Source organism: Lissotriton vulgaris, chromosome 8 (assembly GCF_964263255.1).
Source record: "Lissotriton vulgaris chromosome 8, aLisVul1.2, whole genome shotgun sequence".
In the NCBI taxonomy this organism is placed as follows: domain Eukaryota; kingdom Metazoa; phylum Chordata; class Amphibia; order Caudata; family Salamandridae; genus Lissotriton; species Lissotriton vulgaris.
The window spans coordinates 237,338,711-237,410,799 of NC_141696.1; positions in this window are offsets into that span (position 1 = coordinate 237,338,711).

Consider the following 72,089-nt stretch of genomic DNA (forward strand, 5'->3'; position numbering starts at 1 on the left):
GCCCCTGCGCATGCCACCTGTCTGGCCACTGGCTGGCACACCATCTGGTCCCCAGGACTGCCCCAAATCCCAGGCTCCCGGCTGCGTCTGTGTATAGGGATAGCTGATCCGCTGTTACCCAACCCTCTTTCCATATCAGCACGCCATTGAAATCCTGCAGGAATTCGTCCCATACCTGTAGGTCCTGCCTCACACCCGTGCTCAGCCGGATGTGGTGGTGCTTGTGGGTGACGCCCGCCGTTAGCGCAGTGAGGCGCCTTGAAAAGACCCTGGCGGGCGGGATGACCCTCGCCGCAAAGTTCAGCCTGCCTATCACCCCCTGGATATCCCTGAGGGTGGCTTTGCGCCGGCCCCGTAGTTTGGCTATTTCTTCCCTGAAATCCTGCACTTTCTCCGGGGGTAGCCTGGCGGTCCCCGCCGTGGAGTCCAGCTCAATGCCCAAGAACGTCAGTCTAGTCGTTGGGCCTGTCGTCTTCTCCTTCGCTAAGGGGACTCCGAGTGTTTCGGTCAGGTCCTCGAACGCCGCCAATGTACTGGCGCACGTCGGGGCTCCCGCCGGTCCTGTGAACAGGAAATCGTCCAGGTAGTGCAGCTTCCCGCCCCCCTGATGCCTGTCGTGGAGGGCCCATTCCAGAAAGGTAGCGAATTGTTCAAAATAGGCGCAAGATATGGCACATCCCATGGGCATGGCTTTGTCGACGTACACGCCCCCATCCCATTGGAAACCGAGTAGGTGGAAGCTGGTCGGATGTACCGGTAGTAAGCGAAAGGCAGATTCGATGTCCGCCTTGGCCATGAGGGCCCCCTTCCCTGCCGCTTTGACTAGTGCGATCGCGTCGTCCACCGACGCGTAGCCCACAGAGCATGCTTCCTGGTCGATGCCATCATTTACAGACCCCCCCTCAGGGTATGACAAGTGGTGTATCAGCCTGAATTGGCCCTTTTCCTTTTTTGGAACTACTCCTAGTGGGGAGATGACTATTCCTTCGCACAATTCCTGAGGGAGGGGGCCCTCGATTCTACCCAGGCTCTTCTCCTTTTCTACCTTCGCGCTCACCACCCGGGGATGCTGCCTCGCTGATTGTAAGTTATTCGCTCCCGTTAATGGCAGTGGGCCTTGAAACGGGATAATGAAGCCTTTTTCAAAACCCTCTACTAGCGCCCTGGCGTCTGTTTTGTTTGGGTACCTGTTTGCCAAAATGCGCAGCTGTTGTGTATTAATGGGGGACCTAGCCAGCTGGCACTGTTGAACGTTTACTAGTGTCCTGCCCCCACTGGCCTTCGGGCTAGTGCTTCTTGTGTTTCTCTTTCTTTTCGCTCTTTGCTTCCCGCTTGGAGCCTTTGCATGTCGCTGCAGCGTGTTTTCCCCCGCAGCTTGAGCATGCATGTTGGAATTTGCACGAGGAGCCCCATGAACAGTCCCCCGCATCGTATCTCCAGCATATGGCCTTGGTCGCGGGGGGGGAGCTGGACCGCCCAGAGGAATGCTTCTGGTAATTTCTGTTCTTCCCCTTGTGGGACGAACTCCGAAAGGACTGGTCGTATTTCCCCGTCCAGGCTCTCACTTCTTTGGCAGCGAGCATTTTATGAATAAAGCCTGAAACGTCCTCCTCGTTCCACTCCATCTCTGGGTGCCTCTGCATCTTTAACCTGAAACCCTTATCATATTCCAACCATGCATCCCCGGGGAATTGCCTCTGCGCAGAATGTATGTTAGCCTCATACAGCCATAGGTCAGCTGCGCAATGGGGGAACCTCTCTACTATGATGCACGCCATGATCCTAAAAGCGTCTAGCCAATTCTCGAAGTTCCGCTCCTTTCTAGCCCCTCGCCTCTCCCTTTTTTCATCCTCTCTCCTGTCACATGTGGTCAGGTCGAGGCCCTCTAGCTGTATTTCTAGGAGCGAGAATATATCGATGAACTCCTTGCGCCATATCCTCTCTTTTTACTGCGAGAGGAATAAGGCACGCCAGCCCCGTGGCTTTCGTCGTCAAGGAGGCAGGGCCGGGGGATGGTCTGGCGTACAGGTCACTGCCTAGCCCCCCCGACCCCGGGCTCCCGGACCCAGTATTGTACCCCCACCCGGGTAATGGGGAAACTTGATCCCCCTGCGGGGATAGGCCCACCTGCTCCTGCACCCTTGACTGCTGGGCCCACCCCGGATCCATCATGTGCCACGTTAAGCCCCCTGTCTCGTCAGTGCGTTGTTCCCTGGGCCCCGCCGCCCCCTGCCCCGAGCTGTTCAGTAACGTCGGAGCGAGCGATTTCAAACATTCTTTTACAATGGTACTAATATGCTCACCATTAACCGTTCCGCCGTTCGTCTCACCCTTCTTGCTGTCGTCCGACCTCAGCGGCGGGAGCTTCTGGCGCACTTTCCTTGGGGGATTCCTCTTGTACGTCTTCTTCCTCGGCGTGGTCTTAGGCTTCTTGGGTGCTGACGGGCCTGCATCCTCCTCTGCCTGGCCGTCCGGCCTATTCTCCTTCCCTTTGGCCAAATGGGGCTGGAGCCATTCGTCGCCGTGTACTGCCGATATCTCGCGGATTTTCTTCAGCACTTCCGCCATGTCTCCAGGCTGATCTTCCGCCATGTTGTCCCCAAGGCCTAGGTCTGTTTTCTGCGGGCTGGTCTGCGCCGCTGGGTCGGAAGGAATTCCGGACCCGCCTTTGAACTTCCTTACCCGTGTGTGCTGTCCGTCCGATGAAAGCGGCTCACTGCGCGCTCCAAACCGGCCAGTTGCTTACCGAGCTGGAGCTTGGCCAGGCCGCCGAGCTCGTCGTCTTCTTCCGTCGCTTCGGATTCCCGGGGAGCTGGGTGGAGAACTTGACCGGCGCACCGCTCTGTGTGGTCGTCCTTCTGCTTCGGCCGTCCTTCGCCGCCTCCTGCCGCAGTCGGTCTTCTTCAAACGATGTCGTTGTCGCGCCGCTCTCCCAGCTCCTTCGAAGACGTTGTGCTTCTGGTTGGGGAGCGGCGGTGTTTAAATCCCCTTGAGCCCCCTACGGGCTTCAGGTGAACCCCCTTTGATTGGGGGGTTCAAAGGTAGCAAGGTTGGCCATTGGTCGCCCCCCATGGGCGCCAAGGTCACAAGGTCACTTCCTGTCGGGGTGGCTGGTGCGCACCCCGTTTCCGCTGGTCCTGGCCGCTTCGGGGCGCCCAGGACCAGTTCCATCTCCCCCTGTTGGCACCGCGTGGGTTATGGCGCCGGCCCTCGAGCCTGCGGGTGGGTGCGGCGGCCTCTGCAAAATTGCATTCCTGCAACCCATCAACAGAGCACTTGAGTGCGGCGCTGCGGCCAGGGCGACTGTCGTGTATTCTGGGGATCACGTTTCGATCCCCAGCGCCGGCGGCAGATTAGCCCAGCACCATGTGCCTCTGGGCAATAGCTTGCTTAATCTTCCCGACGGCCCCCAGCGCCTAGAGACCCTAGGGTTTGCGCTTTACAAATGTGGATTATTATTATGGTATGAAAAAAATAAAACTAAAAGATCAAATTCAAAGCACACACCAGGATATATCTTCAGAGGTAAAAAGTCCTCAAGAAAAACAATTAGTACTCACCTGTTTTTTCTTTTCCTTTGCATCATGATTAGCAAAGGAGGTTTTCAGAATGATGTTTTTAAAAAAATGACTACATTTTATAAAGTGCTCGTTCACCGGAGAGGTCCCATGACACTGAGCAACAGAGGACAACATACAGTTTAGGATGGCTTAATCATAAGCTTGTCTGAATAGTCGTGTCTTCAGGAGTTTCTGAAAATACATATCATTAAAGGTGGATCTAATCTTTGGAGGGAGGGAGTTCCAGATGCGAGGAGACAGAACGGAAAATCTGGAGCCACCTAACCTCCTCTTCTTGAATGAGGGAATTGCAAGCAAGTTCCTATGAATAGACCTAAGACTAGAAGGACAGATTGTGAGAAATCCTTTAAAAAGGATGTGACCCAGACCAGCTCTGAGTCCTGAAGACCTGCGGCTTTGGCACAGTCGATCGAAAGCTTGAGAAGGACTAATGCTTGAGGTGCCTCTGTCAGACTCCACCCACATATCATCAATAACTGAAAGGATGACTGCTTGCATTGAGTGAGTTGCCCGAAGAGGGTAAAAAAAAGTTGGACACCTCTAAGAAAGAGCAGAGGCACCTGGCAACATGTGCCAACTTAGGTAAAGGTCTATAGACAAGTTATAGCACACTAATGGAAATTAACTGGAGAACCACTTAAAAACCCACATGTAAAGGACTAATCACCACATTAAATCCAAAATATTTATTATATTTTTATTTATTGATCAAAAAATTGTTTTGCAATTATTGCTTGTATTTCATACTATTGTGTTTCCAAAATCTGATTCATTATTTACACAGCAACAACATGAATCTTCATTAAAACCACATGACATTCGCCAAAAAAGGTAAACATTAAATTGGCCAATACATTTTAAATATAAGTCAGTCTTCACCCATTTTCTTTTGGAGTGGCACCACTATATCCTCCTTGAAAGTATTAAGTACTGTGCCTTGAGTAAGGCAGTGATAGAGAAGGGAAGTAGCTATCTCAGGGCAATGTAAAAAGACCATTTTAAAAATATTCTGTGGGCAGGTATTATTGTGGGAGCCCGACTTAACTTTAGATAGTATGTGCAAAGGTCATCCTTAGGGATGTCGGTGAATGTAGTGTTAGTTACCATTTCCCTAATAGGCTCTGCGCATTGGAATAATAGACACTATAGTTTTGGCCTAGGACTGAGGTCAGAATGCCCCTATCGAGTATATTAAACTTAATTACTTTGTGTGCAAGCTAACTCAGAGGCCACTGGAAACTCCTTGTCAAACAAGAAAGGAGTAGTTCTGGCAACCGCATAAACATGACAACTTTGTTTCCCTTTAGAATCGGAACACTCTCAGAATCGTGGAAGCAATAGATAACAGTTTCACTCAGCTAATCGTGCATGCTTAGTTTCTGCAGAGTTACACAGAAAGAGTAGACAGGAGATTCAATAAAAAGGGATTTATTGAACAGTCTTATTTCTCGTGTAGGAGATATGTGCTGTTACAATCATAAGCCAGAATGCAAGATATATAATGTACATCGAAAGCAGTAGAAAGAAATAATACTGTAATAGCATTGTCTTTTAGCTATGATACATATTCCAATACATAAACAACACAGGCTAAAGTGCGAGTACTCATACAATGCATTCTCTAACCAGTTCTACCCCAATGTACCTAACCTAAGTGTAGTACAAGGTAAGAGTAGGTGCTGTATTCTATAGCACAGTATGTTATAGTTTGTTATGCCAAGAGTCCCTCTAGGTTCTAGTCAGCTCCATACCTTGAGAATGAGAGAGGTTGGAATCTCTTTCCGGGTCTCGAACTCTAACACCCCGCGAAGGGAGTCAGAACACTGGAAGAGGGATTCTCAGCGAGCAGGGATGACAGCGTCTTGTTAGTGCGTCAGGCTGGGACACGGGCTCCTCTAATTCGAGGTCACCTCCTTACTTGCCGTGGTGAGTGCAGCCAAATCGAGGCGTCGTTTGTCATGGTAAGAGAAGGTATATTTATACTTGGAAGGTGCTTAGGAATGCTTGCATTGAGGTAAAGTCGGGCAGAGGAAGACGGCTAGGGAAAATCCCAACAGCTTAAGGGACTGGTTTCTAAGAACTCGTTGTGACGTTGGGGTGGACAGATGTAGGGGACCATGCCTGTATTTGGAAAGCATTGCTAATGCCTAAATAAGGACTGGGATCTTATGCCTAAATAAGGGCAATGCGAATTGTGTCTCTGTAAGGACATGTATAAGGAAAACCTATACATGGACATCTAAATCAATACACAACAGGAAGACAGATAGTTTAACATCATGCCTAGCAAAGGAGGTGTTCAGAATGATTTCAGTGTTAAGAACCTCTCTGTTTGCTTACGTGAAACTGCCTCCTTTTAAGATTTTTGTAATGTATTGACCTCTCACTTCCTGCACAGAACTAACACTATTACGAACTCAAAGAAACCTTCGAACCAAAGCATCAAATATCAGGAAGCACCGAAAAGGCCAACTTTCCTTTTCTGGTACAAACCTTTAAATACCTAATATCATCCATGAACTGGAAAGGGAAAATCCTAGCAGCAGCAAACTAAAAAGTAGTAATGTTATGAATTAATCTTATATCCCTCTCCAGTAAGAGGTCCCCCATGGAGGTAAATAAAGCACTGTTATCTATTGGAGTGGTGGCGTTGGTGAGTTGGTGGAAGAGGTGTGGCGCAGCGGCCAGGGTGCCTGACTCCGAACTATGAGGTTCACGGTTCGGGCACCGGCGGCAGATTAGCCCAGCACCATGTAACTCTGGGCAATAGCTCGCCTAATCTTCCCGAGGGCCCCCAGCGCCGGGACACCACTTTGGAGGTAGCTGTGCCCTTTACAAATACTGGTATTTCATTTCATTTAATTTTCATTTCATGCAAGATAATTGTGGAGCACAAAGGAAAGAAGTAAATGTTTATGCAAGTGGATACTGCTTAGGCTTTTCCTGAGAAGTAGGACTTTGTCGATGGATAATACCAATGTTGCCAAGTTTTTGGGAGTGGATGAGTTTTTAGATGAATGGAGAGTTGAGGTGGCCAAGGCGAGTCGTGGCTTCTTCTCCGGGTTAGATAGCTTACTGATGATACCTTACAAGAGGTAATCCTTTAGTTGTTGATTTGCTGACTATCTTTCTTGAATCTGTGTCTCCCTTCTCCTTCCTCCTTTATTCTCCCTGTTAGGCTCCCTTTAGCAATAATTGGTTCGATTTTGTGTTTGTAATGCAAAGGGAAGATTTTTATCACAATAAAGAGTTTCCAAATTATGGGTCATGCTAATAGAATTGCTGGTGATCTATTTAATTTGGTGTATCTTAGAAGGCTTTTCCACATTACCTGTTTGTGCCTAAACCAAAATAGGCAAACAAGCAAAAAGTCTGGATCCACACCTAACCCAGTAGCTTAACCCTTTCGATGCTCATGACGAGCTCAGCTCGTCATGATGCACAGTTGAGCTGTGCTGATGACGAGCTGAGCTCGTCATGACACCAGCAAAATGGCAATTTTCAGCACAGGAGGGGGAAAACGCCTAGCAGCCAAGGTGTTAAGGCACTTTTCAAGGAAATCTGCTTACCAAACTCCTCTCAGAGGCCAAAAGGACAATAACCAGCAACTCACTTACTACTGATACCAAGAACTTAGGATAATATTTTAAGGCGGGCGATATGATATTATCGCTGCTTTAGCTGCCGTTTTCGGCCGTTAAGCTGCAATAATTCCATCGCCCTATTAGCAAGCTGTCGCTAACAGCAGTTAGCGACAGCTTGTAGGCGATAGCGAGCTGTTTGGAGCTCGATTTGCATGTCAGCGATATTTATCGCTAATGACATGCAAAGTGGGCGTACCCAACCTGTTAGCCACTGAAAGCAGTCGCTAACATCGCTATCGCATATTATCAACGTAGGCGTAGCGATGGAAATATTCACACTAAGCGCAAATATCTCCAAAACCTAATGCCTGTTCAGACCAGTTCTTGGCCTGTATATCCAATGGGAGGTGGATATTCAGGCTAAGTCCCTGTTAGCGAAAATGCCTGAATATCACTGGATTTACAGCGATATTCACGCATTTCGCCGCTATCGCCGGAAATGCTATCGCTTCAGAGATAAACTTTGCTAATAGCACGTTCTCTCTGCGATAAAATCCGGCAATGCTCTGCGATAAAAATAATGTTGCTAAGCCTAATATGCGATAAATATTGCTAGTTGTTGATAATATGCCCCCAAATTGCTCATTCCTTAAGCCTGTTCTGTAAATGAGTCGTCAGGGTGCACATGACCATATGAACTGCAGACCAATAGCAAGTGCATCTTTCTTGGCCAAATTCATAGAAAACTTGGCACACACTCAGTTGTTATATTTTTTTTAACATAATAACACGCACTTCAAGGAAGATGCTTGCTTTTGCCCTTAGAAAGGGAAAGAATCTATCATAAGCTCAAAAACTGATAAGTTTGGAAAACAGGCTAACTCCAATGGGACAAATGTATTAGTTCTACTAGATCTAACTGCAGCATTCAACATATTGCATGACCCTACAACGTGGGCATTCAGGACGAAGCTTTGAAATGGACTGAGGCGTTCTCACCAACCACAATACACATTCTATCTGCCAACATACACCTTTGAACCCTGCCAGCTGAACACTAGGGTTCCACTAGTTTTAACCATATCACTGCCTCTCTTCAAAATCTATCTTAACCCTCTGCCTTGGTCTTACCTGTTTATATAAGCACAGCTAACAGAGTGGTTGACTCGGGTGCAACTTAAATTTACTTAATGCGTAGTGGGTTTTTAGATATCACGTAATGGTGGGATATGAAGGGGCAGTAAGCAAACACCAAGTAAAGATTGTTATTTGACTGAGACTGAAATCGTGGTTGGGATGGGTGTATGATTCAAGATGAAAGGTGCCTTTCTAAAGCTGCATGTGACTGTCATCAATGACTAATCTTCATTTTCACCAAACATCTGTGCAATGTATTGAAAATTGCTTTCATACAGGAGAGCTTTGGTAGCAGCTGGTGTATGGTCTCTACAAATTCTGGGAAAATCAAAGTCAGTGAAAATCGGAGGACGGAAGGCAAAATGTTGGGGGAACACCCCACCAAGGATGTCAAATCCAACGAGTTATATAATAAGGGTCCAGAAAAAGTAAGGCAAGCACCAGATTTCTCATCAGGTGGTTAGTGAAGTCACTTCACTGAAATTGTTGCATATCTGGTGCTCACTCTTGACATACGTCATAAAGGAATCCTATTATCTGAAAGTGGTCATCAAACACCATGTTTTCCATTGAAATCAAAAGATGAAGACATCTCTCCCTGCTGATTACATAACTGAATGGTGCACGATCCAGTGCTGCTAATTTGTGAGGAGTGGTGCCAGTCTCAGGGACAAAACTGTTAGTAATGTAACAGATACAGCGACACAGTAATACAGAAATGTGAGGGGCCCACTGTGCATCAGACTTGACTTTCTTTTCCTGCCCAACCACAGGGCTAGTGGACCATGCTCTTTGTTTGCATTAAGGCCCTTTACACCCTTCCTACACTCATGGCCAGTCCTTAGTCAAATGCAAAAAGAACAATTGATGCACAGAATGATGGGCAATGTCAAACATTCACCCAAGTATAGAGATCTGCCCCAACATCCATTGTTTGTTTGCTCCCCCTGCCATTCCAGTTTAAATCCAGCCATATACAAATCAGTCTAGACCCGGTTTCCCCCGGGAATAGTATAGCACGAACTGCCAGGCCCGGTTCTCCCTGGACTGGAAACAAGCATCCTGAACCAGTTTCAGGGTATCACCCCTCATCAGCCAGGCTACTTTGACTCCAGTGGCACGGGGAGCACGTACTCAGTCAAACATTCATACAATGCTCTGTTATGTCCTGGCTAATTCGTACAGTCACATGCTGCGTACAGAAATTGTTACACAACTCTATCTTACTACTAAAAAATCTCTGTACTCTAAGTTGTAACAAGGAACCTGACCATAGGCTTGTGACACCTTGGCATGTTGCTTGCCATGGATGATAAACCTTTTTCTTTCTCTGCCATATACTCATGATCATTGGAAGTGGATTTGTAAAGTGACCCTGGAAATGGGCAGATTTTGAGCATTCCCCTAACGAGGTACCAAACAGAATATACATTTCAAAATAAGATTTGACTGCAGAGCTCAGGCAAAAGCTATACGCCCCATTGGAAAGTGTTGATCGAAGGCATGACAACATGTACACAATATTAAACAATCTGAGTCGTTTTTTCATCATGCAGTCATGGATCAGAGGAAATCTGCTAAATACTGCCAACATGAGGAGAAGCCTTTCAGTTAGAGTTGTTTTTATGTTGGAATACTTCATTATTTATTGCTATAATGAGATGTCTGTTGATTGTTTTTCTCCACTTCCATGGGGCCTGTTGCTGTGATTTCATCATGACACGTGATCACACAGTATCACTTGTAGGCTAAAGCACACATAAAGTCACTTCCGCTATCCCTGGCATTTTGGTGAATCAACGTCTATGGGATAACCGCTAATTATCATAAACTGAACCCAGACAAAACAGATGTTCTCAGTTGCATGAAGTGTCCAACCATAAAAAAAGTCTCTGAAAGGCCTGCAAAATTAGGACATGAGCCTCATCGACAACAGGCCGATCTCCCCTTTACCATTTCTGGCCAAAGTTGTTGAGAAGGAGTCAATCAGAAATTGATGACTTATAAATAACAATCAGATTTTGGACCCAGCATAGTTTGCGTTTCATATTCATCATAGCACGGAGCTTGCATTTAATACTGCCACTGAAGAAATCAGGCAGACCATAGACTGTCGCCACAACGTGGCCTGATTTCATTAGACCGCTCAGCCAAGTTTGACATGTTCAACCATGACTTTCTGGTTGACCGGTTTTCCTAAATAAGAATTGAAGACAGAGCCTTGGCTCTCTTAAAATCTTTTCTAATTGATCGAGGTCAAACAGCGACCTTAGGAGATTTTTCATCATCTTCTTTCTCTTTGCCATGCAGGGTGCCTCAGGGGTCTTCCTTAAGCCCCACTTTCTTCAATCGGTATGTTACTCCGATGGTGGGTCTGATTAAATCTAATGGCTTTGCTCTAATCTCCTATGCTGACAATACTCAGATGGTCGTGTCAGTAGCTGGTAATCAAGATGCCACTGCGGTTACATTTCATGACTTTGTGCTTCTTACAGGCATTTGGATGCGGACAATTGTATAAAGTTAAACTCTTCAAAAACTAAGGTTCTGTTGTTTGGCAACAGTTCTTCCTCCTGGTCTCCCAATTGGTGGCCTTAAGATCTTGGAACCCTTCCAATCCCAATCGTCAAGGTGAAAAACCTGAGGGTTAGTTTTGACACCAAATTTACTTTTGAAGGCCAGATTAACCATATCACTTCTTCATATTTTTCAGCTTGAAACTTCTTAGGAAGGTTCTGCCCTGCATTCCATTGGCCATACAAAAAACAGTATTGGACTATTGTAATGTGCTGTTTACCAACATTCAAAAACGCTTCCTGAACAAGCCACAGACGCTTTAAAACGCAGCAACATGTCTGCGTCTCAAGCCTTGGTTCAGTTACATTGGATCCCTTTTGGAAAGCGCATCCAGTTCAAGGCACTCTGTATAGTTTTCAAGTCCTACATGGCCTGGGCCCAGCCTATCTGGCACAACACTTTCGACGTTACACCCTGAAGAAGATTTCTCTGTTCCTCATCTAGTGGAATCTTATAGTCCCCTAATTCAAAAGAGCCAAATGGGGCGGGAAGAGTTTTGTAACCTGCACAGTGTGGCTCTGGGACTCTCTACCTCTAGAACTCAATAAAAAATCAAACCTGTCTGAATTTAGGAAAAGCTGAATAACTTTGATATTCAACCAATACGTCTTCTTGTTCTTCTTAATGCCCTCACATGCTGCGTTATTCAGTACGCTTAGCGCCTAGACACCTCCGGGTTGTTGTTGTGCTCTAGAAATCTAATTTTCATTTCATTCCATCAATTGACTCAGCAAGAAACCTATGAATCATCATACAAGCATATATTACCCTGCACCTAAATAAATGCTGTGGTGAAACATCCTACGAATTTGCTCAGAATATTAACATGTTTTTTCCTTTACAGAAGTTTCTGTCAAAGAGCCCAACACTTCTGTCACACTGGTAGTTGTTCGTTTGGAAAAACCGAAATATCTTTACCTAGGAGCACTGACACTCCTCTTTAACAAATTCCAGAGGTTGGACAATTCTGTGACTAGGCTACTCTTTTAAACTAGAAAATAACGGTTTTGTCGGGTTCGAACAACAGATGATTTATCCAAACTGTTTTTTTCAATGCTACTAATAGAACCAACAGAACACCTCTGAGATACTGTGACAAATCCTTATAGTAAATAAAGAAGGAGGACCTAACTAAGCAGCAGCCGGTTTGAGACACAAAGCAGATCTTCTATTGCGACTAAATCCCGACTAAAGAAAAATCTTCCCTTCCATGTGACTAATGCACCTGGTTGATAGGACTGTCGAGCTGAGTATATATTATTGTTTTGATAAAGACCCGCTGAGACTGAAAACATTGGCGCTTTAAGGGTCGAAACGTCGACATCTATTCACAGGCCACATAAACTTGGAGCCTCAACAAACTTGAAAGAAGTGATAGGGTTCCTAGATTGTATTAGTTGATGGTCTTATGAAATAATATTTTGTATAGTTTTTCTATATGAAATTTGGATATAATTTGTTTATCCCAATTTCACTATTCACTAATGTCACTTGGTTTTGCACTGTATTTGATATAATGACAGTTAATGTATTTAATGTACAGAAATGACTTTTTTGACTCAGAAAATGATATAAAGATACTATAAAGTAATAGTTAGGTCCTCCTTCTTTATTTACTATAAGGATTTGTCACAGTATCTCAGAGGTGTTCTGTTGGTTCTATTAGTAGCATTGAAAAAAACTGTTTGGATAAACCATCTGTTGTTCGAACCCGACAGAACCGTTATTTTCTAAAATACATATTACCCAGGTTCTGAGGGACACAGGGTCAACCCCGTTGTTTTTTATAAAACTCTTTTAAACTAGGCCTGGTTAAAATGTAAATTACGACGGCATAATTCATGTAACTTTGGAAACTTTGCTTTACGATTGTTATGCGAACTTTCCAAAAGACTGCCATTATGCCACTTAACTTAATTAAGTGCTATTTAAGGTAACATTTACATTGAACGTGCCATTGACAGTAAGCCCAAGCAACTGTCGAACTGTTACTTTTGTTTTCTTCACTTTCTTTTAGCATAAAATAAGCTATTTCATCAAAAATTGAAATAAGGACCCATTTTGACATAAAAGGTAGCACTAAATGATGGATTTATACATGTAATTTTGAATATATTTAGCATAATTACACGAATTTCGCACAATCCTACTTTAAACCCTGGGGTCACATTACCCTACCCCTTTTGTCACTGCACTGTCTTTCATTTCCTCACAGGGCCGCTTTGAAGCCACTGTGCTAAATTCACCGAGCAGTCCAAGTAATAATCCTTCAACAAAGATTGCAGACCCACTGCCCTGACACAGCCTTCGTTCAAAGACAGAACTCATTCCTACATATCACAGTTCCATGCTTCAACAAAACCCAGCTCGGAGGCTATTCTCAGTCGGGGCCAGCAGCAAACTTTGGCACACACTCCTCCTCTTTCAGATAAGGAAACGCCTCCTCTTCCAGAAGGCATTAAAACATGGCGCTACAGCTTTTAGATTCAGAGTTAACCCTCTAATACCATAAATGAGTGCACTGACTTCCTATCGGCCACTGGCCTTTGGCCTGACCTCGCCCAGCTTGGCGCAATGACATGGCTCTACTTCATGATCACCATCTTTAAGTGTGGTGTTGTTGTCCGTCAGAGACATCCTAAGGCTTTTCACTTACTCCTGGTGCATCAACAATTGATGCACAATGAGCTATGTGCAAATGGTAAAGTGCTTGATGGGGCTACATTTCTTTTAAACACCTTTTTATTTGTTTTGGTTGCAAAATCCTCAAACTTGAAATACTATGCAAATCCTTAGTGGCTTGTTTCACCAGTGGAAGTGTATTTGTCATGCTGTTGCATTTTTATGGTTCAGACAGGTCCCTTTTCCTGATGCCTGTCTACCTTTTGTTTTCCTGCTGGTTTCATTATTTCTTCCCTATTCCATTTGGTGTTGCCTTCTCTGCGGAGGCCAGATTCCATTGTGGCCAAACTGCTCAGGAGGCAAAATGGCCATACAACTATGCCATTGCCAGATCTTCCTCCTCTAGCGCACTGCTCCTTTGCCTATAGTCATTTCCTATTTATGCCTGTTAGGGCACAGAAGGACTTACGCCCATGAACCCTGTTTTTCTTGCCCTCATGTCTTTCCCTTCAACCTGGCCCTCACTGCCTCCCTCCCTTGTTCTGTTAACCTAAATGCATTTCTTCCAGAGGTTGCCCTGAATCTCACTTACACACATGGACTCCCTTACCACTTCTGGGTGGAACTCTTAGACCTTGGAAGGAGGGTTGTCTGTAGCTTTTCTTGGGTTGCACCATCACTGCCTCTGGTTGGATCACAACAGCCATCTGTTGATGACGTAGTGTTTGCCTTAGGCTGTGCCTCTTTCCACCTCTGTATCAGCTGCATGGATTATCTACTGAGTTTCGGTGTTTTTGTTGATTCTATGAAACCATCTTCTGATGGTATGTGTGGATTTCCATGAGTTGTGCCTCCTCCCTCTTGGGTTTCATAGTCGTGTGCTGTTGCTGGTTCTTGGTGGACGCCATAGACCCTGTAGTAAAGTTTACCACAGGTTCGCGTGGTGTGTGCCTTCAATACTACTGAATGGACTCTTTAGGTCAGAACTATTGGCTTTGTCAAACCTACAGCCTCTGGCCCTCTAGAAGTCGCTCCGTCTATCCCTTTAGTATCACAAACCTAATGCGACTCATGACACACATTCAGTAGTGCACATTGTGCCTGCATTGGGAGAAGCCTATCTCTCTCCTTCTCCAAGTGCTCTCATTAAACACATGCCTTGCTGTGACTGCAGGTCACAACCCTCATTACCCAAGACTTTGAGAGTCCCCCGCTGTTTTCTTAACTTCCAGTAAAATCCCATAAGTCATTTTGTTTGCTGTTACTATATATGCCTCTTGCAGTTATTAAATCGATGTGACCTCACTCTTTATGGCTACAGTGAGAGACATTTGCTGCCCCCTGATCTGAAAACTCAATCCGGGTCAACTGTTAAATTGATTTTCACAGTGTGTGGCTCTTTGGGGTATTTGTTGCAGGCCTGGCAAGCCAAAGGCAACAGCTTGATCTTAATCTACAGGCGCTTTTGTTGTTCTATTACATCTTTGATTCATGTGTGCCTTTTGAAGTGATTCAGTGTGGCACACGCACATTACTGCGTTTGGAAAAAGCAGCTTAGCAGCTGCATGAAGAACAGCGAGGCTTCTCAATGCCCCAGTGTAGGGCCCACAGACCCAGCTCCAGAACAAATATACACTTTGACAGGTGCAGGGGGGGACCCCCGCAGGTGCTGCAATTACCGTAATAGATTTCACCTTTTACACATGAAGTCATCCAATGAATGAATTATTTTCTGGAATATTTTTAAATTTGTGACAATATATTACATAGCTACATAAAGCTTACACCTGTTATTCGGCCTCACGTGATGGTTCTGTACTCAAAGGTTAACACGGATCTTTCTGTTGACGTGTACATTATACTACACAGACTGTGCAGCTTGTCGAGTATTTATTTACTTTTTGCCGTTTGAAATGTGCTGTGAGCGGCCATTTGTTCTCTCTTTGCAGTTATAAAGGTACTGATATACAGATCTGTGAAAAAAGAGTCCAATTCTTTCACTCACTAACAAATATTAGACCAGTATTAGGGGTTCAGTGAATCATTTTCATGGCTAAATATGCACTGTGAAGTCAACCAAGGGTCGTCGAGGGTAGATTTTAGGTGAGATCTGGATTTATCCCTGTTTTGGGGGATCCACTTCTGATCTGTGCCTCTGAATTTCTCTCCTCGATGTGGACCGCTGAGTAGTTCCTGGTCGGTTTTGTTTCTCTCACCATTCACCAGGCCACGCAGGGGCAGAATCAGCAGCCGGGAGAGTCGCGGGTGGTGATATCTACTCCATTGCACCGACACCTGTGGGCTCCAGGAACCCTTCCAGAGCATGTGCATTATAATAGCAGCATGTATGACCTTCAATCATTTCCAGCATCATGGAGAGTTTTAGGAGTCCAAACCTGACGTCCCTCTGTTTGAGAGCTGGTTGCAATACTAGGAATGTCTTGTGAGTGTTGTTGGTTTCATTGGAGAACATGCTGCAAATGGAATCCTTTGTCTGCCTCACTAGTATGAGCTATGATTCTTGGCTTCTATAACAATTTGTCTCTCCTGGCTGTGATGATGTAAGCTTACCATGATCAGGCTGAGTGAGTTTGTATGTTTTGAATGCAGAGTTGTGCCCTATGGACCTGTTAAAACTCAAGTGGCAGAGAGAATGTCATTACCAGGATATCCGGATTCAGCCTGGCCAGGGATGAACACATATTGGCTGCCTCTTCCTTCTCGGGATACCAAAGATTTCAACACCGGAGCATGTACTGCGGTTTTCTAAGCCCAGCATTCTCCTATCTAGATTCCACATTTCATTGATTGCCAGCAGTTTCCCAAATAGCTTTTTAGTGTTAGCTTTAAATCTAATAAGGTCAGAAGGGATGGATTGACAGCCCATTGAGTTTCCATTGTGGCTTGCTCGACTTTACCCATGTAGAGCTGTATTGCTTGCAGTTTCTGAAAGGAGCAAGTCCAAGGTATCATTTAGGACAGCCATCGTCAATGATTAGTCTTGTTGGATAGGGCGCCAGAGAGAAGAAACTGATGTGTTGCTTTGGAGCCCAGCAATGGTGTAGACTGCAGCAAAATCCAATCAGGGTTAACAGTAGGAAATCGGCCTTGTCATATTCAATCAATCAATCACACCATTTATAAAGCGCGCTACTCACCCGGGAGGGTCTCAAGGCGCTGGGGGGTGTGCTACTGCTCGAACAGCCAGGTCTTGAGCTGTTTCCTGAAGGAGAGGTGGTCCTGGGTTCGCCGAAATGGGTGGGGAGGGAGTTCCAGATCTTGGCTGCCAGGTAGGAGAAGGATCTTCCTCCGGCGGTGGCTCTGCGGATGCGTGGTACAGTGGCGAGGGCGTGGCTGGTTGATCGTAGCTGGCGGGTGGGCGTGTAGAAGGTCATGCCGTCGTTGAGGTACTTGGGGCCCAGGTCGTGGAGAGCCTTGTGTGCGTGGGTCAGGAGTCTGAATGTGATTCTCTTGCTGACGGGGAGCCAGTGCAGGTCTCTCAGGTGTCCGGTGATGTGGCTGTGTCGGGGGATGTCTAGGATGAGTCGTGCGGAGGCGTTCTGGATAAGCTGGAGTCTTTTTTGAAGTTTGGCTGTGGTTCCGGCGAAGAGGGTGTTCCCGTAGTCCAGTCGGCTGGTGACGAGTGCCTGGGTGACGGTCTTCCTGGTTTCGGTGGGGATCCATCTGAAGATCTTGCGGAGCATGCGCAGGGTGTTAAAGCACGAAGATGAGACGGCGTTGACTTGTCTGGTCATCGACAGGGAGGAGTCCAGGATGAAGCCCAGGTTGCGTGCGTGGTCCGTTGGCTTGGGAGCGGTGCCCCGGGCCGGGGGCCACCAGGAGTCGTCCCAGGCGGAGGGTGATGATCTCAGGATGAGGACTTCCATCTTGTCTGAGTTCAGTTTAAGGCGGCTGCTCCTCATCCAGTCGGCGACATCTTTCATCCCTTCGTGTAGGTTGGCTCTGGCGGTGGTGAGTTCGCTGGTGAGGGAGAGGATCAGCTGGGTGTCGTCAGCGTAGGAGATGATGTTGAGGTCATGTTGGCGTGCGATGGCTGAGAGGGGGCTCATGTAGACGTTGAAGAAGGTTGGACTGAGTGAAGATCCTTGTGGTATGCCGCAGATGACTTCGGTGGCCTCGGATCTGAACGGGGGGAGGCGGACTCTCGGGGTTCTTCCGGCGAGGAACGAGATGATCCACTCCAGTGCTTTCTCTCGGATTCCGATGTTGCTGAGGCGCCTCACTAGGGTGCGGTGGCAGACTGTGTCGAACGCCGCAGAGAGGTCCAAGAGGATGAGGGCCGCTGTTTCCCCGGTGTCGATCAGGGTTCTGATGTCGTCGGTGGCTGCGATTAGGGCTGTCTCGGTGCTGTGGTTGGCCCGAAACCCGGACTGCGAGGGGTCGAGGGATCCATTTGTCTCGAGGAAGGCGGCCAGCTGTCTGTTGACGGTCTTCTCGATGACTTTTGCCGGAAAGGGAAGGAGCGAGATGGGACGGTAGTTCTTGAGGTCGGTGGGGTCCGCCGTTGGTTTCTTCAGGAGGGCGGTAAGCTCGGCGTGCTTCCAGCTCTCCGGGAAGGTGGCGGTGTGGAAGGAGGAGTTGATGATGTCCCGGAGATGGGGTGCGATGATGGCGTCGGCTTTGTTGAAGACGTGGTGTGGGCAGGGGTCGGTTGGTGATCCGGAGTGGATGGAGTTCATCGTGCGGGTGGTGTCTTCGGTGTTGGTCGGGGTCCAGTTGCAGAGGGTGGTGGTGGCGGGCGTTGGTTCGGCGGTAGGGTGCGTGGTCTGTGCATCGAAGCTGTTGTGTATGTCTGCGATCTTGCTGTGGAAGAACGAGGCTAGTGAGTCGCAGAGGTCTTGTGAGGGAGTGATGTCGTTGTTTCCGGCGCTGGGGTTGGAGAACTCTTTGACGACGCTGAAGAGTTCCTTGCTGTCATGGGCGTTGTTGTCCAGTCGTTCTTTGAGTGCCGATTTCTTGGTGGCGCGGATCAGCTGGTGGTGTTTGCGGGTGGCGTGCTTGAGGGCGGTCCTATTGTCTGTGGTCTGGTCGAGCCGCCAGGCTTTCTCAAGGGTGCGGCAGTTCTTCTTGGATTCCTTGAGTTCGTTGGTGAACCAGGGGGTTTTCTTGCTGCCGGTTCTGCTGGGAGGGTTCTTTAGTGGTGCCAGGTCGTTGACGCAGGCGGTCAGCCACTTGGCGAGGTTGCTGGCTGCTTCATTTGGGTCCGCTGTGTTGGTGGGTGTGTTCTGGCTGAGGGAGGCGGTGAGCTGCTCGGCGGTGATCTTTCTCCAGCTCCGGCGGGGAACCTGTTGCGGGTGGTGGTGGGTCGCAGTTTTCCTGAAGCTGAAGTGGATGCAGCTGTGGTCGGTCCAGTGGTGCCCGGTGGCGTGGCAGAAGGAGATGCGCTTGCTGGATGAGAAAACGGGGTCAAACGTGTTGGCGGCGTAGTGGGTTGGAGTGTTCACCAGTTGCTTGAGTCCGAGGTTGGCGAGGTTGTCCAGCAGGGCGGTGGTGTTTCTGTCGTTGTTGTTTTCCAGGTGGAAGTTGAGGTCCCCTAGGAGTATGTAGTCGGTGGGGGGCAGGGCGTGCGGGCTGATGAAGTCTGCGATGTCTTCGCTGAATTGTGTGCGTGGTCTTGGTGGTCTGTAGATGAGGGTGCCTCGGAGGGTGGTCTTGGGGTCAGTGTGTATCTGGAAGTGTAGGTGTTCGGCGGCGGTGAAGGTTTCGTCGGCGTTAGTCGAGATGCGGATGGTGTTCTTGTGTACGACGTCGATGCCTCCTCCCGTCTGGTTGACGCGGTCCTTCCGGGTGATCTTGTATCCGTCCGGGATGGCTATGGTGATGTCGGGCGCTGAGGAGGCGTTCATCCAGGTTTCGGTGAGGAAGGCGACGTCCGGTGCTGTTGCGTCGAGCAGGTCCCAGAGTTCTACGGCGTGCCTGTGGACGGACGGGTGTTCAGCAGGATGCACTTGAGGTGGTTGCTGCTGGTGCTGGTGCTCGACTTGGTGGGGCAGGTCCGGAGGCAGGTGAATCGGCAGGCTTGGCAGGCGAAGGGTCCGTGGGTGCGTCTCGGGGTGGCTCAGCAGCAGGCAGGGTTCCGGCCGGTGTTGAGTGCGTAGAGGGTGGCGGCGTCGTAGGTCCGACTCTGCTCTCGTTCATTAATTGACCACATGCTTTTTTTGTGTTATAACAATATAATTAAGAGTCGGTGCTTGGGGAACTTGCAATCATTCACACCCCCCTCGTGTTTGTTGTAACTCACTAGATCTACATATAGAAAATCTATCACAATGACACATTGCCAAAAATAATTTTTTGTCCCACTAGTGTAGGTTCTGTATGGACAAATGGTGTGATTATAAAAAGGGTTTCATTCATAATCCTCTACTCAGTCTCAAATGATACCCTCAAAGGGAGATCCTCACAACAGCCTTCTGCTCGGTGGAATCATGGCATGATGCCATTCATAAAATCAAGGAGAAGGCATAAATGTTTCAGACAAATAACCACTCAGGCACTGTGCTGTGAAAATGTATGAAGTGATCTACCTTTAAATTAGCCCTGCTACATTCTATTGAATCAGTTCAATAGCCTGCAAAATATGTTCCAATAATTGACATAAAGGAATTGCGCTAAGCAAACTTCATAATGCAAAGCACAAATGTAAATAGTAAACATAAAAATCTGCCGAATAGCTTCTAAAAGAACCAAGCACAGATCAGGAATTGTCCTAAAGAAAGTGTTCTAAAAGTTTCAGGTAGATAAACCAGTACGATGACAATAATGCACTTTCAGGGCTGCTGACCCAAGAGCTTTTTATGAAATAGATGTGGATGATGAACTGTATTATACATAACTACAAGCTAGACAACCAAAGCAAGATTAGAAAGAGTAAAAGGGCAATTCCAGCAAGTGTAAGTGATCTGCTGATTAAATGGAATCTGCTTTGATGCAGTCCATGGTCGGCTTTTTCTATTCAAATATACACTTTCTAGTAACATTTGACAAGCCCAGTGACGTGGTACTCTTTAACACACCTCTAATGATAACAAATTGTTTTAAAGTAGTACTTCATATCGACCTTCTGCCCCTTTTAAAATCTTTAAGGAATATATAATTCTTAGGATTTTTATATTGCCATACATAGATATTCTATGTTATATTCATTTTGTAAAGTGCAACAAATCACACTTTAAGGTGTTGCTCGGTGCTCAGCCTCTTCAAATATCACATCTCCTCAAAAAAATAACCACGTTTTTAGAAATTTCTTAAATTTTACAGATAAAGATACAGAACATCTTAAATTTATGGTACAGAGGTAAATTGACAAAAATGGTGTCCCCGCCAAGTGTAGATATGCATGTACATATGCGTGATTATCAAACCGATCTCATTGATCACCTATTTTAACATACCAAATGAATTGATGTCTTCCAAAGAGTGATCCTCACATCACTGTTTCTTTTTTCCTAAAACTCAGTCCGTCATCAGTCCAGTTAGAAAATCAAAAAGCTTATGTATACTTTTTGATCAAATTACTGCCACTCATGAACTAAGTGAATGACTCCTTGAAACCTTTTACTGCACACCTTTAAAAAGTCACTATAGGGAGCGTGGCCAAGATGGCGAGCGGGTAAGACGTGCTTTATATAGTCTCCCTACTCCCGAGCACCCAACTTCGCCCATTCCGGCACTGTGCAGCCCCCGAGGGTCTGAGATTGAACGGGGGACATGTCTCCAGCCCAACAGTGCTAGCTAATGCGGTGAAAGTGGGGCTGGTTTGCTGAAAGAATTGCACCCGGATGGGCCGTGCCGCGTAGCACCAAAAATGGCGGCTGGGCCTGGCTGGTGAAGTACGGACCTCTAACAGGGCAGGGCTGCGGAGATTGAGCACTACCACCTGTCCCAAGAGAGTGAATAAGAAACCGCTGTGAGTGGCAGCCCAAGGTGAAGGGATCGGCGGGGAGCCCCGTGCACCCACAGCTGCAGCAGTGTGGAGCGGCCTGGAGGAGTGCGGCCTAGCCCTACGGAGCATCGACCAGGGACATCGGCTGGTACTCGCGGGGGTGGGATCTCGCAAACAGGCTGCGTAGAGGCCTAGCCAGGTGAATGAAGAGCGCACAGATCTAAGCAGCAAATACGAGGGCAAATACGAGGGCGGAGCAGGTGACGTGCCCGCCGCCAGAGGGAAGTAATCCACACAAGCATCCAAATTTCTACTGTGGGAGACACATGCCTTCCCAAAAGACATCCAACAAAAAGGAAAAGAGAGGCGCATGGGGGGCTGGAGGCTAGATTGCAGCTTCAATCGCACCTGGTGAAGCCGTGAAGTGGAGTGCTGAAAATGGTGGAATGACCTGGCTGGTGAGGCAAGGACCATTAGCAGTGCTGCATGGTAGAGTCTGAGCCATACCGCTAACCCCAGGGGGAGTGAACGAGAGACTACTGCAAACTGCAGCCCAAGGTGAGGAGAGCGGTGGGATCACCTGTGGTAGAGGCGGGTGAGGCCCAGGGACAAGCACAAGGCCCGACACAGCGTGGCAGAGACTGACCTGGGCGGCATGGGAACGCGATAGGCGGCGGGGCAGAGGCATCGGCCAGGCAATCGACTGGCACCCGGAATACTTCACAGTGGCACCACGATCCGTACAGAAGCAGACATTGGTGAACAGCAGGCGAAAGCATCGGCCTAAGGCCTGGTATCTCGCAACATCACTCCTGCTGAAGGGCCAGCGGGCGAGCATTGTAGTGGACCGGCAAAAGTGAGGTTCAAGTGGAGGTGGCTGGAGCAGTGCAGCGGCCAGCTAATGGTTCGGCCTAAGAGACAGTGCGCAGCTCAGGCGGAGGAGGTGGGAGCTGCACTGCGACACAGGAAGGCCCTGGCTGGCTCAGAGTAATTTCAGCCGGGCGGTTCGGCTGGTGCCCCTGGACCTGAGTAGTGGAGGGAAGACCGTGCGGCGCCTTGGTTCGTTACCCCCAGACAGGCCATTTCTGAACCAGGGGGGTGTGGCGAAATAGGGCGCACATCGCAACTTAAGACTTAGCTAACTGGCAGCTAGATGGGGACATGGCAGGCACTGATGGGGGTCTCCCACCCGGGGTAGAGGGGCGTCGGACAGGTCCATCGCTTGGCGCCCACAAACATTGGATGCTCCAGCGAGGTACAATAGCCAGAAGGAAGGGTAGCTAACTTCCTCCTGAGGTGAACTGCCCGCATACCATTGCAAGTGCTCCAGACTACAGGATACAGGGCCCTGGGGAGCCTCAGAACCCCCGCAAGCTCGAGATCCACCACAACAGCCACACAACATTGAACCCCAGTGCCCACAACACCGTGCGGGCCCACCCAGAGATAAGGATAACCACAGGTTTAGTTTTGAGGAGGAGGGCCTACACCGTGGGGCATCTGAGAGAGATACCAGCCTGAACAACGTAGCAGCTCCGGAAAGACCCATAGCACACCACCCACGAGCAGGACACAGTGGCGAGAAGGGTCACATGACAATTTGCACAGACCCCTACGCTGAGCCCTGGGCTGCCCGTCACCGGCTGACCTCACATCGGGCAAAGAAGGACAGATCACTGAAGGACATGTTCACCAAACCCCCACAACAGGGACTCAAGTCGGATGAGGCGGAAGCCCAGATCACCCGATCCTTCCTAGAGACATTGTTTAATACCCTCTGTGATGACTTCCACACTCTGAAGGGCAAAGTGGCTGAGTAGGTGAAAGAGATCCGTCGGGACGTGGACGCGATCGAAGATCAAGAGCAGTCCAGGGTAGACGAGGTAACGCAGCTCCAAGGAAGTGATCAGATTAAAGGAACAACACATAGACCTCCAGGCCCATACAAAGGATCTTGAAAACTGCGCTCGGCGGAACAACATCCGCTTGCGGGAGTCCCTTCGAACGCAGAAGGGTCAGACATGGCCTGCTATTTGCAAGACATGTTTCTGGATATCCTTGGAGCCCCGCTGGACTTGGAGATCCACATTGACAGGGCCACAGAGTGGAACTGAGACGGAGAGTCTTGGCATTGCCACCAGACATCCTAGGGTTTCTGCCAGACTACCCCCTCAAGGAACGCATCCTCTGAGAGGCTGGAACAAAACAACTGATCCAATACCAGGGTCATTCTATAGCTCTTTACCAGGACTTAGCGGCCATCACACTACAGAAAAGGCAGGAATTTCGAGAAGTGACCTCACACCTGAGAGACAAGGGTGTGCCATACTCCTGGGGCTATCCATTTCATTTAATCTTCAAATGGGAAGGCAAGCTACAACAGTTTAGCTCACTGCAAGAGGCCTGCACATTACTGGGCCTATCACTCCACAGCCCCAAAGAGAAGGTCAGTTCGAGTCAACAGCCGTCACAAGAACGATGGCAGAGAGTCAGACGAAGACGTCTCTTTAGCATTTCGCTTGGGACCGACCCTACAACCATGGTTCAGGAACGGCAGGTAGCACTGGAGAGGGTCCTCAAAGACACAGCCTCGCAGGACAGCTCCTGATCACCGGGGGACTGCTGCAAGCAAGCGTAATATGAGGGGCGGGGGTGTTATGGAGCGGGAGACATGAGGATCTTGTTCTTCTCTTAGGCCACAACATGTCCCTGTTTTACTCTTTTGCCAGCTGCACACGATCACGTTCTGCAGGCACTGTATATTATGAGGGGTTGGGGATACTGAGTTGGGGTTAGGGAGGGGGGGGGGGACTGTTGTGCTAAACATAGGGATCCTACTATGCAGGCGAGAGGCAGGGTTACTTAAAGGTGAGGGGATGGAGGGCGCAACCATGCCGGATGGGAGGATCGGTACACAGAAACATCAATCTGCCCTCCACTATACCCCATGACACACTCAGCTCTTCATATTCTCACATTCAATGTGAGAGGCCTGAACAATCCTAATAAACGGAAATCTATACTGTCCTACCTAGAGCACTCTAGGGCAGATGTGTGTCTCCTACAGGGGACTCACCTCCTATCCAAGGATTGGCACCGGATGAAGTCAGGAGCGTTCCCTCAACAGTTTTTCTTGTGCACACAGGATAAGAAAGCAAGGGTGGACATACTGGTGGCTAAGCGCTTTGCGGGGAAAGTGGGGGAGAAAGTGGCAGAAGTCAAGGGGCATCTCTTAGCCTACAAGCTGTGGGTGGGGAGCTCTCCCCTGGTTGTGGGGTCCCTAAACATGCCCAACCAGGGCCAAGAAAAATTTCTGAAAGCAGCCCTATCAAAAAGTCTTGAGTGCGCAGGAGCAGTGGCTGATTGTGAGGGGGGGGTCTGAACTTAGTAATGGACACAGCAGTTGACAGGTCCAGCCATAGATATAACCAGTTAGTGGCACTATCTCTGGAGGGGTGACAATGGTTGCAGAGCAGAGGGCTCATAGATCTATGGCGGGTGACCCATCTCCACACCTCTCAATTTTCTTTCTAATCACACGCTCATCACACATATGCTCGTCTTGATTACTTGTTAGGCACAACGGAACTGAAAACACTGGTGAGGGACGTAGATATCAAGCCAGTGGCATTATCAGACCATAATGCGGTAACGGCGACCCTATGGGTGCATCAGACGAGCAGAAATTTATGGGGGCTAGAGACTGCGAGAGGGTATGTTGCATAAAGCAGCGGTCCAGAAACAGATCCTCAAATGCATCACAGACGATCTCGCCATGAACGACTCCCCCAACATATCCTTGGTCACCTTGTGGGGGGACTCATAAAGCTGTGGAGAGGGGGAATTGATAGCGATATCTGCATCTGAAAATAAGGATCATAAAACCAATAGAGAGCAGATTACTGCACAGATTCTCGAAATGGAAAGGGTACACAGCAGGCCTGGGGTGCCCCGAGTTTTGCGCCAGTTAAAGGTGGCGCGGGCCCAACTAGTGGGGCTTGATCTGGATATAGCAGAGTATGCGGCGCTCAGGCTCATACTGTCCTACTACATTGGGGGGATAAAACAGGGCGCATGGTAGCAAGCAATCTGAGCGCTTGCACCCTACCGTCGAAAGTCCAATCCCTCAAATCGCACTCAGAGTCAATGGTAGAAAGTTATGACGATATAGCGCAGGTCTTTCAAACATTCCATGCCGAGCTTTACCTAACTGAAACCCCTCCACCCTCCCACATCATGGCCTACCCTCAGAGCGCACATGTAACAGCACTAACCCCAGGGCAAGTGGACACACTAGAATCACCTATACGGGTAGAAGAAGTAATAGAGGTGATTTCGCACCTCAAACCACTGAAATCACCGGGACCCGACGGCTTTTTAGCAGGGTTCTACAAAGCATTCTGCCAAGTTCTAGCTCCGCTGTTGACAAGACTTTTTAACTCCTTTTCTGGACAAGGAGTGATCCCTATGGATATGCTAGCGGCCTCTAATGTAGTACTACAGAAACTGGGGAAGGATAAAACCCTATGCGGCTCTTATAGGCCGGTGTCGCTGCTCAGCGTGAATTTGAATTTGTTTAAAGGAGTGCTGGCAGCTCGGTTGAGCCCGCTCATGCCGGGCATCATTGAACCTGACCAGACAGGCTTCATCCACAATAGACAAAGCAAGGACAATACCAAACGCATTTTACATTTAATCAATAAAGCACATCGCACTGACATGGATGCACTTCTCTTATCGGTGGATGCCGAGAAGGCATTCAATTGCGTGGCCTGGGACTTTTTAGATGGGTCTCTGATCCATTTTGGCCTGGGGGAACGGTTCCGGGCTTGGGTATCGAGCTGTTACAGTAGGCCCACGGCTACTATAAGAGTGAATGGGGTAACATCTAGCCCCTTTGATCCAGGGGCATCTAGTTTGGAGGGGAGCGTCATGCAATTAGTCTATATGTGGAAGACATCATTGCCTCACTCGAATAACCAGCACGTTCGGTCCCAGCATTTCTACAGGAGCTAGAATCCTTCGGACAGGTCTCGGGTTTCCAGGTCATTGTTGGGAAATCGATGAGGTAATGCGCCCGTCCCAGGAAGAGCCCCATACACTGGAATACAGACTATGTCTTCCATCCCCTACTTGGTAATTGAGCTGGCATCATCGGTTTCACAAACGGTTACGCTCAACTACACCAAGTTAGCGGCCCAGATTCTTAGAGACCCTCTGGGAAGGGTAGCTGCAATCAAATTGTCCATCCTTCCTAAAGCAGTCTACCTTTTTCAAACAGTTCCAATTTGGCCCCCACCAGGCACCATCCAGAAACTGCAGCGAGCAATACAACAGTTTGTCTGGGCAGGGGCAAGACCCCAGATGCGGAAAGAACTGGGCTGCTTACGACCCGACGAGGGGGGTTTGGGGATTCCGAATATACTGGAATATCTTAGGGCTGCGATATCTTGTACAATGGAGCCGACCAGAGTCTGAAAAGAGATGGCTGTTCCAGGATAGGGCGCTGGCGAAACTCTTGCTGAGGAAATGGTCCCATTCCTCAAAAGCACAGACTGGCCCCTGAATCTCCGGGGCTCACCCATCACACACACACTGCTCAGGGTCTGGGACGGGGTCGCCGTCAAATGGGGATTGTCATCCATTCCCTCTCCTTTGACTCCCATTCTAGACAACAACGAGTTCTCCCCGGCGGCGGATGAAAGGGCATATTCGAGGTGGAGGGAGACAGAGTGTAAATCAGCAGGACACTTCTTTGACTTAGATGGGATCCTTTCCTTCTCTGACTTAAGATCTGAATATAGCCTCCCAGAATCAGAGCGGTTTCACTATCTACAACTCCGCTATTGGCTCCTCCAGGTGGAGGTGCAGCTAAAGGTGTCCCGGAAGCTGACAAAATATGAGCGATGGCTTCTTACAAAATCCACAGACAAGAAAATGATCTCTGATTTGTATGACATGTTACGACCCCAAGCTCCATCGGGGCTCACAGCGGGCCAGAAATGATGGGCAAGGGAACTGGGGAGGGACCTTACAGCAAAGAAATGGAGGGACATATATTATCGAGCTAACCACTCTGCGTGCAACACTGATAGTAGAGAGACTGCAGTCAAGAGAGCTATGTACTGGTACTTGACCCCGGTCCGCCTTAAAAGGGCGAATCCTGACCGTAGCCCAAATTGCTGGCGAAGTTGCGGATAAGACGGCATGCTAGTACACCTGTTGTGGGAGTGCAGAGACCTACCGGGCTACTGGATTGCGATTGTAGATGACGTCAATCGACAATTTGAGACACAAATCCCAAGGTTCCCGGCTTATGTAGTGCCCGGCCTGCCCAACCCCTTTACGTATCCGTTAAGATCTAGGAGGGGGAACAAATGGGTTGGTTTCAGGAGTGGCACTCCAAAACATCTTAGCGCATTGGGGGACACAGGTGAAATTGACATACTTAGGGTGGCTGCACAGTTATGGTACATTCTAGGGATGGTACGGATAAAGGCCTCTCTCACCAACTCGATGACAAGCTTTAACAACATCTGGCACCCGACAGTTTCTTTACTGGTATCGGAAATGAATGAGATTACATGCCCTAGGTACCTGGGCCTCCCCGTCTCATGAGCCCTGGCATATCATCTCAGTCAAACTGAGCTACACCTTTGCTTACACCGCACACAGCGTTCAAACGAGTTAGACTTCAGGCACACCAGTTCGAGGTAGGGAGGGAGTGGGGGATGGGTTTGTTTTCCTCTTTTTACTGTATTTTTCTCTTTCCTTCTTATCTGGCATTACAGAACAAACTGTTGGTATACGACCTCAGAACACACAGAAACTTTATGGACTAAAACGTAGGCTCTATTGGGGCCAAGTGGGTGGCGCCTACACACAGTCCACCAGGGAGGGCACATATGCTAGATAAGGGGCCGAATTGCGGAAGCATTGCACAAGTTTCTGGAAATGAATGTCATTACGATTTTGCAGAATGTCAATAAAAATAAAGTTAAACCTAAAAAGTCACTATAACTGAGATTGCATTAAGTGACATTCTTGTAGAGACTTTCATCAAGTATTCAACTGTCTATACCTTATAATCCTCCAATACCAGCATGTGTGGATCCAAAGTGCTGCAGCATAACAAATCATCACAGTTAAAAATCATAGTATATTTTTCCATGTCACAGCAAGTATCTTCATTAGTTAACAGTTATGGTAAGGTTCAAGTTTAACGTGGATTTCCTAATACCTTGTGTACATGTCTGTACAAAAATACACACCTGCAAGGTATGGTCGTCATTACCATCCTTCTTTAACGCTTTGCTCTGGCCGTTGTGTTCTTCTCGATGTCCTGAGTGTCTGCTGTTTGGTCAAAGTTAGATATCACTTGTGTGTCACCAGCCACTCTCTCATTAAACACTTCAACTCCCTCCGTTAACCACTTGCACTAGTACTGTTTTCTAATATTTGAGTAACAGTTACACTGTTGCTTCTATTCTACATTATAAACCATGTCTCACAGTGTGCTCTCCGGTGGCTTGTTATTTTTTTGTTATGAGAATAACTTGGATCTGTTTCAGTGCTCAGCATTTGATGCACAGAATCTGAAATTATTTAGAAAATAGGCATCATGAGCATCATATTCAGATGCAATTCTATCAAACACATACAGTTCCTTTGATTCACTTTAATCACATTATTTTCCATGATTATATGCAATGGTAGAGTTTACTACCCCAGGACAGTATGAACTTGTGAAATGGATAATGCCACATGTTCAAAGACTATAACAATGCACGTGGTCCCCTAACCCCATTTGACTGCCAACCAGAGTTGTCAACTCAGAAAGGCCCTTAAATCGGGAAAGGCAGGACCTGAGGTTCAAAGAAGAATCACTGTGGCCTTAGTGACTCTAAGGGAACAGTCAGTTGAAGGCTTTGCTTTAGATGCTACCCGTAGGGTCGGTACTTCAAACTCTTCTGCAGCCTGGAGAAGGACTATTTAGTCCATGTGATGTAGTGCATTTTCACATGAAAAGTCTACCAGGATCGCTATATCTGCCCAGGCCTCAGCATTAAAAATTGGTTTGGATTCTAGCCTTTCTTTAATCGCGGACAAGCACAAATCATGAATTCAACTTTTCAGTGTGCCAAGGGATTGTGAAACATGTAGTTCATGTTTCAAAATGACTGCTCTGTTCAGGCAAAAACAGACTGGGAAGGTGTCCCTCTTACAAGAGTTGTTCAACGGAGACATCATGAAATGCAATCCCTTTGCATAGGCAGGATATTGGGAAGAGTAAGTATTATCTCTGACTACAGATGTCATCTCCCCTACTCAACCGTCACACATTTCAAAAGGTTAAAAGCTTCACACCTAAAGAAGCTTAAAATGAGGATAGTGCTACAGATGAAACAACAGTCATCCACATTTGAGGTAGAACTGTGGCTATTACAGTGACTTGTAAAAATAACCAGAGAACCTTTGAACAAACACACAGGATGTCCTCACAATGTACTATCAGTTGAATCTTAACCTCATAGAGAAATACTTGTTTCCAAGTGTTTATATGGCACAAGAATCTATAAAGTTCTATAATGTCAGGATGAGAGAAAAAATGACCCCCGCCTCATCTGTTTTGGTCTGCCACCCTCTCTTGTCCATGTTACTTGCCCCATCCATTGTTGTCCGTGTTGCCACTTACCAAAAAACCCGCCCTCCCTCCTTCTGTTGTTATCTCTGTTGTTTCTTGCCCCCAGTCCCTCTGACCGTCTGTTGTCTTCCGTCTATCCTCTAGTGTCTGTGGGCTTACTTCCAGTCCTTACCTTCCTTCTTGATTGTTCATGTTTCCCCACTTGCTCTCCCTCCCTCTCTACAGCTTACCACCCACTCCTCCTGTGTTGCCTTTTGCCCCCTCCCAGAATGTTGCCTTCCACCGCCCCTCCTTCCACTCCCTGTGTTGCCTCCTGCCTGCCACCCCGCAAAAACAAAAAGTGTTCTACCCTGGCAAGATTGTCCACGTCATAGCACTTTTTCTAACACCCTCTGTTGTTTGTGTTGCCCCCCCCCCCCCCCCCCCCCCCCCGAGACCCTTTCTCCCTCCATGCTGACCCCGTCCATCCACCAATGAAAAAAAAGCACTGTGATGCAGCCAGCACTGACCATGTCATGGTGCTTTTATTTTATTTTTTTACTTTCAGCCATGACACGCAGCTGGTGCGATGCTGTACAACATGGCTAAAAGACATTGACAAAGCCAATAGCTATTTTATATGCAAGACCTTTTGGCTTTGCAAATGCTTGTTGTAATTGAGTGTTGGACCCGTGCTTCTCAGACGGACAATGTAGCAGATGTTTCTTGGTTGTTTCTCCTTAGATGACTGAGATTTTTTTCGTTGTTATTTAGAAGCTCGTGAACTATCTGATTAAATATGTGCACATCTATTCTCAGTGTAAAGTGCCATGACATGTTTTAGTAACATTTATCTGAGAACACTGCCAGTCTTCAAACCTTGCCCTGGCTCCTAATGATATGAGTGTGCTTTTGCTCTTCAAGTAATCTACACACGACGTGATAAAATGGGAAAGATAACATGCCAAGGAGGCAGAGAATGTTGGCCAGTATATAAAAGGATGATTGGTACATTTAATGTCTGCCGAGTTCGTACATGCCACTTTACCTGCGTCAAAGATAGGGGTCTATTTCACTAAATTAGAATCACATGTGCTGCCTGGAATACATTACGGCCTCTTAATGTAGTGAGGGTGAAAATGTAGCAAGGCCGAGGGCCTCCAGGCTCTGGTTACAATGATTTGTGTTATTTTATGGAATGGAAAAGTATGGGATATGTATGTTTAAGGGAACAAGGCCAAATTCTTGCTGGCAACAGGTACAGCACGCGCAATTATTTTCTGCATGATTTAAGAACGCATTATGTGAAAGCAATATAAATGGAGGTGAAATGGTGAAACACTTCCACAAAAGAATGCTTAAATGCATAGTTTCATTGTAAAAAGCAAATCTGTCAAAGGTCAAGCTTCATTGCTGATTCGAAACTTTCAGGGGATACATGAATGGGGTGGAGAGGCAGGCACGTTGAAAAACAATATGTTATGCTTAAAATAAAGACAGGGAATTGCCCAGTGTAGTTAATGCAACAATTCAATTTCACCAGGAATATTAAATATGTCTAGAAATTACATATTGAGTCCTCAGGTGTGGAGGGGCTGGGGATAGTGCACTGACAGCAGGCCACCAAACGTGAAATGGTTATTAAATTTGGTTGGATCTGCAGTAAATGAAAAATATGTTCATACTTTATTTTTTTTAGCCATATTGTAGTTTGATTTATAAGAGTAGTCACAACTGAATTCTCCATGGGCTTGGAAATATGTTCTAGTAATCATCCATGCAACACTCATGCACTCAATCAATCATCCATGCTCCACTCATACACTCATTCAATCAATCATGTACCACTCATGCACTCATTCAATCATTCATCCACCACTTATGACTCATACTAACATCTGTGCACCACTCATGAACTCATTCAGTCACCCATGCACCACTCATGCAGTTATTCAATCATCCATGCACCACTCATGCACTTATTCAATCATCCATGAACAACTCATGCACTCAATCATCCATGCACCACTCATGACTTCAATCAATCATCCATGCTCCACTCATGCACTCATTCAATCATTCATGTACCATTCATGCACTCATTCGATCGACCATGCACCACTAATGCACTCTTTGAATCATTCATCCACCACGTATGACTCATACTAATATCCATACACCACTCATGAACTAATTCAGTCATCCACGCACCACTCATGCACTCATTCAATCATCCATGCACCCCTCATGCACTCATTCAATCATCCACGCACCATTTATGCACTCCTAACATCCATCCAACACCCATGCTCTTATTGTAATATACATGCACCACTCATGCACTCATTTAATCATCCATGCATGCACCAGTCATGCTCTCATTCAGTCATCTACACACCACGTAGTCACTTATTCAGTCACCTATACAGCACACATGGACTCATTGAATCACCCATGCACCCCTCATGCATTCATTCAGTCAAACATGCACCACTCTTGCACTCATTCAATCATGCATACTTCACTCATCCAGTCATTCAATCACCATGAACCACTTAAAATCCATTCTATATTCCAAACACGCCTTCTTTCACTGACACAGCATACTTTATCTTTTCTTAACTGTAATTTGTAGTTCTAAATAGATCCCTTTTTTTACGTCTGCTTGTTTGATATTAAAAAAAAGGGGGGGTTTGCTGAAAAACAAACAGCAGCAAGGGGTGCAAAAAAGAAATTAACAGTTGTGGTGGCTTGCTAAGTTAAGCATAGCTGTAATGGATTGCTTGCCAAAACATATTATCGTCCCACAACCCATGCAGTAGAGTACCATGCATTGAAACTCCACTGCAAGATCTTCTATATTTGTCTGCACCTTTGGTGGCATCTTTTGTCCAGGGACTGTCACTAGAGCAATCGAAAAAGATGTTCCTCCAGCTTCTCTTTCTTTTCTTGCTGGCCTTAGTTGCTGCACATGATAAGTTTTCAAATGATACAGCATTGAAGTTGTTCCACACCTGTTTTTTGCATTTGCACCTCATGACAAGGTTCTTTTTGCAAATAGAGCATTTCACAAGTTTTGCAACAGTTTTGGACTCACTGGATGGAATTGTAAAGAAGTCCCATGCAATACTGGATTTTCTTTCAGCAGGTTCTTCATCCTAAGAGTCTTCCTCTACTGCTTCCTGGACGTCCTCGTCCACCTTATGTGTCACTTAGCCCTCCTCTGGTGCTCCTGTAGCCATTTTGCAGTTCAAAAATAGCAAACAACAAACTCTGTAGCTTGAAAGAACAGCCACCTCCTGCGATTCTCAGTAAAATGAATAGAAGCTGAAGAAAATACATAAGGGTGGGGTCTTCCTTTTAGGATACTTGAAAGATATTTTATTTAATCAAATCGCCTTGTGTCCTGTTCACATGACATTTGCAATGATCAACGTCATCGCGAATACCGGATATCCCAATACCTTTTCTCTCAGGTTACAACCAGCCACAGCACTGATTTTTGTGTGCGGATTCTAATCACTAGATATACATAACTCTTTTTTCTTCTATACTTCAAAACTACTGAACAGATTTATGCTAAATTGAAAAGCACTCTTTCTGGACCAAGATCTAGCTTTCTGCCAAATATGGTGTAATTCTGTTCAGTGGTTCGGGCTGTAGTCATATATAAAACTCTTTCAGTAGGTCTCACACTGCAGGAGTGCTGAGAGGTCTTTGTGACCCCTTCCCTTTCTCTAGATCTCTAGAAACATGCCTTCTGGTGCACTAATAGTTGGAGGAAGAAGTGCCCTTGGCTGCTGAGGGTCCTTGGGGGCAAGCAACCCCTTCTGTTACCTCTTTAAGTCCCACACAGCAGGATTGCTATTATGTCTTCAGAGGCCACCCCCCCCCTTTCTCCACCACTCTGCAAACGTGTCTCCTGGTGAACTACTGGTTGGGGAAAGAAGAGTTCTTGGATGCTGAGGTACCTTGGGGCCGAGAAGCCCTCCTGATACTTTCTGTAAGCCCTACACAGCAGGATTCCTAAGAGCTGATCAGAGGTGCCGCCCCCTTTCTCCACCATTCTGCAAACACCATTACTACTTAAAAAACCACAGAATTTCGCTGAAAAAACACAGGTTACAGGGACCTTATAGTTAGGAAATAGAATCTAAAAAAAACCTTAGAAACTCACTGACAAAAAGAAAGCTTAGAGGGACGATATAGTTAGGCTCAGATTTTACACACACAAAACCATAGAAATTCAGCAGCTATAGTTACCCGAGCTAGCTATAACTTACGCCTCTTAAATGCACTGCTTGTGATCTCACATATTACATCATTCATGACATGGTCAGTGACATCACTGATGATATCACACATGGCATCTCAAATGACATCACTTCGACCAGACCTTCCGGCCAACCATCCTTGTGCGCAGCGTGTGATTGAATGCTTGCGTGGAGGTGGCTGCAGGCCCAGTGGCCAAACCCCTGCTGTGCACAGCCAAAGGCCGTGTCTGTCATGGGGTTGGTTGCATGCACGGGTCTGGCTGCAGGGCCTGACCATGGACCAGGCCCTACTTCGGCTGTGCGCAGCTGCAGTTGGATTAACGTATGGTAATTAAATATTACTTTACATTTAAAAAACACCTCGAAATTCATGGAAAAAAACAAAGGTTGCAGGGACATTATAGTTAGGAAATATGCCTCTTCAAGCTCCTCCTCATGCCTACAAAACCCTCCACAAGTCCAGACCCACCTACATCAACGATCGCCTAACATTCCACCGACCGCCTAGGACTCTCAGATCCAACCATCCTCGCCTTGATCCACATCCCCCACATCTGCTGCAGCCACTTTGGAGGCCGTTCATTCTACCTCGCTGCCAGGTCCGGGAATGACCTCCCCCTCCACCTTCACACCGCCCATTCTCTGAAGGACTTCAAAAAGCAGCTAAAAACCTAGCTCTTCGAGGTTTGCACAGTACTCCAGCACCTGAGAGCACCCGGGATGACAAGCTGCGCTATACAAGATTGATCAATTGATTGAAAAAACGTTAGGAATTCACTAAAAAAACAAAGGTTACAGGGACGTTATGTTTAGGTTCATATTTTACACAGAGAAAACCCTAGAAATTCAGCAGTTATGATTACAACTAACTCAAGTAGTTCATGCCCTAAGGTACCTATAACTCATGCTCCTGCCAGGCACTGCTAATTACCCAACATATTACCTCACTCATGACATATTCAGTGACATCATTGATACTATTACTGCAACATTTGCTATAAAATTATTAATGAGAAAACTGTGCATTGCAGGGGGGGAGTTTCTCAAGCTGAACAGAAGCCAGTTGTATTCTAATTGAGCTCCGTCGATAAGTCTGATTATGTCAATGGAGGTGGGCCTTTTGTTAAGACACAGCAATTGGATTAATCTAGAGTTAAAACATATGAATAGTATGTTTCTCCTGTAGTAACTTAAGATGTGCCTATTTTGGCATAAGTGGTAACCTCTTAGAAAGGTGATGAGGCTTCAGAGACAACTGCATTAATTAAAATACATAAGGTACCCCAATGACAAATAATTTTATATATGAGGTATCTTGTGTTTGGTGAAAGATAACTGTGGGTTAAAGCCAATGATGAGACAAGCTCAGCAAGGGTAATTTCCTCAAATTTTCTGCAAGGTCAAGCTGATTATGGGAACACAATTCACTTCAACATATAGGACGCCCCCAGAGATCTTGCTTGGGATACCAAACGGAATAATTGACTGACGCTCTAGCTTAAGCAGTCAACAGTATATCAGGGGTAAGCTGCTGAGACAGGAAAATGAAAGTAATGAAGACACTGTATAGCGACAGAAGAAGAAGTTCAGAGACAATACTTCTTGATAGAGAAGACATGGCGCTAATCGCCAACCTCAACACAAGACATGAGATCCAAGAACTCAATGTGGTTTTGAACAAAATCACTGTAGGGAATGAGGAACTTGGAATGGGCATAGCATTTATGATAGAGTGCAGGGTAATGCCGTAAAAGTGTCTGCATGGACCATAAGATTGAGAATATGAATACTTTACCTATGCATTAAGCTTCACGGACGCGATTGTCCCCAAAAGCTATCCGTGAAAGGTGAATCGAGTGGGTGCTGTGGCTCACCCCAAAAAAGATTTTTCAATTTGTAAAGTTGTGATGGGAGGTAAACTTTATCTCTCACAGCATTGAACACCCAAATAGATTTCAGTCGCTGGCACCAGCTGGCAAGCATGATCACTCTCAGAAAGGGATGGAGCAGGCTGTGGGTCGTTAGAGTGGGTGTTACAGTGCTGGTCAATGATTCTCTCACAGATTTGAGGGCAATGAATTAAATTTGTTTCGGTACAATTATCAACATGGCGCTATGCGTTTTGCAATCCTTAAAAGGAGTAAGTAGCTGCTCAGTAAATAAAACAAAGGGAAGAACACAGAAAGAGACGAGAGCAGTTATTTCAGTGATATTCCCATTAATAAGACAAAGAGTAGTTTTACTCAAATATTTTTAAACTATTGAAGTTTTAAAATTCCTACTGCTATGGTAACCGACTGGCACTGATGCTTAAAATGCTGGTAGCTAATGACAGCAAGCTGGGCTATGACTTATTGCTTCCTGAAGAACACGCCCCAGCCATCAGCCGGACACAGATCGCCATTTTAAAATGCTCTCAGATGGCCCCTTGCTTTTTGGCCTCATTTATCATTATTTGCCCCTCAAAGGGATGCAGAAGTCGCCATGATACACTCGTGTTGTATACCAAATCTCCATATTTTTATAGGCGTGTTTCCTGCAGCCTGCTTAATACAATCTGATGTCTGAACGTCGACGGCATCGAGGCAAGCATTAAACATCTGTAGTCTTTGAAATAATGCTGCGGTTTTATACCACACATCCATTCTCCCCTTCAGGGTGAATTTGTGTTAATGGGACGCTCGTGAACTGAAAAATAAAAACATATTTTTTTAATGCATTTGTAACAACATTTGCTTACGTATATGTTTTCATAATGTTGACAGTGTCTCCCTTCTGTGCAAAGAAACAAAATTGGCGAAACAATGGGCCTCATTTATGAGGCTGTGTGTCACTTTTACGCCGCCGGTGCGTCACTTTTTGTGACACACCAGTGGCGTAAAATATGCGCCTTATTGCGCCATATTTACAGAGTGACGCATCTAGGTAGATGCGTTACTTTGTAAACCCCTGCGCCACATTATACCTGCGCCAGGTATAATGTATGCAAGGGGGGCGTTTTGACGCAAGAAAGGGTCATGGAAGTGACGCAGTGAAATCTATGAGATTTCCTTGCGCCACTTCTAGGACTCAAATGAGTCAAAATCTTATGCCTACCTCACAGCAGGCGTAAGACTGACGCAGGCCTTTTCACATGGGGCTTGCCCCATGTGAAAGGACACATTGCTGGAGTCACTTTTTTGACACACTCCAGTGATGCGTCACTTTTGCGCCATACAATTACGTCAGAAATACTGATGTATCTGTAACTCCTTGCACAATGATGCGTCATACTGTAAATATGACGTATCATTGGTGTCGAAAGGAGGGCGCAATGAAACGTGACGGATCGCTTTTTTCACGCAGCCATGCGTCACTTTTCATAAATGAGGCCCAATGCTTATAAGGGCTTTTTTTTGAAGAATTTAAGTGACTAGGGACCAGATTTATTGAGGGCTTGTGTTGCCCTTTCATCACGCAAGCCCTTAAGTGAGATTTACTATGCCACACCGAGCCCCCTTGTGTGGCTCTGCGTGGCATAGTAAATCTGGAGTAAAGCAAGGAAGCACAAGTAGCTGCCCTGCGTTACTCTGCCATGGAAATGCGTTCCATGGGTGGAGCATGGGTGTTCCCACGCATCCACCCATGGTTTTTGGCAAAGTCCCAGATTTACTAACACTAGTAAGACTGGGAATGGGTCAAAATGTTATGCTATCCCAGGGGAAGTACAAGTAGAAATATACTTGTTTTCCTCTTTTTCTCTTTCCATGTGTGCTGCATTCTTCAGCACATGTTAAAAGAGAATTAGCCTCAGAGGATTTTTTTTTTTGCAGGAAGGTGACTTTTTTGCAGAAAGGCGTCCCTTTCTGCACAAAAACAATTCTGGCTGTAACAGAGGAGGTTGTCTGCATTGGCACTTGGCAGCCACAAGTGCACCAGAGCAGAAATAGAGCAGAAATGCGCCATATCTTAGATGATGAGGCATATTCCTGCCCTCTCCATTTGATACAGTGCAGGTCAGCACAGTGCAGCATGTTGTCCTGGAGCGTTGCACCAAATATTAGTAAATTTGCCCCTAGGTGTGTAGCACAGAAGGTAGGAAGGGCATAGTCTGAGACAGTGTAAGAGATGGGATGTGTATAGAGGAATGAAGAAAAGAAGACCACACACTGTGTGCAAAAGTGTAAAAGGAAAAGTGTGTATGGGAAAAAGGAAAGACATTGTGTGAGGGAGCAAGAGAAAAGAGGTGTTCATGAGAGAAGGAAAGAAAGGGAGATAGGAAGGAAGAACATTGTGTCAGTGTAGATGTTATCATGAAAGAAGAAGGAAAGCAGGGAAAGAGAGATAGTGGAAGAACATTGTGTGAGATGGTGTAAGAAAAGAGGAAGAAAGGACATTGTGTGAGCGATGGGATGTGCTTAAGAGAAGGAAGGGAGAATGGAATGGAAGGAAGGACATTGTGTAAGAGTGGAAGAGAACGTGTGTTCGTGAGTAAACCAAGGTAGTGTGGGAGCGAGGAATGATAGGAGAAAGGGACAACATTACATGAAGATAAAGGAAAATGGGTGTTTCCAAGAGAATGATGGAAGGGAAAAGAAAGAAGTGCATTGAGTGGGAGAGCATAAAAAAACAGAACAGGTGTGCGTGAAAAAGAAAAGAAGGAAGGGACTGAAGAAGGAAGTAATGAAAGAGGAGCAGCATTGTGAGCAAGTGCCAGAAAAGGGTTGTGGGTAAACGGAAAAAAGTAACAAAAAGAAAGAAGGACATTGTGTGAGAGTGTAGGAGAAGTGGTGTATTAGAGAAGAGAAAGGAAGGGAGTGGAGCAGGGAGAAAGGCCATTGTCTATGAGAGTGTGAGAGGAGATGTGAATGAGCGAACAAGGCAAGTAATGGAGGAGTAAAAAGACATTAAGAAAATATAAGACGAGGAAGCATGAGGTGGATTGAAGAATGTAATAAAGAAAGAACAGGCATTGTGTGAGTTATTGACAGAGTAAGGGGCCCATCAGAATGAAAGGGAGGGAGTAAGGAAGGTAGGCAGGAAGGACATTGCATGAGAAGGTGTAAGAGAAGGGGTGTGCATTGGAGAAGGCAGAAGGGGTAGGACAACCCACAAAGACATGAGGACAGGAAGACAGGAGGCCCACACAGATGGGAACAATACAGGAAAAGTTAAGCACTAGCAGAGGAATTATGTGAATAATAAAGTTGAAAATAAGGAAGCCCGATTGGTTTTGACAATAATGTGGTAAGCAGCAGCGGCTCCACGTTAAGGTGGAGGAACATCAGCCCACTGCTCTCTGAGCAATGTAAAAAAGGAAACATAAAATGATAATAACACAATGTTATTATCATTGTATTTTTACAACGGGTTACAGGGCTAGGTTAGGGCTGGGGTCACAAGGAGGAGGAGTGGTTGGTGCACTATAAGTGTGCATGACATTTTGGCCAGCCGTCTTGGGCCGGCCAAACAGACATGCACACTTAGGGGCCCATTAGGATGGCGGGGGGACTTTGCGCCCCCACCATCCTGTCGGTGAAAGGGACCGCCCGCCATAAGGGCGGGGGTCCCGTGGGCAGCATTAGGATGCGCCTGCCACAGTGGCGGGTGCATTCTGCATTCCTACCATTGTGGCGGGTGGTGCACTCAGCACCGCCCCCCACAATCGCAGGAATGCATGCTGTGCACTTCCATGCACAGCATGGCAGGCACTGTGCGGTGCCTGCCATGCTGTTCATGGAACTGCTTGGGGGTACCATAGGTACCCCCCATGTGCACCCCCCACCCCCCTGACTCCCTGGGAGCCCGCAACGGGCCCCTGCAGGGAGTCTCCGCATGCCTTTCCGTGGCGGCATTCCCAGGCAAAACCTATTTTGATGAAAACAGGGCAGGTAAGAAGGACATTGGAACTGTAACTGGTGTATGAGCAACTGTGACATATTACTTTTCCCGTTCTAGCCATAACCATGGCAGACGTGATGAAGTGACAAGCGTGATACTCCTCGAATGACCAACTTTGTGTCAACTTTTCTTCATTGCAGCCTATCAGATTGAAGGCCAACAAAGACAGAAAGCCCACCTCGAACCACACTGCAGCTAACAAGTGCTCACAGAGTGAGTGGGCAGTGGCAGAAAAGAGGACCACAGAAAAAAAATAATGCTCTGCCTCCACTGTTTACACAAAAAACACAGTTGATGGACAGAATGCAGAACAATGTCTTACATTCACCCCAGTACAAAGATCTGGGCCTAAATCCATCGTTTTTTTGCACTCCACACCACCCTAGGTCAGACAATGGCTATATGCAAATCAGCCTTGACCCTGTGCCTCATGGGAACAGTCCAGCCCGAACTACCAAGCCATGTCTTTCCTAGACCGGAATCAAGCATCCAAGGACTGGTTTCTGGCTATCAGCCTTCTTCAGCCTGGATAGCTTGACTCCAGTGATGTGGAGAGCCTGGGACTCACGTCTGAGCATACCCAGCCCACTCGGGGTGAAAATTGCAAAAAACACAGTTTTTTGCAATTTCCACTGTTTACACAGTCAGAACCCAGGAGCTGACAGACATTTTATCTAATTGCCATACCTGCTGCTAAATGGTGCAGAGACTAAGGGCCCCATTAGGATGACGGGCGGACATTGTCCGCCCGCCACCCTATCGTAGAACGGGACCGCCCGCCATAAGGGCGGGGGTCCCGTGGGGGGAATTAGGATGTGCCCGCCACAGTGGCGGGCACATCCTGTAGTTTTTGCATTGTGGCGGGCGGTGCACTCTGCACCGCCCGCCACAATGTAAAAAATGCTGTTTTGCATTTGCATATGCAAAGCGGCAGGCACCGCGCGGTGCCTGCCGCTTTGCATATGCAAATGTGCGGGGGTACCATAGGTACCCCCCATGTGCCCCCCAGACAGTGGCGCCAACCTGGGGGCCCTGCAGGGGGCCCCCGCAGCAATCACCGCATGCCTTTCCGTGGCGGCATTGCCGCCGCGGAAAGGCCCCTGCTTTTTGGCATTGTAATATGGCTGGCGGTGTCCATTGGACACCGCCACTATATTAATCTATTACCGCCACGGTCGCAAGCCGACCGCGGCGGTAAAGTGGCGGACGGTCTTTCCGTCCGCCGCTGTCCCCTCCGCCATCCTAATCAGGCGGAGGGGAACACGAGAGTGGTTGTCGGGCGGATTGCCTCCGCCTGTGTGGCGGTGGCCACCGCCACCCTGGCGGAGGCAATCCGCCCGATATCGTAATGGGGCCCTAAATATTGAATCCCAAATATCGACAAGCTTGAATATCGTTGCGAAATATCGTGTCTCAAGAATATCATCAGAAAAAATATCGTGGTGAAGAATATCGACTTTGGGTAAGTAATATCGATGTAAAAAATATTGAAGTGTTTAATATCGTTTTCAAAAATATAGATGTTAAAAACCTAAATTTTGTATTAATGTTATGTATGTTAGTTTATATTTTATATGTGTGTGATGCATGTATTTTTAGTATAAGATTTGTTTGTATTTTTATTATATGTGTAAAAATGTTAGTAGTTAATAGAAGAAAAAGGTTTGAACTTTACGTTTTTAGTTCCATAGCGTGTTGTGGGTTTATGGGGGAATAGGGTGGGAAGTAATTTAATTATATACCATTTATTGAATGTTTTGAGTAGTTATTCAATTTTTTTTATTTGAATTTTGTGTTTTTAGTACCGAAGCGGGTTGTGGGGTTATAGGGTTATAGGGGATCAGGGTGGGAAGTAATTAAAGTATATAACATTTATAGAATAATTTTCATTTCTTAACACCATCGCTGCTGGTCTTATTCCTCTCCTGTGCTGGGCCATAATAAAAATGGGTGTGGTCATGACGAGCTCAGCTCGTCATGAACACAGGAGCACTGTACTGCATGACGAGCTGAGCTCGTCATGAGCACCGAAGGGGTTAATAATTGTTGAATTGAGATGTTATAGTGTTACATTTGTAAATGATTATTTTATCAATTATGTAATAATTAGTTGTTAAATAATTAATTGTGTAATTATTTTATGTGTGTGTTGTGTTGTTTATATGTGAACATAGTGGGAGTGTGGTATGTCATTTAGTTTTTAATTGATGATTTAATAATTAGTTGGTAATTAATTTTTGGTTAATTATTGGCAATTAATTATGTTAATTTTATAAATATTTTTATGTGTGTGTTGTGCTGTTTATAGGTGAACATGGTGGGAATGGTGGGAAGTAATTTATTTTTTAATTGATGATTTAATAATTAGTTGTTAATTATTTTTCATTAATTAATTGGAAATTAATTACTTTAATTGTGTAACATGTTTAGGTGTGTTGTGGTGTTTCTAGGGGGAAATGGTGGGAAGTAATTTATTAATAAATATTAGTTAATTAAAAATTATTAATTAGTAATTAATGATGGTATTTGTGTACCTAATTTTAGTTGTGTCTGTGAGTATTATAGTGTTAAAGAGTGCATATTAAATCAATGTTTATTAATTATTTTTTATTAATAATAATTTGTCCAATGATTAATAATTATGTTAGTTATAGAAACAAATTAAAACAAAAAAGTAGAAGTTTTTTTAGTGGTGTGGTGTTATAGGCTAGGAAATTAAATAAAAACATTACTGTTTTTAAAAAAATGTGTTTGTTAATATTTGCTTATTTTAAATACATATTGTTTATGTATTTTAGATAATAGTTCTACCCTTTTGCTATATGTAATTATTACATTTAATGTTAATGTTTAATATATTTAATCTGCTGTTTTTTAAATATTGTTTACTTATTTTTTATATTGTTTACATTTTTAAATTATTTAAATGTTAGTATACATTCTTGTTTCTCTGCTATCCAACACTTTCCTTGCTGTTGCACTCACTGGAGTGGGAATAGTAATTGTACCCCTCCGCTATCCTGCACTTTCCCTACTGTTGCACTCACTGGAGTGGGAACAGTAATTTTTACCCCTCCGCTATCCAGCACTTTCCCTACTGTTGCACTCACTGGAGTGGGAATAGTAATTTTTACACCTCTGCCATCCAGCACTTCCCCTACTGTTGCACTCACTGGAGTGAGAATAGAAATTTTTACTCATCCACTATACAGCACTTTTCCTACTGTTGCACTCACTAGAGTGGGAATAGTCATTTTTACCCATTTGCTATCCAACACTTTCCCTACTGTTGAACTCACTGGGGTGGGAATAGTAATTTTTACTCAACCGCTATTCAGCTCTTTCCCTACTATTGCACTCACATGAGAGCAGCCCCATGCAGGCCTGGGCTCGATATAACTCCCGGGTCCAGGTTTATTGGAACTTCGTGCACTGCAGCCTCTGAACTGTTCTCATACCCTGCGCTCAATTGCAGGGTTAAAACGCTGGTCTCACAACTTATGGGTTTGTACCCACCTCTGGGCTCATTTGGAGTGGGCTTGTCGGCGCATCCACGCTGGTGCCTCCCACGCCATGCTCAGCATCACTGCGGCCTAGTCTTCTGCAGATTTCTGCACAATCAGCGGGCTCTTTCTTGTGTGGGCCTTGGCTCTATACATTGCCCCCGAGTCCTCGCACCACAACCACTAGCACGTCTCTGTATAGCAATGACTCCGTTTTCGCAGGGCAACAGTGCAGCAATGGCCGCATCGGGTGTCACAGCTTCTAAGGCGGGTCAGACGCTAGTTTAGCTTCTGCTCTGAACTGCGTCCCCGCTCCCCTCTCCACGTTGAGTTGGCTGGCAAACACTCACTTTTTCTGCCCACAACAGAGCCTGGGCTCAGTCTATCCCATGGGCCTCTCTCTCAAATACTTCTGCGGCTGCGGCTCGTGCCAAATATGCCTGTGTCACCCTCTAGCCTGTGTCATGTGTGGCTCACGCTACTGTATTCACTTCTTACCGCTATCATCGGCAGCCACGCGGCTGGTCTGTTGTCGCACCACTGCTGGTCTCGGCGTCTCGTGGCCTCTGGAATAAAGGGTTCTCACCAGGGAGTCCGCACCACTCCCCCAAGATGGCCGCGGATCCCCAAATGTGCTGGCCCAAGGCAAAAAGCTCCCGATCTGACCTGGTTACTCCCTGGCACTTTGCGTGTCCCTGAAACGGAGCACACCGATGTTCATTGGGTTGGGTCAGATAGCCCGATGGCTAGCTGCTACAATATAATTGCGGATAATGGGGCCACAACGAGGAGCCTCCTCAGAGTACAACTGCCATCTTGGATGGCTAGCCACGCCCCCACAAAAATATCACATCAACGTCATTGTTTACCACTGCATAGTCAAGGTAAGTGTATATTTAGTATGTTTAACTCTCCATCTATTTACCTTGGTTTGTCTTGTGGTGCATGGTTGGGTCAAGTGATGAATGTGATGTTTTCATGTTGTGCAATATATTGCATGGAAGATTTTGGTAGCTTATACTTTTCTATCTTTTCTTATGTAATAGTTTTTATCTTAAATGTGCATTCCAATTCACATATACCTTACATAGGATTTTATTTTGGGTATGTATCTCAACATAGATGTCTGCAGCATGCATCGGCCAAAAGGTATCTGTGTTGCTTGACAATTTCTTGGGCATGTTGCCGTCATCGCAAGAAATCTGCACGGACTCGCACTGTGAAAGCCTGGCATCCTTTTTCGTGGAGAAGGTGCAGAAAATCTACCGAGGTTTTATTCCATCTGCTCCCGGGGATGCTCTGAGTGATGTGAAGGTCTCGGTGTCCGAAACTTTGTCCACCTTGCCGGCCATGTCTAATGGGGTATTCAACACTCTGAGCCTTAACATTAAATCTGGCTCCCCCTTAGACCCACTGAAGCCGGAGCTTTTCACCCGTCTCCCGCCTCTCTGTCGTGAGCCCATTCTGGATTTGATCAATCTCTCCCTCAGTGAGGGCGTGGTTCCGCTTTCCTGGAAGCAAGCTGTGGTCAGTCCTATTTTGAAGAAACCCAACTCTGACCCCTTGCTCCCGGAGAATTATCGACCCATTTCCCTCTTACCTTGGACCGCCAAGGTCACTGAGGCGCACGTGAATTCCATCCTGTCTGCCCACCTCTCTCGTAATAACATTCTTGACGAGAGCCAAAATGGGTTTCGCGCTCAACACAGCACTGAAACTGCTTTGCTCTTTATGATCGAACATTTGCGGTCGGTGCTGGATGCGGGGCAGACTGCGGCGCTCCTATTGTTAGACCTGAGCGCCGCGTTTGACACGGTGTCTCATGACATTTTGATGCGGCGATTGGAGGAAGTGGGTATTGCGGGGAAGGCTCTTCAGTGGTTCCGCTCCTTCCTCTCGGACCGGTTTTTCAAAGTAGCCATTCCACCTGGCCAGTCCTCGTTCCATCCTCTGGAACTGGGAGTCCCTCAGGGCTCTGCCCTTAGCCCCACTTTATTTAACTTGTATGTGAAGCCGCTGGCTGCTGTCGTCAGGCAATATGGCCTTACCATGACATCGTATGCCGACGACACGCAGCTAGCGGTGACACTCAGTGGGGACCCTGAGGTGACTGCGCCCAGATTCCGGGCAGGACTCATAGCTGTGGCTAGCTGGATGCGTAATAACTGCCTACAGCTTAATGCCAAGAAAACCGAGGTCCTGATTGTAGGGAAGCAGGCGGATCTCTGGGGAGATCAGTGGTGGCCTTCCGAACTAGGGGCGTCCCCCATCCCAGCGGCCGAAGTTAAAAATCTGGGGGGTTGGCTGGATTCTAATCTATCTTTCACCAGCCACACGAAGAAGACAGCAGCTACCTGTTATGGTATTCTGCGAGGACTGAGACCAGTCCTCAAATTCTTCGACCCTCCCACTCGGCAACTGGTGGTTCAGGCCTCTATCCTTTCCCGGATTGATTACGGGAGTGCCTTGCTGCTTGGAGTCAACCAGGCTGAGGCCACTAGGCTTCAGAGGGTGCAGAACGCTGCTGCACGAGCCATTGTTGGCCTTCCGAGACGTTGTTCGGTCTCGACTGTTCTGACCTCTCTTCACTGGCTTCCGGTCAGACAGAGAATCCAATTCAAGGCTCTCTGTCTGACATTTAAAATTCTGAAGCTTTCTTCTCCCCCTGCCTTGACGGGCCTCATTTCTTCGTACGTCCCCACGCGGTCCCTCAGATCTGAATCACTCCATCTGGCGAGTAAGCCTAGGTTCAGGCTGAGCAGGATGGGAGGACGTTCCTTCCGTGTTCTGGCGGCGGACTTATGGAATTCCCTTCCTGTCCATATTCGCGCTCTTAATAGCCTGACTCTTTTTAGACGCGCCATCAAAACCCATTTGTTTTCCCCTGTTATCTGATCTCTTTTCCTTTCAGTTTTGATCTGTTGTGTTGTGTACATGATCTGGCGCCAGGACGCCCCTTTGCTGGGGCAGCTGTTTGCGCCTAATAAATGTTATTAACATAACATAACATAACATCTTGGGCCCTGTGTGCAAACTGGCTTCACATTTGTTAAGTGCAGACGCAATCCTATTGCCATGTGAGCCGCCAATTTTTCATGCGGCGGTAGCTCCCTAGATTCAGTTCAATAAATCTTCACACCTTTCAAATATCTTTCAACATGTGCAACTTTTTCTCATTTATTATGTTAAAAAATTATGTTTGCTTTGCACATCACATCAATAATCAAATAACATAGGCTCAGAGCATAAAAACAATAATTGCAAATTTCAAGCTTAAACTTTTTAAGAGATTCTTCTGATCATTAACATCCTTCAAGAACAAATTAGTTCCACTCGTTGCTATGTTTATGTGATCGTTGAGCAGGTCTCATTTTGAACAGGAGGTTTCCTTAAAAGATCACCTGTGGTACACTTATATGAGGGTAATTAAAAATAAGAGTCCTACTAGTTTCAGGACAGTAAATAATCCTACTTTTCCAATTTCCTCCAGCGTCCATAACAGTCCCTATGACCTTTTTTTCTGTACTTCACTTATCTCTGACTTCACTTCCTTTTTTCTCCCTGATGGCAACACAGGATATTTTAAACTAGCCTTGTGGAGGGATCATCATGCCAAATGACCCAGAAACTATTTTCTACTGTTACAATGACACAGTTAATTTATTTCCAAATTATGTTTATGGGGTTTATAAATAGGAAACAATATTTAACAACAGGTCACCCGCTCATAAAAACACAACCAGAAAGGGCATCGTATTCCACATTAGGCAATGTATACTAGCAGCGCTCAGAGCACATTATTAATTTAACCTAGAAGAGAACATGTAATGCTTCATTCCGCGGCTTCCCATCTCTAAGTAATGTATGAGCCAGTAAGTCAGAAAAGCTTTATTCGCCGCCAAATATGTGAACCATAAAAGCAACAAGATAATACATTAAATTATTTACAGTATAGATAAAAACATGGGGGGCATATTTTCAAGGACCGGTGTTAAAATTATTGCAGTTTTATCGGCAGGAAACTGCCGATAAAACGGCGATCATGGGCCTGATAATACACCCTTGTTAATTCCCATAGAAGCCCATGTTAACATCAGAACATGGGCTTCTATGGGAATTAACAAGGGCATATTATCAAGCCCATTATCGCCGTTTTATCAGCAGTTTTCTGCCGATAAAACGGCGATAATTTTACCACTGGTCCTTGATAATATGCCCCAGAGATCTCCTAAAACCAATGTCCACACAGTGCCAAGACATTTAAAATAAAACGTAAAATAGGTTAAAAAAGCAATAAAATACAAGTCAGACATTAGCCCTACAGTTAAAATTGAGTTCTTCTAACACTATTTGCATATAAACATAAAACCCGGGGCATCGACAGCAAAATGGGGCTTGGGATAAAATTTAGGCGCATATTACCATCGCTAAATACGCTTAGCGACAATTTTTCTATTGTCAAGCATCGCCGGATTTTATCGCTGAGATATTGTGCTATTAGCAACGTTTATCTCAAAAGCGATAAAATTCCCGGCGACAGCGGCGAAATCCGTGAATATCGCTGAGAATACAGCGATATTCACGAATTATCGCTAAGAGGGTCTTAGCCATAATATCCACCTCCAATTGGATATAATGGCAAAGAACTGGTCTGAGCAGGCGTTAGTTTTTGGAGATATTCGCGCTTAGCGCGAATATTTCCATCGCTACACCTGCCTTGCTAATAGGCGATAGCGATTTTAGCGACTGTTTTCAGTTGCTAATAGTTTGGGTACTCACACTTTGCATGTCATTAGCGATAATTATCGCTGACATGCAAAGCGGGCCCCAAACCGCTCGCTATCGCCTTAAAGCTGTCGCTAACATCAGTTAGCAACAGCTTGCTAATAGGGCGATATAATTATCGCCGCTTAGCGGCTGAAAACGGCCGCTAAAGCGGCGATAATGTGATTTCGTCAGGCTTGGTAATATGCCCCATAGTGCATTAACCCTTATCAAGTGATCAGATTTCCTGAATTATCTAATAGAGCTCTGATACGTATTACTCTAGAAAGAAAGAGGGCATTCCTATATCATACTCTCACATCCCCAAATTCATACAGAAATGTTTTGAAAAGCAGCCAGATAATAAATAATTCTTTCTTGTATGAATGGGGGTGGGGGGGGGGTTAAGAAGAGATTTCCTGAGGATTGGGAGGATCAGATCATATTTACAAAAAAGTACTACGTGCTGAGTCGTCTGCTCCGATCGGTTATCACAGGGGCATTTTTCGGGTAATTGTACCTCAGCTCTCATTTTTTGGGAGTGTAGTCAAATACTGAAAAATAAGAAGGTGAAAATGAGTTAAAAGGTAACTGTCTTGTGCATTGTTGGTTATCATAGGTACTTTTTGCATTCAGTCTGCTCATTCCATCATGTGTTCCGCCCCTCCATTACTTTGGGGAGGTCTACCCGTTCCCTCTTCCCACGGCAGTCCTCAAGCACATGCTCTTTAATTTATTTTTTGGAATGCCTTAAAATATTCTCTGGATGAGACCATAAATCTCTCTCTGTCTGGCCCAAACCCAACAGGGCCTGTTGTATTTTCCATAACATGGGATTCTGTTTATCATGTCTAGGCCCATACACTCCTTAAGAATTGACTTAGTGAACTAGGTTTCCTGTTTGGACCAAACAGATCGCCACAGTAGTAAGGGTTTGGTTTCAAGGGTGTCCGAGAGAAAATAAACATCCAATACCCAGTGAACAATGGATTCCGGAGTAGAGCGGGGTACTGACAGGAGTCTCCATAGAAATGCATTTTCTATTTTTTGTAGCGCACTCTTTTCTCCTATAGATCAGATCCCTCTGGCAAACACTGCTGTTGAAATTGTTTTATCGTGATAAAGGGTAAGCATCTGGGCAATAGGTTTACTGCCTGACTTAGAGGCAAACCTCATCAACCCTTCGCTATTCCTGATCATATTAGAAATGCGGGTCTCCTTAGGGCGCTTCCAGTCCAGTTTAGATGAAAACTGGATTTCCAGGTAACTAGCTGGTGTTTTGCAACTTGCTCCATTTAATAAAACATGTGTGCTGTTTCCCTCCTGCACAACCACAGCTCATTGTGTAAGCTTTAGCAATATTAATTTTCATACTCCTCTTACCCATAAAATCTATAAATGATTTTATTAAAATCTGCAGACTGTTTGGGGTATGTGCTGCTAAGACGGCTGTGTCGTCGGCATACAGGAGTTTTGGGACCTGCTGCCTGCGTAGCCTGGGTGTATCGACAGCCACTGCTTGAAGTGTTTCCTCCACATCATTTATGTCCAATGAGAAGAAGAAGGGCCCCAATACACACCCCTGTTGAACCCCTCTCCTTACACCAAAAGGTTCAGTCAGTTTACCCTGTAAACCAAATCGAACTTTTGCCTTTAAATGATTATACAAATGAGCTAAAAATGAAATAATCTCCTTGGGATGGGGAAGGGGGGCCTTATTGTCTAACATTCCTGAGCTTCCTAGGTCGAAAGCACTGCTTGAATCAATTAAACAGATGTACAATGACCCGCGTCCATAGCTTGGGTGTACTTCCCAATGAATAGGGTCACATTGAGCGATTGCTCGACTGCCCCCAATTCTTTTCTAAACCAATACTGGGCGCTAGAGAGAATTCTGTTTTCTCCTTCCCATAGTTCCAATCTCTGTAGCAGGACTCTCCCCATTAATTTGTCATAAGAGTCAAGTAGTGCGATAGGCCGGTACCATTTCGGATAATTTCTAGAACCCTTCTTGAAAATGAGTACGATGAGGGAGGTTGATAAAGTAGAAGGGAAAAATAGCTGGCTCCTGCTGCATTAAAGACCTTGGTTAGAAAAGTGGCCCATAAGTTGGGATCAGCTCTATTTTTATCCATTTGGACCCCATCAGGCCCTGGAGCATTCCCTTAGCGGTTGTTATTAATGGCCCTCACCACCTTATTCATGGGGAATGATATTCCAATTGGTTGATCAGCAGTCCAAATGCAAAGATCTCCCTCATCTAAATTAGACTTGGAGAACATCGAGCCAAAATGGTCCGCCCATTGGGAAGGAGTGAGCGCAGCTTCCAAATCAGGGTCTATTCCTTTGGTGAGCAGTTCTACAGAATAGAGCAGTTTCTTTGGTGTCAGCGACCTGCAAAAGGTTCACTCAAGCCCCCCCTCATATGGATTTCTTCCTAGATTTTATAACATTATTATAGTTTGCTATAGCTTCCTGGACTGCCTAAGTATGCTGGTTTAAAATTGTAATCATTTTTGTGCTTTTAGTTGGGTTGTGCATTCGCCACCAAACCAGCCATACCTTTCCTTCCCATGAGATTCAGACGTCTTTGTCAATGATTGATTGACGGCATTTGATATTATTATATGGGCATCCTGTGTCTCCCTATAGTTAGTTTCTGGCACTAGCCCTATTGGCATTTGGTCCAGGTTATTTGCCACCAAATTCTTTAGCAAGGTAACTGGGTTAACACCTGCCTATTTAATTTTAACACTATTCTGACCTACAGTGGTGATATTTGCAATTTTCCTTGAATCCGGGAACTTTGGAAGTTTAAAATCTAAATTTCAGATCCGTGGGTTATGATCACTAATACAGTTAGACCTTACCTGTGGTTCTAGGATGGTTCCCCTATTTGAATATGTAATTAAAATATGGTCACTATGACTACTGTTGCTTCTCCCTGTAAATATAGGTAAGCAAAGTTAATCACTAGTACCATCGTGTTTAGCTAATTTCAAAATCAATTTTAACATCAAATTATTAAGCACTAAACCATATGGGCAATGTAAAAAATGTAATAAGGTATTCCCCCAAGATCACGGTACCCAAATAATTGTTTGGATGCACTAGGACATTCCAAGATATTGAAATCCCCTGCCCAAATTATAAGAGATTTCAGATCAATAAAAAGCTCTAAATCTGTTTCAAGTATGCTGATCACCTCCACCTTTGATGAATCAAAAACATTATTGTAGAAGTTTGTAACCGTGATGCCCCGGTTAGTGCCCAATGTGAAACCGACAAACTAATAATAAAGTGACTTTCTTCATAATTCGTGGGGCTAAACTTTTTGATGCAAAAGTTATCAAACTCCCCCTTAGACCTACCACTATTCAAAGGGATGGCGCGGGAGTTAAAAGCTACAAGTCATCCTAATCTATAATATTTTGTGATCATGTTTCTTGTAGGCACATGATGTGCGCAGGTTCCAAAATTGTTGCCCAATCCTCTAACTCCATTTTGTTGGTAATGCCAGTAATATTCCATGTAGCAACTATTGTCCACCAAGGCTCCTTCTGCTCTTTAACTATAGTTAATCTGGAGTTTTGATGGTATGACTATTGTTGCATTGCAAAAATTGGCAGGGGGGAAGAGCTTGGCTAGGGAATCAATCTTGAGAGTCCAGGTGCGAGAGGGCATGGGACCTATTATGTGTTGCACCTGTTGGAGAAAAGTGGCAGAGGTAATAGACACTGTACTCTGTGGCCTCTGAAAGTAACTCAGTGGTAAGGCACCAATAGGCGTGGGTGGTCATCTTGAGAAATAAATCTTAGACAATATATCCTTATTAACTAATCTATCCTTAAAGTTGATGATAATACAATCCTTATGATCAGGTTTTGGGGAAGGGCCCACCCAACCAACCCTCTGAACAAGGTTGATCTGCTGTTGCGAAAGCACCTGATCCTCAGTTCTACCGTGACCTCAGTGTACAACTTTGTTCATAAATTGGCCTTTATCTTCTCTTATGTCTTGACTCAGTGGGGATACATCCTTTAAGATAATCACAGACAGGTTAGCTTATGGAGGGAGCTGCAAGGTTGGTAATGAAGGTAAAAAACAGAGTTCGCCCATTTGGTTTGGGGGTACACTTGACCCCTGCAGACGGACGTGGACATTTGGGATTATTAGGTGGGCATCTTTACCTTTTGCTATCCATGCATTGCCCAACCATAGTGAGATAAATGAATTTCTCCAAAACATTAAATGTGACCACCCTGAGTGAGCAGGACCTCCTTGATGTTGACTCGTTCGGTGCTTGCTCCCCTGATTTAACCCTACCACAACACTCCCCTCTTGAGGCTGATTCTGTCACAGTGTTCCTCCCTTCCTCCTCCTCCAATGATTGCCGCATTGCAGTAATAGCATCTTTAATTATGGCCAATCTAGTTACTATGAGACCCAAGGCTGTGGTGAGTATTGAGAGCAGAACTGTAGACATTTCATCAACTGGGAAGGCATATGAACCTCCACCGATCCGCAAAGCATCTATATCCATGTCTGTATCCTTTCTCAAGGTACACTCTCATTGGGGTGAATTAGGGTGGAGTCCTTTAGATTTCGCATTCCCCTCCCCTTTTACTCTTTCCTACTTGGGGTGTCTTCCTTAGCTCCCTTGCCACCGGTCCGACCCATGGGATGTGTGTCTTCTTCCTGATCCCTTAAGACCAACGTCAGGATGGGACCTGGATTAACAGTCTTTGATTCAGGGTCATAGTTCTAGTTGTCAACACTGGTAACAGACACTGTATCACCTCCCGGATCAGCTTGAGTGTCAGAGGGTAAGGGACACGAGGTAGATGACAGGGAGAGCCTCCTCTTGGCCAATTCAATTTCTTTACTTATCACGCTTCACAATATTGCTCTATTCAGCAAGGAAGATTGGCTTTCTTGGGTCCAAGGAAGTAGAATTTTAGGAATTCAGGGTATTCGCAGGAGCAGGGTGCAGGCAATAATAGGAAAAGAGTAGTGCAAGAGTAAAAGTCCCAAACAACAATGTCAAGGTCAGTGGGACACTTGGACACCGTAGTGATGCAGCAAAACCATCAATGCAGCACAGCAACAGCAACCACAGTTGTCCACTTACCTCCTCCCCCTGGGCTTGCTGGCGGCCACCTCCACTCACACCCACTAAAAGTGATAAAAATGGCAAATAGTGACTGAAAGAATAGAGACACTGACCTCAGTGCTATTGGCCTGCTCATTTGTAGCAAACTTCCTTGGTTTACTTTTCTTTAGTTGGACTTGTAGGGCTGCAAACTTCGTTATCAGCAGCTGATACCATTATGAGACTGTGCGGCTCCCCTGCAACTAAAAGGATTGCTGCAGTGAGCCCAAGATAGCAGCACCACTGCTTGACGTAACACAGCACCTGCACCGGCACCTGCAGCACCAGCCTACTGCCCTAACAGCCCATCGCCACGACTAGGCCTTGTACCGGGATGGTGGTCGGGAGCAGCTACACCGTCTGTGGCTGGTGCGGTAGGAGGGCTCAATCACCAACCTTGTGGAAAAATCAGGGGCCATAGGGAAAAACAACAGTGTCTACCAGCAGAGTGTTCCAGGGCGCACTCACAGAGCTTAGAGGGCTTCTCTGCAGGGTAAATTGATTGAGCAACAATGCAGCTGCAACCTTCCCTCACAGCTCTCTCTCCGTGTGTGGCGTGTGGGAAGACACAAGCATGGCATCAGGGGGATGAATGAGTCATTATTATAACTCAATTAAATGGTTCTCAATGTATCAATCTCAGAAGATTAAAATACCTTTTAATAACAGATTGTACATTTAACCTTTGTGGCTGGTGCACAGTTTACCAACCTTGGAGAGACAGATGCTGATTTAGCCATACTGGCATTCACACCGGTGATTTATATGACATAGCAGATACCCAGTGATAAGGTTTTAACTCACCTTGTCATCTTATTGGCAGGCGGTAAAGCTCAATACAATCGTAACAGTATTAAAGATCTTAGTTGATCAATTATAGTTTGATGAGATGGGAGTAATGGTCTGAATTAGCAATTCTCTAACCCCTCAAAGTTGTGGCTCCTTGTCTTATTTAGAGTCAGATGCATTGCAGTTTGACCACCAGTGGAGAATGCAGAAGTGGCCATCAATCAATTATTGTCCAACTGTCCATCCATGAAAGTGACAGTGCCATGTGGTCCCTTTGTATTTAGGGCTGTCGTCCTCATGCCACTGATGCAGGCCCATGTCAGTTAAAATAATCAGCTTTCTGCAGATTGGAAATTTCCTGTTCGTCAGGGCCATTGGGTTTTTTGTTTTCCATAAACAAGATTTTGCTTTGGAGTATGCTTGTGAAAAAGAAACTTTTAAGAGGCGCAGACAATAGTTTTGGGAAGAAGAGCTTTATTAAGATAGAAGGAACAACTCCAGGACACATCCTTACGGCAGCAACTGGCTTCCCCTATGGTCCACCTTTCAGAATGTAGGAAAGCTGGTAGTAGGAACGCTGGTAACCATGAAAAGAATGCATGACCATTTGCTAGGACACAACACATCTTCCTTCCCATCAACAATAAATAAAAAACAATTATACATAAAAATCGCAGAGAACATAAAAGAAAACAAAATTAACATTACATTACATTAACTACACTGGTAATTGTTTTGCCACTTAGGACTCTTCCTGACTCGTCTGCACAGCAGACTTGCCATAGCTGTTAAACACCTACTCCTCCTGATGTATACTGTTCTCCACCTTTTCCACTTGGTCACCAGCCACCCAACTTTTTCAGCCACACATCTCGTTCCACAACGTTGCACAAAGTAACACTTCGGATATTCAATTTTTTGCCATCAGTCAACCATACATTGTTACCAGCAACCTTAGTAATACATTTGGGCACCAACCATTTTGACAATCCCCTCTTTTGAACACCTATACTGTTAGTTCTTACCCAATCTCCAACTGCAAGCACTCGTCTTCCTCTTTTCAACTTGTCATTATGCCTACATACATATGTATTCTGGTGCTTTTTGACCTTGCGCTCTAAACTCCTCTTACACCCATGCCATGAAGAACCTTTAAAGCGGTACACAAGGGGGTGGTGATGGACGGAGCATCTGAACCAATCAAACACTCACACCCAATAAACAGATCTGGGTTTAATCCATCACCGTTCATTAGCCCACTCTGCCAACCCAGTTCAGACATGGCCATATGCAAATCAGTCTGACCCTGTGCCTCATAGGAACAGTCCATCCCGAACTACCAAGCCATGCCTTCCCTGGATGGGAAACAAGCTTCCTAGGACCGGTTTCTGGCATTACAGCCGTCTTCAGCCAGGCCTGCTTGAAGCCAGTGGCAAAGTGAGCGAGGGGCTCTTGTAGGAATGGGTAAGGTTTTTAACTCCTTTCTACCCTGCACCCCGAAATTGTGCTTCAGCTACTTTCCGGGAAGCTACGAAATCCTCTCTGCCTATTGCCTCCAAGTAGGTCTCAAAAGACTCCAACCAATCGTCCCATGACATTGTAGGTTTCCCGGGACTCTGCAAGAACTTTCGGGGTGCTAATATTGATAACATATCCATGTTGGTCAGTGACGTGCCTTATCAATAGTGCTTATTGCCACTAAATGGTACCCTGAAAACAGTGGTATCAGTTGAATCAAACTGAGACAAAATGTTGCTTAAAGTCAGAGTACTATAGCTCTTAAGAAACAAAAATGTGAACAATTTTTTTTAAATAATTAAGGTGGTCACTGTGGTCGCTGTTGTTGGTAGCTGTTGTTCAATTCAGCAGCCACTTCCCTCCTCGCTAAACGCTGCCAGTTTCCTTTACATTAATCTTCGTTGGAGCTTGACACACGACGCACAATCTTTTCAGCGCTCATCAATACACTGCTTCGCTGCATCGTTATGCTGAGTGTCAAGTGTTGTGCTTACGCTGGTTGCACTACTTTCCTGTGTGCATCCCTTACAAGGACGTGCACCAGAATGGAGAGGACAACAACACACCAGAGCATCACTCGCCACCGAACGCTGGTAAGCTCCTGCCAGTAAGCTGCCTTTCAAATAATAACTAGTAGTTCACTCACCAGTAGCTTGGTTCACCAGTGCTAAACGCGCAGTTGGCTGACAGGTGCAATCGACAACAGTGTAGCGGCTACTCACCGGTCGATACAGTTGGCTCACCGGTACAAATCATGCAGATGCACCACTTCAATTGGCTCCCCGGAACTTTACAGTTGACTGTGAGTCACCGCCCTCACTCACAGCTGAGCAATGATAAGTTCCTCTGCGGCGCACAACATAGATGGCCCACTGATCTCCTTAACCGCTACAGTCCTGCCACTGCTCTCCAGGATTGATCACCGCTGTACGGCCTCACCGCTAGCTCACAGTTTTGCCAGTTCACAGCACACCAAGATGTGCCTGGCCAGCCACAATAACGCCCACAGAACCACCTCTGAGAATTCAAGAAGATTTTAATCTACCAAGTGATCATAATCACCTGAATATAAATATGGTTGAGACACACTTGAGATGTTTTTGGGCGTTCCACAGCAATACGTGATACACTGGCTACAATAAGCTCAAGTAGATCTCAAGTTATCATTCCTTAGGGTTATTGGTTGATTACAAATTAGCGTGGCAGTCAGGGCTGGAAAGTTATCTGTGAGCTAGAGATTTTCCATCCTGAGATCCTTCTAAATCCCATTTCAGTACTGAAATGTAATAACAATACCTTCATACTTTGGAAAGAATCCTTAATACATATTTTGGATAAAATATCAAACAAGACATATTCATTTTTATGAATCTGATACATTTCCAGAATAACCCATTGGTTCACTTTTATTTGTAGCAAGGTTTGTAAATTCCAGAGTTTTGACATCCAGATTAGACCACAATTCATTACTCCCAAACATGTTGAAAGGTCTATTCAAACTTCAATCAAACACTGGTGTTATACACCTCCAGTGTTTTTTGCTGTCATTGTGAATATATCTAAGTTGAGCGTTGTGGAAAGGACTGATGTTGATTTTCCTAGTCAAATGTGTGTCTTGAGTCCCTCTCTTTAAACAGTATCTCTACCATGTTCTCCTATATAAAAGCAATGTCCACAGGTTAGTGGACTAAGTGAACAATGTTGGCATTGTATTAAGTTATTAGGCTACGGGAAACCCTTCCTAGATCTTGTGACATTTATTGAGCCCATCAATAGCTCTTGAATCTATCCTTCCATTAAGCGAAAATGAAAGTCTGCTATAATACTAAATCTTGATTAAATTGATTTAAGGAATGGTACTCGTGCACCAGCTCTATGCGACTTTGACCCTATTATTTGTGAAAACTAAAATACAATATTACATTAAGCAGGAGAAGCCTTTAACTTAAATTTTCTCACAGCACTGGAAGAGGATGTACACGATTCTTTGTAAACCATGAGTTGGCATCTAACTGAAAAGGTGTACGGTTTTGTCGTAATCTTCCAATCATCATCTTTTTTGATTTTATTTTCTGGTGCCACCCAGAGCCTCTATTCAAACTTGAATCCTCTTGACAATATGGAAAGTAATAACCAGTTCTAGGATACAACTGGGACCAACTGTCAGCAGTTTAATTTTGAAAAAACAAATATACAAGCAACTAGATCTTTTTGAAACCATTTGTAACTGGACAGCTGTTTTTACACAAAGGGGGTGTACAGTCTGAGCAGACGTAGATGTGGAATTATGATGTGGAATTATGTGATCAAATGCTGTTCGGCAATCCATGAAACATGCATTTAGTTACCTAATGATATTCTAGATGGAAAAGCACTTAACACATATGTTTTATTTCCTAACTGTTTCAGAAACCTACTTGACCCACAAGCATTGCATTTCTATACTCAGACAATGGTTGTAATTCTTCTAAACAGTTTTACAAATAACAAACTAATTGAAGATTTAATCGATAAGTGCCCTCAAGGACTCTACAAAACTCCAGACTATGCAATTCCATTCTACACACGCCACAACACTCCAATGTATGTCACTACACTCTACAACATTTCCTACGCCGCACTCCTTGACCCTCCACTTAATAATACTCCACTCAACAACACTTCACTCGACAATTCCAAACACTTTTTTTAATTAAAAAATGGAAACCATTCAAATTCAATGAAAAAACAATGTTTAAAGCTAAGTTATAGCTAGGAAAACTTAGTTATACCTTAAAATGTGGTTTATATATGAAGAATAAATAAAGCTGTAGTAATTTAAAGGTGGTGCGTAAATTATAACTGTATGGCTGTATTTACATTAGTCATACCTCAAGTTTCTGTATGTCATGAATAACTTCAAAATTTCGTTCTTACATCTACTAATACAGGCAAATAAATGCATTTTAAATACAAAACTTTACACCAAACCTCCTGAGAGAAACAAAATATTACACTTTGAAAGTAGACACAACTGATCACTCAGGGAGAACTTACCATTTGACTGGCTCTTGTGGATCAGGTGCGATTGTACTAATTTGCAAGACTATGGAACTGAAACTAATAATCTATCAATAGGACTGTCTGCATGATACTGTCCACAAAATATAGTTGAAAAGGTAAAAAAAAGGGCACAGAACAATCAGAGAGGAAGTTTGCTTAAGAACATGACAAAGGGAGAGCCTACCCAACTACATACAACAAATCTAATGAAGTGAAGGAAATGATTAATAAACATTGCCAAATATTTAATTCTAATGAATTATCTTTTGAAAAACGATGTTTTCTCTCAGGGGTACCACAAATCTCAAAGATATATTTGTTCAAAAAGACCTCCGTGGACGAAAACACCCTTTGGGGTCACCCTCCAGGACAGTGACATTTTCTATGTGGTTTGTATTTAATGTGCAGATTCACGACAACATCTAAAATATTGGATCTAGATCTCCAAAGACCCTGATAATTGATAAATCACACACATTTCAATTCCACAAATGTTGTATATTTGAACACATTTCCATGTAGTTTACATATGTTGACATGATTTGAAGGAAATTAGGGGCTTACTTTTGTGAGCATTGTAGCGATATTAGGTGTCACCGAAATAAAAAAAAATGGTTTATTATATAAGTCGTAGGCAAATGGGTGAATCATATCCAACAAGCGGCCGCATCGAAGACAGGACCCAATTTGTGTTTGGTACATCCTCTTCAAGGAGCTGCACCCATGAGCTCCTGGTTCAACATGCTTGCTAGGGTTTTTTGAGGGTGAAACATACACTCATATTTGTAGTGTTCAAAATGATGTCGTCCAAAATGCATTTCTTGGTTTGTTATCCTTTTATTTAGTGTGAGTGATTAGGTTCACAAACAAAGGAAGAAGACAAACAACTGACACGTGTTTTGCCCGTGGCGCCTAATTGGCAGAGGGCTTTCTCAAGACAGTGATTAATCCATATGTAACATATCACATATCTGTTCACGTCTGATGCTGTCACTGCGGTCCCGGTGAATGGAGCGCCAATTAGGCACCCCCGGCGAAACACGTGTCGGCTGTTTGTCTTCTTCCTTTGTTTGTCACTACAAACTATATGTACGGTCACGAAAAACCTAGAGCACATCCTCTTTGGTGTACTGCAAGATGACATATGCCTCAAATGCTACATTAAATGTAGCTACATTTGTGTGTCTGTAAGGAAGTTGTAAGCATCTTACATTGATGATCTTTATGCCCTACTCATAGATACAGTGTGGTTATAATATATGGATGAACAGTACAAAAGCATTCAGAAATGACATAGTTTTTCCATCTGCTAAAAGACAATCTATGTGTTCAAGTATATTTTGGGCCCATGCAGTACAGATTCTCTTTACTTTCGTTTTTTTACCATTTTACAAAGACAATTGAGTCAGAGGTACTCTGTTTAAAAACAGTCGACAAACCCAGTGTTCAACTGTTACATTTTTTTATTTGGATGTGCTTCCAACTGGGAATGCTGGATGAGGGAAAGTGTGACCTGTGCTATGAATGTCTGACCACATTACCCAGGAATCTGGGGGATACAGAATACGCTGAGAGCAAGCAGCTAGAAATCAAGATGTCATTAAGTAGGTTACAAATTGCCATTGCACACTTGGCAAAGTAAGTAACATTGCACAGACTATAGAGCACACAATAATAGGAATAAGTGCCCTACATGTTGAAATTGACATAATCTGGTATTTTTCCCTTCCTGTGTACCTTTTAATATGTGACTACAGGGCATGTCACTATCCATTTCTGATATCATATGACAATACAAACATAGGGTGAGATATAACTTTGATATAAGACAATCACCATTGTATTACTTTAACACTGCTGCTGTGTGATGCACCATTTTTATTGGACGCACTGTGAGTATTGCACAACTCCTTTTTTGCACAAGACATAACAAGGAGGTAAAGGAAATGTTTGGAATGATACTCAAAATAAGTGTATATGTATGTAGTTAGCAGACACTGCCAAGTGCAACAAGTCTTCTAAGCTAAGTAAGCCTGCATGTTTTACATTTAAACCTACAAATAAACCCGACTGGTAGGGAAAGGGCTGTATTCATGAAACGATAGGGGTTATCTTTTTTCCTGCTGAAAACCGTAAACCCTAAAGGACTTTGATAACGTCTGAAACATGTTGACGACTGTTGGGATGCATGGATAATTGTATCCATAGGTATCCACGTTTTATTTTTTAATCATACATGGGGCACCAAAAATAAAGGCATACTGTGGTAGTCCTCAGACATTTCAATTATTCCCCTGAGAAGAAATAGCCAAAGTGCTCCCTCCTCTAAGGCTGAGCACATCCTGATTTATAGGGAACAGGAGGAGACCTGATGATGACGCATGCCACTAACAGAGTGGTAAATAGTCTACACACAAAAGAATAAATATGTTCTATGGTTCTCCCATTCCATTAGGGTTTGGTTAAAGGTTACCTTATGTGAATATGATTGACTTCAGCTCAGCCATGAAGCATTCAATCGGCATAAACAATTGTAAAGTCGATCTTAGACTGCACACTTCTATATGTTTTTTTAACTTAAGTTACACCAGACGGTATTCCCAGGGGTGTCTCGGAGTATTGTTGAGATAAATTCTATGAAATGTGGATAAACACTCATGGGGATATTTACAAGAAGCTATTGCCAAATTAACTGCACTTTTGCGCAGCGAAATTTGTGATAAATGTACCTCATCATTCACAAGCTGGTTTAAACAGCAGACATCATTATTTTTCCCGTGATAACTGCCCCAAAACCTAACACCAAGGCGGACACCCGCAATCAACTCTAATGAGATGCAGAGTAGGCGTTCCTGTGCAAAAACACACGAAAAAAGAACAACACCACTTTCACAACGAACTGACAGATCTGTGATGTGAACCAAAAAAAGGCTATAAGGCACGGTAGCCGCAGGTACTTAACACCTGCCTCAAGCAGGTGTAAAGACGTAGGACTACCTGCAGTAGGAAACGGAGCCCTACACACAGCCACACCGGAAGAACTAATGACAGCATGGAGCTACTCATCATGCAGCTCGGAGCCCCAACAGGGGCACTACGCCCACCGCCACCACCCCCTGGACTGCCACCACCCCAGGACCCGGACCCGTGCCCCTCCCAGACCACCACAGAGGCAGTGCAGAGCAAGACAGCAGACCTACCGAAAACGCATCACTCTCACAGACCTAATGCCTAAGGAAGTAATTGCCCACCACAGGCTCAAGCGAACAACCATCATCCGCATCATGACCCACATTGCCCACAGGCTGACGGTCCCAAGCCAGCGGAGAACATGCACATGTTGGCCTCTGGTACCTTCCAACCAACAACTGCCAGAGTCAGAGGGGTCTCACAGCCAGTCTTATCAAAGTTCACCACACCTATCCTGGATGCCATCCTCAGCTTCATACCCCAGTACCTTCACTTCCCCAACACTGCGCAGGAACAGCTGGAGACCAAGCAAAGCTTCTACGCCATAGCCGGATTCCCGGCCATGTTGGGGGCAATCAACTGCACACATGTCTCACTTGTGCCCCCTGCGGATACCGCACAACACTACCGCAACAGAAAGCACACGCATTCCATCAATGTGCAGGCAATAGTTGACAACAGGGGACTAAGCACCAATGACGTCCCCAACTACCCAGGCAGTGTGCATGATTCCTTCATCTTCCGACAGTCCATCATCAACCAGCGCTTCCAGGATGGCACTTATAGAACGGGACTGCTCGTCGGTAAGTACTTAATCAACACCTGATACCTCCCAAAGCCTTCAATGCACAAAGCACAACTGTGGGGATGCAAACGTGACCAAACCACAGTCAACAAGTCAAACTACACATCCACCTACCAGACATAACCACACCACTGCATGGACATCCTGGGCTACCCCTGCACCCGAAACAGACATTTCAAGGTACTACAGCCACATAACAGCTGAACGTGTGGAGATGCGGAATGCAGCCATAAACACATTTGAGGTACTGCTCTGCCCTCATGACCCTACCCCAGTCTCCCACTGCTCAGCGTCCTGTGGAGGTGGGCCCGTGTTGGCCGCTGTGCATCCGGGGCCACTGGCCCTGTGCAACGTGAGTCTTCCACCCTTGTTGTACTGACATTGCGTTTCTGAGTGCCTGATGACTGTTGGTGTTCTTGCCAGCACCAGCTACTCCATGAGGGCTGGCTTACACTCACCCCAAACACAGCCAGCACAAGCGTCACTGGTTTAGTGGGCCTGCCATAACAACCTGCCGAATCTAGTATTGACTTTTGTCTCCCTGCACTGTCACAGGTGATCAAGGATATGCACTCTGCCCATGGATGATGACACCCCTCGAGACCCGAACACACCCACCCAGAGGCAGTACAATGCAGCCCACATACACACCAGGGGCATAGTGGAGCACACATTTTTGGCATGTTGAAGTCACGTTTCCGGTGCCTGGACGGCACAGGTGGGATGCTCCTGTACAGCCCGAACATCGTGTGCAAGATGATCGTTGCATGTTTTGTGTTGCACAACATCTGTGTTTGCATCAGGGCCCCATGGATCCCAGTTCCAGATGTACCGGCCAATGATGGTGGTGTTGGGGCAGGTGGCCCACATCCCACTGCAGCTGTGGCAGGAATGGCCCATAGGAATGCCATCATTGACACTTACTTCCCATGAGCACGTCTCATTGTGACCGTCCATGGCAATCATGCGACTGTAGAAGATGTCCAACTGCACTGGATGTGTGATTAAAACATCTTTATGTTAACAGGTTGTACTTGTATATTCATCAATAACAAAAAGGAGCCTAGAGGGAAACAAAAGGAACCAGGGTTGCCCTCCACTCAAACTATCAATACGAAAATAACCCTGCACCTTTAGGCAAACACACATGTAGATCTTGTTATCTTTGTATATATACTGCTTTTTCAGCATGAGACATTTACTATCTATTTTCTCTGTTGCACCAAGACCCTTTGTCTTATTTCATCCTACATATGAATATTTACTATTTTTTGCTCCTTCTGAAATAAAACAACTTTTTCAATCGACAGACAGAACAGAGCTGAATACATGTCTGAAAAACAGTTATTCAGTACATCACTAATGGTGAAAAAATGTGTAAGGGACAAAAGGACCCCTCACTGGCGCACCACCATCGGGGTAACTGGTAGGTGCTCACCAGATAAAGCCCCTTTTCTCATCATAGGCAGTCCTTTATTGTCCCAGAAAAGAAGAGAAAGTGTCCAAAGTAAAAAGAAAAAAGAAAAATTAACGTGAAGTGCAGTAGAGAGATAAAAAATCCCCCTCTACTTGTGACAAGAAGTGATTAAAATCAACAGGCACACCTCTCTCAAACTTTTACTCTTAATTACCGAATGTGTTCTGTTGAATTAAAAAAGGGAATGGTAACTACCAGTGTATACCACAACCCACTGCCAACATGTTTCTCTGCCACAGTTCTTTCGGCAAATTCTTCAGGGCTAGACACTCTGCCACAGCACCAATGTTGGACACTTTTGCTCTGAGTGACTGTCAATTGAAAAAGCAGACTGAAAACACACTCTGTCAGGAGCACCGCCTCCCATTATACCTCCAAGCCAAACCTATCATTGTAAAAGATAAATTGCTATTACCCTTCAACAGCTCTTGGTTCTCGTACCAGCTAAAAAAGGCAATCTGTTCCCAGTAAAGGTCTCTTCTTTATAGCTATTGGGTTTATCAATCTGAAACAGCCATATATATTTTAAAATCATAAGGACCAATCTTAAAAGTGTTCACTATCAAAGCTCTGATTAGACCATCATATTTACCCTCAATCAGCTCATGTCAGTCGTACCGGCTGAAGAGGAGAATATTGTGGTCGTGAAATCCTTATGTAGGTCTTCTCATTCATGGACCATATGATTGTGTTTATCAATCTATAATGTGCCCAGTAAAAAAATGAAAGAAGCATTCCAAATAATTAGAACGAAGGAGAAACCTCTGTCAAATTATCTTTTCATGCCGGTCATAATCCCTTTATCTGTCTAGTTTTCTAAGAATCATAGCACGCGTTCACCAATCTCCATATTTATCGTGCAATAAACAGACCACGCAGTGTCAGCGTAAAAGGCCATTTATTAGACCAGAATACACCATGTGGGTATCCAGTATCGAATTCAGACCCGGTATCCATTGCACCATATGGGTCAATACGATTAGCTTAAAAGCCCCTCAAATATGCCAATAGCGTCTGTCCTAATTCAGTAACCTGATTTAACTGAGACAAAAAAGGCCCCCTTCCATTTACTTGTCTCCTACTCCCCGGTTCTCACTCTCCTCACTGTCCGGAGCTACACGGAGCTCCTCATTTCCTCATGACACTTCCTGTTCTGGAACAGCGTGTATACTCAGCTCCGTGTACACCTGACAAGCGTGCACTGCGTGACCACACGCCATCTTTGATTGGAGTTCGTTTACCATGTGTACTCCTGTTTCTTACAATTCTACACGGAATGATTATTGGAAAGCCCACGAAATTACGAAGGCTTTTGAGATGCAACGTCTTTATTTTATAATTGCAACACGCAGTTCGAAGTGCGCAATGCCATATTTCCTTTTATTCTGAAGAAACAAGGGGCAATCTGAGACTATTTGTTTTAGTCTCCATTTTGATGTAAACCCTGTCCTAAATTTTTGTGATAAATTCTAAGTCATATCACAGCCTTCATACCTGGTAAAAGCTCAACAGTACTTTCTTAAACAAGGGATAATGTCAGTTTTTTGTCACCAGGTAGATGTAAATTCTGTGGTGCATTATGAATCATAGCCCCCATACCTGACGGAGGAACTACAACCTTGCCTCCATATTTTGTGCATATGCCATGTTTCGACCTCACTATGGGCTATATATAGACCCACCTGAAACAGGGCAATGCTTAACCAAAAGCCTACACTCCGGCCTGTCCACTGGAAAACTTTCACGCTTATCCATATGGGTGTTAAACACTCTAGCGTGAGCTTCTGCACAAACAGAAAAAAGGGGGCATGTTTGCAAAAGACACAAGTTTCTGACAGACACCAAAGAGCAGAAGATCTAACTGATCCTGTTCCATTCTATAACTTCATTAAGTCCATCTTGATCACTTCTCTCCTGATAAATACACTGCGCCTCCTTCGATAACAACACCTGTTCTATACTATGTGTGATACCCATGACTCTTTCTAAAACTACCCAAGTGAAACTGTGTTTCTCTGTAAAGCAATGCTGCACTAATTTGGTGGTAAGTTTCCCAGATCTCATTGTACTCAGATGCTCTTGTATTCTAACCTTGATCTTGCGAGTTGTAAACCCTATGTATTGCAGGCCACATTCACACTCTATTCTATACACTACATTGGTAGTGTTACAGTTACTAAAGCGGTTCAAGAAACACTGTTTTGCCTATTTCAAGGTCACGCTCGCAGTTTTTTTAGTCAAGGGACACACAGAGCACCCACCACATGGAAAATGCCCCTTTGGCATTGTAGTGTAATTAGATTGTACTGCATTGTATTCACAGGTATGCACCAACTTATCTTATAAGCTACTTGATCTCTTAAAAGCGAACCTGGGAGGTGGCATTTGGAAATCATTGCTTGAAAGAAGAGACCAATGTTTTCGGATCGATTGTCTGATCCTGGTTGCTACTGGGTCGAAAGTCATCACAACCGGGACGCAATCATCTCTTTTTCTCTCATTCTTCTCCAAAAGGACACTCCGTGGGGTATTCAGGGCCCTTTTCTTGGCATGTTTGACCACTTTGGATGGATAATGTCTCTGTTTTAATTTAGCCACTAAGTCTTGTAACTGTTCAAGAAATGTTTCTGTTGTAGAGCAATTCCTTCTGTAACGAAGAAACTGCCCCACTGGGAGGTTATCCCTTAATGCCCTGGGATGATAGGAATTATTTAGAAGTAAAGAATTCCTATCCGTGGGTTTTTGATGGACCGGTATAGTTATTACATCATCCTTGACTTCGATCACAAGGTCCAAATATACTGCCTTGTTGTGGCTATATGACCACGTGAACTTAAGGTTCGGGTCCTGTACATTGAGCCAGTTGAGAAATTCCAAAAGGAGCTCCTCAGCTACTGACCAAATGCATAGCACGTCATCTATATACCTCTTCCAGAGGCGAAGATTCCTCTGGAAGGGGTTGGTGGATTGGTAGACGACGTGCGCTTCAAATTGTATGACATAAATACATGCCAGACTGGGGGCCATAGTGTCCCCCATGGAAGTCCTTGAGGTTTGCAGGTATAGTTGGTCCTTATAGCAAAAGTAGTTTCTGGTTAGGGCAAGTTCAACACACTGCATCACAAAGGATTGTGGAGCATCATAGAACAATTCCTGTTCCCCCAGGGCGTGAGCTGCTGCCACCAGCGTCGTGTCCTGGGGGATACAGGTGTACAATGATTCGATATCGATAGTCACGAGGAAATCGTTGACTGAATCGATCCGTATATTATCTAGGAGGTTGAGAACCTCAGTGGTATCTTTGATGAAAGACTGCTGATTGATAACTGATTCCCGAAGGAAATAGTCAGCATACTGAGACAAAGGTTCTAAAACCGATTGGATGCCCGAAACAATCGGGCTTCTGGGTGGTGGTCGGGCGGCCTTGTGTATCTTTGGGTGTATATAGAATGCAGGAGTTCTGGGGGTGTTATTAACCAGAAACTCCCCCTCCTTCACCAAAATCTAATTATTCTGCTTGGCCCTTCCCACCATTTCCCGTATGATCTTCAACAGTTCTGGAGCCGGATCACGACTGAGGGGCTGGTAATTAGTGCGTACTCCCAAGAGTCACATGACTTCATCTGTGATGTCACTGACCATGTCATGACTGATGTAATATGTGACATCGTCACCAGTGCATTGCGGCCGCGCAAGTTATAGTTAGCTCAAATAACTATACCTGGCGAATTCTCTGTTTTATATGAGTCAAATCTCCAACTAACTATAACGTCCCTGAAACCTATGGCTTTTTAGTAAATTTCAAAGGTTTTTTTAAATGCTAATTCCTAACTATAACATCTGTAAAACCTATGTTTTTTTCAGTGAATTTCAATGGTTTTTTAAATGTTAATTGCATATTTTAAAATTTATAAAACCAATATTTTTTCTATTTTTTTGTAATATTTTGGAACTCTATTATCATTTTCTTTTACTTAAAAAAATGTCATATTTTATATCTTCCCCAAAACAATGTATATCTTATTATTATTTTTTCTTTAAACTTGAGTCCCGTACCGGTAGTGTAACAAGCTCCATCAGCACGCAAATCCTATCCGTCATATTGCTAAACTCATAAAGGATGCGCATTTCGTATCCAACAGGTTCATGGCAGCGCCTCCCGCTAAACATCATATACGTATAAGATCCCGCCACCTGCTACTTTGGTATGCAACGGGTACGCAGTACCAAGCCGCGTGTTACATCATGTAAGTATGGGGACGCGCCCGCTGCGTGTTGCATATGCGACGAGTGCACACTGCCAGGCCCTGTGTTACATCATAGTGTGTCGCGCCTGTAACGCTGTTTCCTCATTTTTAGGTTTTGCCTTGGCAGCGCATGCACTGTTTAGTTACAGAATCCAGTAGACAACTAACTACAATGTCTATTGAAATATACACAATATCCTTTTAGTATACTTGCTTGAAGAACTTTTTTTTGAAGAGTTATAGGTTTAGTACAATGACCAAATTCTTCTTGGTAGTGGAAAAGAACACTGAATAACAGTCTACACTGGGGACAGCAGAGATTGCAATTCAAATTGTTTTGATTTATTTATTGCAGAGTTTTTTGTAATTTATGTCGCCACACCCTCGGGGCTCCCGTCCTCTGGTGCATCTGCTCCAATTCACGGACCTGTTGCATGAGTTCCTCCCTCTTGCCCTGGCGCTCCCTATTGTAAGCAGTCGAGAGAGCAATAAATTCCCCTCTAACCACAGCTTTCATTTCTGCCCATTGGGTTGCGAGGGTTGTGTCCGAGTTCGCATTATGAGAGAGGTAGTCTGTGATGGTGCCATGTATGTGTTTCACTACTTCAGCCCTGTGTAAGAGAGTGTCCCTGAGACGCCAAACCCTGGAGGGCTGCAATATGGGTGGGAGGGTGAGAGTGGCGAACACTGGAGCGCGGTCTGACAACGAGGCCACCCCTATCTCAACTGTAGTCGTGAGTGCGTGCAATGGTGCGGAGACCAGCAAATGGTCCAATCTGGCGTAGGTCTTATGTGTGTTGGAGTAGTAAGAGTATTCCCTGTCTAGGGGATGGAAACTGCGCTAAAGATCGTGAAGTCCCAAGTCATTTAAGCGACCACGTCCCTCTACCGAGTGAGCGCCTACCTGGCGTGAGTGTTGGCAGTATCTGTCCAAAAGGTAGTCAAAAACCAGATTCAGGTCACCCCCAGAATGATGTTGCGGTCTGATGTGGCTGTGGCTTCAGTAAGTGCAGAATGCAGGAACTTCTCCTGGCCGTCTTTCGGGGCATACAGAGAGCCAATAGTAACCGTCAAGCCCCCTAAGGCGAAGAGGTAGGTCAAAAGTCTCCCCTTAATCTCAGCACCTTTGTGTAATACCTCCCCTTTAAACCGCTGTGCTACCAAGATCACCACCCCAGCCGTTTTAGTGGAACAGGAGGAGATAAACTGAGTAGGAAACCTGTGAGACCGCAACCTATATTAGTCTTGTGCCAGCAGATGAGTCTCCGGAAGTAAACATAGATCTGCATGTGTGTTCTCCAAACATGACAATACCGCTCTGCGTTTCACCGGGTTGTTAAGCCCCCTCACATTGAGAGTTAAAATCTTAAGTGTGGTGTCAGGCATTACTACTGTCTAGCGGGGTTAGGCTTGTATGTAGGGGACCATGGGTGGCGTCCCTCATGTTCCTGACTGCTAGGCGGGGACGGCCTGCACGGACATGTGAAGCTCTACTGGCTCTAGAAGAAAGTCAGACGTGGAGCACTGGAAACCCGCCCTCAACCCCCCCAACAATTCCAAAACTGAGCAACCTTCTAAGGAAATAAATAGAAGCAAAAACACATAGTCCATCAACCATGGTTGATCAGAAAAAGAGGTATCGGGGTAGATTACTAACAGGAAAAGCATCCCCCTACCGCCATCGACCCAAATCTTAGGAAATGAGACAGTCTGTGTGAAACATTATCCAGAGTCAGCCCGGTTGGGTGCTAGGGAGGTCCACGGATACAGCCTCCAAAGTTGACCTCCTGCCCTCCATGACCTCTGCAGCTCGGGGTTTCTTGAGGCAGCGCCTGCGACCCTGTATGCGCCATCTAGGTCTGGAATCGTCCACTTCCTCCTTGGGGTCTTCATCTCCACCCTCCGACTCCGGAAGTTCCACCCCCAGCAACTGGCATGCCTCGGTCAAAGAACGTAGCTGGTACAATTTGTTGTTCATGCGAAACACCAGTTTGAATGGGTGGCCCCAGCTGTAGCTGATATTGCGCTGCTGGAGGTGCATAGTGATGGGCTTGAAGGTTCTCCTCTTCTGTAAGGTGAGGGTCGACAAGTCCTGATAAAGCACTAGAGTGTGATATCGGAACTGCAGGGGGTGCATTTGACGTGCTTTCTGAAGGATAGCCTCTTTGGTGTGAAAGTCCTGGACGCAGACTAATATATCTGGTGGCAGGGCTGATGGCGCCCTCGGGGGACCCAATCTGTGCGCCCAGTCCAGTCGCAGCTCCATCTCCATTGGCCTACCCAATATGTGAATCTGCGACTCTCTCTCCAATACTATCCATATCCCGTCTGACCTCCCTAATTTATGATGTGAACTCTTGCTTGAGGGTATGGATGTCACCTCTTAGAGAGGCAAACATAGATTCAAGGAACGCCTTGGTGATGATAGGTTCAGATCCGTCTTCTTTCCCCAGTTTGGGGCCCAAGGACCCAGCCGCCGCATCAGAGGTCATTTGATCTCGTGGCGCCGTTCCGAATAAGTCTTTTATGGTCTTGTCCTTACGATTTCTGGAGGAGGACATAGCACTGCCCGGCAAGGCCCAAGAGAGCCACGTGGTGTCCTCATCCTCGATCGCCGCGATCAGCACTTCCTCAGCAGGTGGCGTCACACAATGTCTCAAAATGTGAAATGGAGGCTGGGCACACCTTCTCTCTAGGTTTATATAACTCAGTTTCACAGTTCTAGTTATGTGTGCTGCTTAGGTTAGCACAATGTCCATCTTGTGCTTATCTACAATACTAACAAAAACCAAGCGAAACCGCTTGACCTAATGCGCACTGTTGCACTTCCTGCTGGAGTGCTACTGTTCAATTTATCAACATAAGTCTTTACATTTGTTGGACAACAGAACCATTACATAATTCAAACAGACATTGCACGATTTCCTTCATTATTGTTTACTTGTTTTTTCAAAAAATATATATCATTTGTTAACCAATTGTAAGCATCATTGGATTACATTATTAACAATCCTAGTTATAGCATTGACATTTTTAAACTTGCTTTCGACGCCCTATGCATTTCGGGCCCCTTGGCCCTTCCTCAGGGGTTGTATCTAGAAAAAATCAGAATAATTCATAATGTTTGTTGAGGTCCTTCAACTATGTAGAGTATGCAGTCAAAGAATATCAAACAGAATAAATCTGTGTGCAACTACTTATATGCATGCCATTAATGTGAGAAATAACTGAAGTGGAGAAATAGAAAGGTTGAAAATGGCGGAAAGTGAACAACTTTCTACGTTGTATTTTAATGTGACTAGTGAAAAAGAAGGAAAGAAGGAAAACCTTATGCCATACACTGTGCCCTCGTGGCCCAAGGGGATATGTATGCTACCCGTGTCACACATTCATGACTAGGTGTATACCCTTGCACTCTAATTACTAACCTTTGCTCTATGTAAACCTGGAGTCAATAGTACTTCACTGGGCGCGTTCTAGTATCCGAGCTGGTGCTGAAATGCATATATAATACCACTAAGTTGTCACTTCACGGTTATTTATGTTTCTTGCTACCGAGATGCTTCAAACCAATCGTACCTGGGTGTTTGCGTGTTGCTCTTAGTCAATCTTAATGGAAATGCCGTGATACATCTAAG